The sequence below is a fragment of the Carassius gibelio genome, chromosome A23 (genome assembly GCF_023724105.1).
Source record: "Carassius gibelio isolate Cgi1373 ecotype wild population from Czech Republic chromosome A23, carGib1.2-hapl.c, whole genome shotgun sequence".
NCBI classification, from domain to species: Eukaryota; Metazoa; Chordata; class Actinopteri; order Cypriniformes; family Cyprinidae; genus Carassius; species Carassius gibelio.
In genome coordinates, this window is record NC_068393.1 from 20,262,759 (window position 1) to 20,334,847 (window position 72,089).

The window sequence follows — 72,089 nt, forward strand, 5'->3', positions numbered from 1 at the left end:
AATATTAAAATGTCTTTACTCTGGCCTTTGTATGTGGCAGAGAGACAGCCCTTGTAACTTACCGTCGGCGTCCTCAACATGCTCGCGCACACAAACCCAGGGGCGTGTCTAGAGCATTTTCTGTGGGGGGGGCATGCTGGGGCACTGCCTCCTAATGGGGTGGCCGCCAGTGCCCCCCCCCCTCCCCCCAAAAAGTGAAATTCTACAGTGTATTATGTATATCCTATTGATTTTATTATTATTTTTAATTTGAATAAGTTACTTGTAAACAAATGCAGTAATAAAGCACATTTTTGATTCATTTAGTTTTTGTCATCCCTGTATATATCCAGTTAAATTTGAGAATACATATATTTATTTATTTTTTTCATTGAAAGGAACTCCCTATATCTTTACTTCTTTTCATGGCTTGCCACTGCTCTCTTCCCTGCCTTCAAAAGAAACACTTATGTGTGTCTGTTTTTCTCAATCTCAAAAAAAAAAAAAAATCAAATTGTAAATGAAATGCACAGAATGCATCCACAACATTTCATGTGTAAATGGCTAAGTTTGGCCTGACTCTCTAACTGACTTACTGTACTCTCATGCATTAACAAGTAACGTGTCACCAGACAATTATTATTGTGGAACATTCTGTGCATATTGTCATTTGGTGCAATCTTGCTATATGTGGTCACTGTCAAAAAAAGAAATGATACAAAATATGATTTGATTGAAATCAACCACGACCAACGCAAGCAGAGCCTGACATTGATCTGAGAAAACCATACAAACATTTTAAACCATACAGAAAGGTTACCTACCAGCTCTTTGTTTGGTGTCTTGTGATGTGTCGTATGATGTTGTATGATTTATATCTTTTGAGTTCACCCTTCAGATTAGACTATAGAACTGTAGTGTTACTTGTTTAGGATTCAAAATGTTGTTTGCTTTTAATTTATGTCATTATATCCTTTTTGACATATATTATTAAAAATGGATTAAAAATTAAACTAGGCTATAAATACTTTATTCGATTGTTATATTATTATATAGCCTAGTGTTTATTTACTGATAGACAGTCAAAAAGACAAATTAATCAATATTGTATTTATAAAAAGGTTTTATTTATTTATAAAATAATAACACCACAGATCCTCAAGAAACAGTAACAAAAACACAGTGACATAAATGTCAGAAATAGCGCATGGGTCTGTCACGTGATTAAGGAATGATTTGAACCCGAAGACTTGTCAGACACGAGGTGAGTTAATCACAGACTGAAGACCCAGGTCAAGAATTAATTAATTAAGTCCAAGATCACGATGAGCGTTTCTCTGAAGACGCTGCACTTCTTTGAATTGCGAACTTCAGTAGAGTCTATAGACTGATTTGCCATAAAATGAACCAATCACAAGACATCTTATAGGGAAGGCACCTGGGGTGGCCAATCGAAGACCCAGGCGGCAAGGAACTCGACTGGAAGTTGAAGTCGGGTGGGGGCTGCCATCTTTTAGCAGAACTTCATTTGCGTTAGCATTCCCATTGACTCAGCTACAGCTACTAGAAGATTTACATCTGTCAGACAGGTTGCTGACGTCGTCAAGCTTCGTTTGAGTCTGCGCGTCAGAAACGGAAGAGCTAAAAAAACGCTAAAAATTGGCTTCACTTGTCTCAATTGAGTTCCAATGGGGTCGCTGTGTCCATTTCTTTTATTGTCTATGCGTAGACCCGCCCCTGCACAAACCACCCGCTCGCTGCTAGTGCAAGCACAAAAGTAAGTAGTGCAAGCCCGCACGTGTAGCTAGCCTGTCAAAAGCTCTTGCAGCAGCTCAACACTGGTTTTCTCTGAGGTGGTCGGAACACATCAGATTGTGGTTAATCTTGCAGATCATGACTTATATCTACTCTTCCTCTCCCTGCAGTTTGGTAATATATAGATTCCGCCTTTGAACTCCCACCTCTTATGTTTTATTGTTCTGGGTCTGAATCTGGGCTCTCAAAAAAGAAAAAAAATTCGATCTCCTAGGTGAACGAGTCTATATTTGCGATTCGCGAACCCGCTCCGAACTTCCGAACTGACTCAAATGATTCGCGATCCCCAAATTGACTCAAATGATTCGCGAACCCGCTCCGAACTCCAAAACTGACTCAAATGATTCGCGATCCCCAACCTGACTTAAATGATTCGCGAACCCGCTCCGAACTCCAAAACTGACTCAAATGATTCGCGAACCCGCTTCGAACTCCCGAACTGACTCAAATGATTCGCGATCCCCAAATTGACTCAAATGATTCGCGAACCCGCTCCGAACTCCCAAACTGACACAAATGATTCGCGAACCCTCTCTGAACTCCCAAACTGATTCAAATTAGTCATGCTCCAAGCTCCAAAATTGACTCAAATGATTCGCGAACCTGCTCTTGAATTTGCTTAAAATGTCCTCACCCTCAGGTGATTCGAGTTTTGTTGGGCTCTCATTCTGACGGCACCCATTCACTGCAGAGCATCCATTGCTGGGACACTGATGCAATGCTACATTTCTCCAAATCTTGATTTAATCAGGGAATGATTAACCCACCGATGCAATAATTGTCCTCATTATAACTGATCTGGAAGATTAATAAACCTTACAATGCTAAATTCTCTGTGCCGACCTAATAGATAATTTGTATTTTCCTTCAGTTTTTAATTTGCAGTTGAGGACTCTGGGAATCCCATGATGGTCCTGTGCTGTTTTAACCTCTACAGAACAGAATGAAGGAGTTTAATGTAGACGGATGGTAACCAGGAGGCTCTGATAAACCTATTTTAAACCAATATTAGCATATGAAAAGTTAAATATATAAATAAATAAAAATAAACTATTGCTAAAACAGATTTTTTTTGTGTCTGAACGTTACTCCTTAAGATGTTGTTTAAAGTGCGGTGGCGATCGTGCAGATATATATATTAATAAAAAAAGGACTTTGTGTGAAAAGTCCTACACCATAGTCACATCTATTTTATAAAAAAACAGAAACCCAATAAAATGCTATTTGTTTTATTTGTCATCATTTTGATGACATTTCTTCCCCACTATGTGTAATTGCAGTAAGGCATGAGAGAGCGCTCAAAACTCATCAGATGATTGCATAATTTAGTGAAACTTTATAGTAATATATTATCATCCTCTGTTAAGAAATATGGTGTGAACATTTGAGAATTGATCATTATCTTTCTAAATGTGCGCTCTTTGGGCTAAGGCTTAATGGAGCTGTTTAAAGTAGTCATGCATAAAATCCCCCCAAGATAACAAACCATTCGGGGCAGACGCGGTTCAATATGTGTGTCATTTTTCTATGTGAAATAATCATAAATACCAGTTTATGCTGTTTGATAGTGGCCTTGAAGGTCGTAGTTGTAAACTGCAGCCCCGGCTGGCTCGTTAGATCTTGCATGCACGGTGTAAATGCAGCTAATCATTTCTGAATTCTGACTGGCATATGACTAACAAACCAAACAAGCTAAACAGGAAAAGGCTGCAGCCCACTCAAGCCCAATGATAAGTCCAGCCAGGGTTACAACCAAATATGGAAACAATAGCAGAGAAAACATAATAGCCTAGCCATACATTATGCTGTAAATGACTCTGCAACTGAGGGACAGACATTGCGTGTCCCACAGAAAGATGAGAAGTCAGATAAAGGGTGGAGGTGCATGACTTCATATTTTTTTATTTTTTTCCTTCAGGTAAGCCGCATTTAAGGAAGTTACCTAGTAATAAATCTGCATGCCATACCGGCATACCTAGTTCTCTCAAATAAACACATCCCTTTTCAGGTGTCTGCAAACCTCAGTCTGAGTCCGTTTACTATTTGACAAAGCTTGATGGGTGATCTGACATATGTTTTGATCTTATGAAGTCCAATGAAGAAAGATGGATTACAGAAAGACAGTGCATGTTCCTCAGGTAAGGATTTTTATTTTCTTAACTTATTTAGTGAACTACAATTGTTGAAATAGAACAGATCATTCAATTGTTTATTCAAATAAAATGGGCATCGAACCTCAAAAACACATTTTAAGTGCTGTAAATGAATGTAATACTGTGAATTTACAAAATAATAATAATAATTAGTGTTCTCGCGTTCATGAACAAATTTGTGCATTTGATTTCCCGCAATGACACTGTAAAATGTCAAAATGTCTCTATAAAATGTCATAAAACAGTTCAAATTTACAAGAAGAGCAAACACGTGTCATGTAAACTGGTGTCCACAAATCTTTCTGAGATGAATAAGCATGAACAAAAAAAAATTAAATGAAAAATAACTTCCTCATTTCAACTGTTTGTTGAGAGTGAATTCATTGTTGCCAAATAGTGTTGCATGGAGACTGCATGTGCTTGTCTTACGAATAATCACAGTCACTGACTAAAACTCTCATTGTTTCTACAGCTTAGCAACGAAATGCAGCTGAATGTCATGAACTGGGTGAAATCAGGCCAAATGAGTATCGATGAAGCTCTGATGCGGGCTAACAATGACATGTTACACAAGCAGAGGAACTTTGAGCCGGAGGTGCAGTATGGGATATGTTTAAAACTCCTGACATTCATGTTAAATGAAGATTTAAAGATCTTATCAACATTTTACAAATGTTTTACCTTTGAGTTGTGTTTAATTAAATGGCTGTGCAAGTCATTCAGAGGACATATTTTTTCTTAAGAACTTTAAAGTGGCTAGTATGTTTTGACAGTTTTTTTTTTAAGGAAATGATTTGTTGCAGAACCAGTTTTCATAGGACAAGCCCTAATATATTATAATCGCCTCTGTATGGTGACTGTAATTAGTCCTACTTGAGTTTTGTAAAGTGACCTTTTGTAACGAGGAAGTATTATTAGTTATTTCTTGAATCCTTTGTTTAACATTATCATCGATATCTCTGTTGCAGGAAAAACAGTCACAGTACAACTTCAGTGTCCGCAAGTTCAACCGCTATATATGGCAGAAACGCGTGCTGCAGGTGTGTATCGACACTCTGAGCTGCTCGAATACATCTCTGTTTTCTAGAAACCACGTCTAACAAGTGCATACTTTTTTTTTGCTTCAGATTGATTTCAGCACAAGCTTTTTGTGCAGCATCGAGAAAGGCATTGTAAAACGGCAGCTCTGTTTTTCTGAGGTGAAAAACTGCCACGATGCACCAGGTACCAGGTTCTCCATTTCGTTTAGAGATCGGTCGGACTATGAGCTGGAAGCTGCGTCCTTAGAGGACAAGCAGCAGGTGAGAACATCACATGCTACGTGGATTGAATTTGAACTTTCTTTCAGATCATTAAAGGAATAGATCACCCAAAAATGCTAATTAACTTTAAACCCCCAGGCCAACCAAGGTGTAGATGCATTTGTTTATTCACTCTATTTGGAGAAATTCTTGCTCACCAATGGATGCTTTGCAGTGAATGGGTGCCGTCGGAATGAGAGTCTAAACAGCTGATAAAAGCATCACAATAATCCACAGCACTCCAGTCCATCAGTTAATGTCAAACTCTTGTTGAAACAAATCCTTTATTAAAACTGTTTTTCAACTTCAAACCATAGTTTCCAGCTAATATTATTGTCTCCAGTGAAAAATGTTATCTTGTCCGAATCAGGAGAGAAATATGCACAGATCATGCATGCACTGTTTACAAGTCAAAACGGATCTGAACAAAGATGTTAGTAGATCTTTGGGTTTTTCCACTGGAGAAAGGAATATAATTGATCATGAATTTATATTTTGGCCAAAATCAATGGTTTACATTTAAAACACCGTAATGATGGATGGACACAGTTTTTTTTTTTTGCTACAAATAATGTTATCTGATGGACTGGAGTGGTGTGGATTACCTGAGGATTATAGTTTTGTTTTCATCAGCTGTTTGGACTCTCATTCTGACGGCACCCATTCACTGAAGAGCATCCATTGATGAGTGATGGAATGCTAGATTCCTCCAAATCGATTCCCATGAAGAAACTCATCTACATCCTGGATGGCCTGAGGGTGAGAACATTTTAGCAGACATATTTATTTAAATACAAAGCAGATCTGCTGTGCTTTCTACTGTAAATCATTGTTATTATGAGTTTGCGTGCTCATTTGATGATTTAATCATAATTATTGATTTAATCAAACTGGGTTTCTGATGACTTCAGATCATGCAGCTGATAAATCAGATCATCTACAGTAATATATACAGCCCTCTTGTGAACGGGTCTGTGGAAACCCGTTCTTTACCTTTGCCTCCAACTCCAGACAACCTCAAAGAGGGTCAGATTTTACTGCAGAGAGGAGGACTGGCATCATTCAAATGGAAGAAGTATGAACATTTTGTAACTTTGTTTTCTCTCTGGTTCTTGTAAACAAGTGATTAGGAGTTGTTATACTAGTTAGACTGGAACATAAGTGACAAGCATCTTATTACTTCATCTTTAGGCCATGTTTGTTGTTATCATTGTAGTGTTGCTTACTCATTATTTTTATTATTATTTTTTTTTTACAAAACCCTAACAATGAGAACACTGACAAGCTACTACTAAATATACTGCAGAAACTTAATTTTTTCTGTAAAGCTTCTTTTTTGAACGATTCGTACATTGTATCATAAATAGGAACTAAGGGCCGGATTCACTAAAATCTTATTTTGAAAGAAGTTAACAAATTTATTATTACTTAAGATTAATTTGAAATTCATATGCATTTTCCTAAGTGCAATCCTTAAAAAACTTTAAAGAAGTTCTTAAATATGTGCTTCAGAACATTGTATTTTTTTCTTAAGAAGAGAATTACAGTTTTAATATTGCTTAAATACAATATATATATATACATATATATATATATATATATATATATATATATACATATATATATATATATATATATATATATATATATATATATATATATATATATATATATATATATATATATATATATATGTATATATATATATGTATATATATATATATGTATATGTACGTTGATTTCTATATAGATTATTATAAGAACAATCTTAAGTGAAAAGATAAGAACATTCTCAAGTATTTTAAGGAATACAACATTTATTTTCTAAAGAAAGTCAATAAAAAAGAAAATATCAGTTAAGAATAATTTTATAATTCATATTGTTTCCTGAATCCAGCCCCAAACAACCTTGCAACCACACCAAACACCCCTTAGAAATACTGTGTGTGTGTGTGTATATATATACTGTACTTTAGGGTCCATTGACTGTTCTTCACTCTTAGATACGAGGCTCATCTTCAGACTGGTCAGCTGACCTTGCTCCCCATCACTCAAGAGTCTGCCGGCTGTGATGCAGGCTCGTCCGTTTCCTCTGACGAGTTTGTCTGGAGTCTCTCGGACATTTACGCCAGTGTGGATGATGTCAGGTGTGCTGGGGGTGACGGGACAGCTCTTGTCATCCATCTTTCAGACGGTAATGTCAGGGTGGACGTCCCCTGCAACACCGACACCTTCACGCTCCGCAACGACAAGAATAACTTTGTGTGAGTCCAGTGTGCTTCCAGTGACTGATCTTGACCAGTCAGGAGGAGTAAATGATCGTGACACCAAAAGTTTCTCAACAACACTCTTTTGTTTCATGTCTTTGTTAGGTTCCGAATACCAAAAAGTGACCACATGACCCCAGAGGCCACAACAAATGAGCGAGATGCCTGGGTGAATGCGATCAAACAGCTGTGTGTGGACTGGAAACAAAAGTCAGAGCTTGAACACTTCTATGAAGCCCCTGAGAAACGTCTCACTGATGTTACAGAGACAGAGAGTAAGACAAAGAACAGCCACGTGGCGCTCGCACCTCCACCGGTGCCACGTTCAGTGAGACCACGCCTCCCCAGAACCTTCCCGAATGTTCCTGTAGCTTCTCCAGCAGCACCAGAGCCAGAAACTGCTTCCCTGGACGCATCAGAAGCAGAACCGAAGCCAACGCTTACAGCACAGAGCAGAGCTGTGCCCCAGCCTGACTGGACGCCCTCAGCAGTGGACATGTGCTTATCCCCGGCTCCGTTTGTTTCGCCCCCGTCGTTGCCTGTCCCATCAGCAGTGCCAGGTCCTGTCCCTCCTGCCCCCTTACCCCCTCCGCTGCCCACCAAATCCAAACAGCGATTGGATTCAGAGAGGACGAAAGCTTTTCACTGGGACCTGGTGGCTCAGGACAAGGTATCAGCTTCTGCCTTCTGTTTTAGATTTGGAAGGGCTCCAGACATGGCAGATTTTTGGTCAGACTAGTGTCATTTAGACACTATTGTAGATCTTATGGATATTTTTTATTACTTTTATATTTTCCATTTCATTTGAATTCTGAGTAGCCTTTTGGTATTTCTGTTTTTAAATATGTCTTTATATTTTTTATACATTTTTCTTTCAGTGTTATTTTAGTGTATTTGAAATACTACTATAGTTTTTATGAATAGTTTGAATGTATGGATATTTATATAAATATAATTTTAATTTCAAACAAGTGTTAGTGAGATCCTACTACAGTTTATATTAATATTTACATTTTTATTTTATTAAGTTTTAGTAGCAATTTTTTTTTTATAATATGCCTATATATATATAGCTTTTTAATATAGATTTTCATCCATTAAATTAAATAAAAATGAGAAATGTTGCTGAACTAGCTGAAGTAAAATATGTAGATTAAAATTATTATTTCATTCAACATATAATTTAATAATAATGGTGTTAGCTTTAGTTTTAGCTATAATAACCCTGGTCCAATCAAAATACCATTTCAGCCATTTTTGTATAAATGCATTTGTATCAAAATTGCTAAATTAATTTTTGGTTAATTATTTAAGATCATGAATTATGCGTATGTATTTGAAGAATTCACTTATGCCCAGCAAGGCTGCCTTTATCTGATCAAAAATACAGTCATATTGGGAAATATTATTACAATAGCTTAAAAAAAAAAACAAAAAAACAACAAAAAAAAAAAAAAAATATATATATATATATATATATATATATTATATATATATATATATATATATATATATATATATATATATATATATATATATATATATATATATATATATATATATATATATAATTTTTTTTTTTTTTTTTTTTTTTTTTTTTTTTATGGTTGTGATTTCAGTTTCAAGTTTTAGTTATAGTTAACTACAATAACCCTGTTTGACACTAAATTTGATTTAAAATGCAGAATGACCATTTGCATGTTTGGTGAAAGAAAGCCCCTGCATGGTGTGTGAAATGTGTGTGATGATGTTGTTCTCTTATGAATTCACTATACAGAGTAATTCAACATTGCACATTGCAGTTGCAGCTTGGCTTTGTCTTCAGTGAAATTGTTTGCGCTAAATCTGTTTTTGCTGAAGATCACTTGCATTCAAGGCAATGTCTTGATATGAAATAATATCATACAAAATAATGGAGGTATCGACTGTTCCCTGCCTTCACAGATTGAGAAGTCAATGTGGTCTCGCAGGAACCCCAGGAAGATTGAAATTGACACGACACGCTTGTTTGAGCTGTTTGGAGTGAGAGAGACAGGCTGCATCAGCACATCAGACTCCATCAGTACGATGGAAATCATGTTGAATTCAAAGATCGCTCACAACTTCAGTAAGTAGCTGCATGTTTTTGATGTTTTGACCTTTCAGACCATTAGCAAATCTTTAAATGAAAACTTACCCTTAACATTTAGAAAATCACAATTTTTTAAAAAGGCTTGAGGATGACTAAATGATGGCAGACTTGAATTTTTAAGTGAACTATTCCTAAAGAAAGAGGATCATGGCCTTCTGTTGTTGCTTGAGGAGAACTGTCAGGCCGTGGCTCGTTATAAATGCTGTATTTGTTGTAGAAGTTGTTGAATTAGTCATGGTGGATGAGTTATTGATTTCTGTGGAAGGATAAGAGCTGACCATTACAACCTCTCATGGATTGACATTGAGTAACAATAGATCTCTGACAAAACAATTTACGGATAGTTTAGTCCTCAAAACTCTGCTTTTTTTGTTTCTTATGCTTATGTGCTTATTAGAGGTGTTGGCTAATGCCAATCTCACTGTTAGTGTTGATTACACTTTTCACAGCCCACTTTGTGCTTCAGACATGAATAATAGCTTAAAGCATGTGACTTATTGAAGAGAGGTGTGCTGTTACCTTTCTAAGCAGTAAGGTTTTTACCTGGAAGATGATAAAACAGGCAGATGAGATAAATTCTAGATACATTTACAGATAAAGGTTTTTGTGTAATGTACAGTTCATTGATATATAAACATACACAGTGAGGCCAGAAGTCTGAGATCATGTTGAAAATCTGAATCAAAAGCTAATGTAAAGGGATAGATAGTGTAGTTCACCCCAAAATTTACTCACCTTCAGGTTACTTCTTTTATTTCATTAGTGTGCACTCCTTCGTACAGATCAGTGTTGTATTTGCTAAAACTAAAACTATTAAATTTTTTTATCAATTTTTTTAATAAAGCTGAAATCTGGGAGCCCATTTCTACCACTGAATAACAACAACAAAAAAGGCTAATAGCAATTTTTTCTTCTTCTCAATTGTGATTTTTTTTTCTTCAGATTTGTGAGATATAAACTCGCAATTGCCAAGGAAAAACAAAAATAGTTATAAAATAAAAAAGGTGCATTTAACTTTTTTGCTATTTTATTCAGCGACGGAAATGTGTTTCCGTACTGAAATTAATTAAAATATTTAAAAAAATAAAAATAAATAGAAATGTGCATTGGCAGCTAACTGAAATTAAAATAAGTTGAAGTACTACAGTTACAAAAAAAAAAAAAAAAAAAAAAAAATCTAATAATATCCATCCATCCATCCATCCATCATCTTCCGCTTATCCGGGGCCGGGTCGCGGGGGCAACAGTCTAAGCAGAGACGCCCAGACTTCCCTCTCCCTAGCCACTTCCTCCAGCTCTTCCGGGGGGACCCCGAGGCGTTCCCAGGCCAGCCGGGAGACATAGTCCCTCCAGCGTGTCCTAGGTCTTCCCCGGGGCCTCCTCCCGGTGAGACGTGCCTGGAACACCTCCCTGGGAAGGCGTCCAGGAGGCATCCGAAATAGATGCCCGAGCCACCTCAGCTGGCTCCTCTCGATGTGGAGGAGCAACGGCTCTACTCTGAGCTCCTCCCGAGTGACCGAGCTTCTCACCCTATCTCTAAGGGAGCGCCCAGCCACCCGACGGAGAAAGCTCATTTCGGCCGCCTGTATCCGGGATCTTGTCCTTTCGGTCATGACCCACAGCTCATGACCATAGGTGAGAGTAGGAACGTAGATTGACCGGTAAATCGAGAGCTTTGCCTTACAGCTCAGCTCCTTCTTCACCACGACAGACCGGTACAGCGACCGCATTACTGCAGAAGCTGCACCGATCCGTCTGTCAATCTCACGTTCCATCCTTCCCTCACTCGTGAACAAGACTCCAAGATACCTGAACTCCTCCACTTGAGGCAGGAACTCTCCACCAACCTGAAGTGGGCAATCCACCCTTTTCCGACTGAGAACCATGGCCTCGGACTTGGAGGTGCTGATTCTCATCCCAGCCGATTCACACTCGGCTGCAAACCGTCCCAATGCACACTGAAGGTCCTGGTCTGAGGATGCCAACACGACAACATCATCCGCAAAAAGCAGCGACGAAATCGTATGGTCCCCAAACCGGACACTCTCCGGCCCTTGGCTGCGCCTAGAAATTCTGTCCATAAAAATTATGAACAGAACCGGTGACAAAGGGCAGCCCTGCCGGAGTCCAACATGCACCGGGAACAGGTCTGACTTACTGCCGGCAATGCGAACCAAGCTCTTGCTCCGGTCGTACAGGGACCGAACAGCCCTAAGTAGGGAGCCGCCGACCCCATACTCCCGGAGCACCCTCCACAGGATGTCGCGAGGAACACGGTCGAATGCCTTCTCCAAGTCCACAAAACACATGTGGACTGGTTGGGCAAACTCCCATGAACCCTCCAGCACCCTGGAAAGGGTATAGAGCTGGTCCAGTGTTCCACGACCGGGACGAAAACCACACTGTTCCTCCTGGATCCGAGGTTCCACTATCGGCCGAATTCTCCTCTCCAGTACCCTGGCATAGACTTTTCCAGGGAGGCTGAGAATAATTAATCTAATAATAAATTAAAGCAATATATATATATACAAAAGCAAATAAATAGCTTCATAAAAATGACGAGCACAACAAAAATACTGAAACTTTAATGAAAGTCTAATGGCAAAACGGAATATATATATATATATATATATATATATATATATATATATATATATATATATATATATATATATATATATATATATATATATATATATATATAAAATCTAATTGTGAAAAATTATTTAATAGCAAATAATACTAAATTAACACTAGAACAGAGGATTGAAATTCTAATTTTCACTTAGAGTATTTTTAATGCTGATTTTTATTTTTAATAATTTTATAAAATTGGAAAAATGAAAAGTCGTGTGAGTTTTTGACTGTAGTTTATGAGGTGTTTAGTTTTCTTAAAAATAAACTTAAGCACTGACACAACAAATGCTCACATTGCTCAGGAACAGTTTACATATTGACAGAAAGATCTAAACCCGATGAATCTCCATCTAAACACAGAGAACACAACTCTGAAAGATACAACTAGGTGGCAGTGTTGCATTAAACTGGAAATTGCAACATAAAACAAGTTTACTACAATATTCCTCTGCCCTCCAAGTGATACTAAAGCATGCAATATGTTGATTCATCACACTGGGTTTCAATTGTTCTGTTGAAAATAACTCTTGGTGATGCTTGTTTCCCAGAGGCCAAGATTCAGTCGTGGATAAGAAGCACGTTGATGTTCTCTTAAGAGTATCAGAGGTTGCACAAAGCATCTGTGATTTTTGAGCACCTTGTTTATTTCTAAATGTTGTTTTGCTAGCTTTGAGATGCTTTCTTAATGGTATTCACTGATTAAAACAAAAATAGACAAAGATAAAACAGATTTGCAAATGGAAGTAGGTCCTTGTGATCTAGGGTGTAAAGTATACCTAGCAATGACATAAAACTTTTTGAGGACAAATTGAGAGTTGAAAATGATTACCTTTACCTTGCACATGCAAAGTCCTGCACCAAAACAAGGCGTTTCCACAACTTTTACATTCTGTTTTCACCTGAGCTATTCTCAGAGAGGTAAACCAGGACCTCCTCCGCTCGGGAAGAAAAGAGATTGGATTTCAAAAGCGACAAATCCCTGTAAATCTGAACGACGAGAGCAACACCGGCAGCAAGCAAACGGCTGTGAGTTTCTCACGCAAGTTCCTCAATTAGGGGAACGGTATGAAAAATGCATGCACCCTTACTAGCCTGTGTGTCAGCTATCTCTTCCCTTCTAAGTGTCCTCTTCCCCTGTCTCTGACAAGTTGCAGCGGTAGGCAATCAGGGCCCAGAGCAGCCCCCAGGCAATTTATCTCTCTGCCAGTCTAACACAGAGGGGCAAAGGGCTATGGAGCTCTGCAAAATGATAATGCCTCCTCAGATGAATATTGCATGTTGATCAGTAATAACTCAGCCAGAAAACTCCCCGACTGCATGGAAAAGGAAACAGACTCGTGGGGTGATTGAGCCTTGCATGAGATGTGAAGAATATCTGCATGATTTTCCAGTCAAATAGTTTCTTACCACATCAGTATTATGACATAGATTGTTTATGTATCTTTACGGGTTTTGCCAAAGCATAACACGACAAACCGGCGGTTAGAAATGCAATGCCTTAGCCGGATTCATTACCACGTAGTTTTATTCCAGAGACTGTAGCAGACATAACTTAAAGATGCTCTGCACACCACAGGATGCGGTGAAAATACAAATGGAGGAATTATGAGATGTGCATTTCACTCGTGTCCGGGTCTTATCATGAATCAGCTTTCCATCCATAAGTAACCGTTTCAGCTAAATTTGCCACCACCTCGTGTGAATAAATAAACAGAACGATTACAAATCATCACTCAGTGAGGTTTATTCGAATATAGAGTATGTGATATTATTATCTTTGCTCCAAAACATAATTTAATAAACATATATATATATATATATATATATATATATATATGTATATATATATATGAAATTAGTTACTTATGCTCACCAAGTCTGTATTTATTTGAGCAAAAATACAGTAAAAACAGTAATATTGTGAAATATTATTAGAATTTATAAGAACAGTTTTCTATTTGAATATAGTTTAAAACTTAATTTATTTCTGCGATGCAAAAATCTGTATTTTCAGCATTATTACTCCAGTCTTCGGAGACACACGATCCTTCAGAAATCATTATAATATGCTGATTTGATTTATTAGCATTATCAGTAGTGCTGTCAAATGATTAATCGTGATTAATCGCATCCAAAATAACAGTTTTTGTTTACATAATATATGCATGTGTGCTGTTTATATTTATTATGTATATATAAATACACACACATGCATGCATGCATATATTTAAGATTTTTTTAATGTTTTTATATTAAATGTAATATGTATAATATCAATTATATGAATATAAATATAGACATGTAAATACATGTAAATAGTTTCAAAATATATGCTGTATATGTGTTTATTTCTATATATACATTATAAATATACACAGTATACGCACATATATTGTGCAAACAAAAACTTTTATTTTGGATGCGATTAATCGCAAGTTTGACAGCACTAATTATCAGTGTTCAAAACAGTTGAGCTGTTTCATATTTTTGCGGGAATTGTGATACATTTTTATTTTCAGGATTCTTTGATGAATAGAAAGTTCAACAGAAATAGAAATGTTTTGTAACATTATAAAAGTCTTTCCTGTCACTCTTGATTAATTTAACCCATCCGTGAATAAAAGTATTAAAAGTGTAGGCAGTATGCAGTGTTAGGTAGCTGGCAGCTCACTAGGGTTTGGAACAGATCCATTATGTCCATTATGATTACTTATTATGATTCTTGATATACTTCAGAAAGTGTATGTCTTTATAATATGACAAACTCAAAGACTAATCTGCTGCCAGACACTTTGGAGGACTCTGTTGAGACTTTTAACACAATCTTGCAGCCATCATTAGAAGCAGGGCTTTTATCCGAAGAAAAGTTTTATTGTTGCTCTTCCATGTCTCTGTAGATTTAAGGTGAGATCTCTGACTTTTAATTGCAGAATTTGGTGTCTTTTAAAATCTCGGCACACATGTAAAATACTAGATTACTGATTCGACCTTTGCTCTTTAAAGCTGCAGTAGGTAACTTTTGTAAAAATATATTTTTTACATATTTGTTAAACCTGTCATTATGTCCTGACAGTAGAATATGAGACAGATAATCTGTGAATAAATCAAGCTCCTCTGGCTCCTCCCAGTGTCCTATTGCCATTTGCAGAAACTCCATCGCTCCCGGTAAAAAACAACCAATCAGAGCTGCGGTCTGTAACTTTGTTTGTGTTCAAAATGTAGAAAAATGTATAAGCGAGTACACCATGAATCCATTTTCCAAACCGTGTTTTTAGCTTGTCCTGAATCACTAGGGTGCACCTATAATAAGTGTTTATATTCGGACTATTTTAGATTGCTTCGGGGGTACCGCGGCGGAGTAACCCAGTACCTTTGTGATTCTTCATAGACATAAACAGAGAGAAGTAGTTCCGGCTACGATGTTCTTCCGCAAGATGCAAGCAGTTCTGTTTATTAACCGCTAGAGCGTCAAAAGTTACCTACTGCAGCTTTAAATTTTGTTTCTGCCACAGGTATGGGTTTGTATATACAAAAGTCTGAGACCACGTGGAAAACCTTCAGAAAATCATAAGAAAATATTCATTTTATGCCATAGATTTTCTTTACGTAAGATTTGCATGTGAACTTTGCCAAAGGGTCAGATTTCCATTGAAGCACAAGATGCTCTTTGAAACATCTCAAATGATCTCAGATGAAGATGCAGATATTAAATCATTCTGTAATTTATGTACATTTTTCATGCACTTTCATTGAGAATTTTCATTAATTATCGTTGACTTTAAAACCCACTATATGTGCGTTCATTTTTCATTCTTTCTTTTGTACAGAGAGCTGTAGCTAAAAGCTTTAAAGTGAACAGCACCCTTTGAGCCCAGTTCTTAAACAATGATGGCACCACAGTCTTCATTATTAAAGCAAAAAATTCTGCATATTTCTGAAATCAAGGGCTGATTCATAGCCCTCCATTTCAATGTATTTTTTTTCTTCTCTCCTGCTGCATATACCACCTGTAAAGAAAATAAATAGCTAATTTTAACCCTATGATTAGTGTCGCAATTACAGCTTGAAAACATTTGATATGGGTTGGGCTGGAATCAGGAGTCTGAAGTCCTTGTTAGCTCTGAGCAGTCTTTAGTGAAATCACACACTTAGGAAATAAGGAGAACAGCTTATAATTTTACAAAGGTGGCATATAAAAGCACGAGGACAAAATTATATGTTAGTGCTCTTGTATAGATTTTAAAGTTACTTGAAAAACCACTAAATAAAATTCCTTGGTTTTTCTTTTTTTTTTCATGATAGTTCCTTTAAAATGTTATTGTCACACATTTATTATCTTTGCAGTGTAGCATTTGTTTTGTTGTTGTTTTTTTATATACAATTAAATAATTGGGTTTGAAATTGTCGCTGTACTAAAAAAAAAAATGTTAGGTAGGACTTTTTTCAGGTTCACAATTTTAAGGTCCTATTCTCACTATTAACTAGCATGTATACTACTAGCGTATTTGCTGTTAATATATATGTAAATGCCTTATTCTGGAAGACTATATTTTAGATCCCTTAATCCTTCCCCATACCTAAACTTAACAGCTACTTTACTGACTATTAATAAACAGCAAATTAGGAGTTTATTATGCCAGATGTTGTAATTAATAGTTAGATATTAGTGAGAATTGGACCTTAAAATAAAGTATGACCAAATCTTATTTTTACTTTTTATTAAGAGGACAGCATTAATAATACTACGTTTTTGAAAGACGTTTCTTGTGTTCATGAAGGCTGCATTTGTTTGATAAAAAAAAAAAAAAATAGTAAAAACAATAATATTTTAAATATTGCTACAATTTAAAATAACTGTTTTCTATGTTAGTATGTCTTACAGTTGAATTTATTTTTGTGTTGCAAAGCTGAATTTTCAGCAGTCATTTCTCCAGTCCTCAAGGGACAGTTCACCCAAAAATGAAAATTCTGTCATCATTTACTCAAGTTGCTCCAAATCCGTAAGAATTTATTTCTTCTGCTGAAAACAAAAGAAAAGTTTCTGTGGAATGTTGGTAAACAAACAGCCACTGACTTCCACACTTCAACACACACAATGTATGTTTATACATATATATATATATATATATATATATATATATATATATATATGTGTGTGTGTGTGTGTGTGTGTATTTCCTTGCTTGGCTCATTGCTGAGATGAAATAATTTCAGCCATGAAAGAGCCTTCTTTAAAATATAAAATAGATTGAATACCATTTTGTTTAAAAAATGAAAAATAGGCTTAACATTGTAAATGTATCCTTGAACCTGGTGCCACTCTATGAAAATCTGTATGTCGCTGTAATAAGTGTTATCCCAACCGCCACAGCTCCTATTATTCACACTGTTCTTATGTTTGCAGCTTTAGCACAGTTAGGTTTATTAGGTGAAGTGAAATTCTCATCAGTTCAGGTTTTGTACAATGCAAATCAGCATGCATCTGGCCCTCGCTGGTTCGTGTAGAGAGAGGTAGTTAAGCACACAACCCTTTTGTCTTCAAATTGCGCTTGGAGTTTTGCATCGCAGGTGGGAAGAGCTGCTGTCAGGAGAGGTTGTTTTAAGGGTTGCTCAAGACTGAACGCCTACGTGTGTGTGTGTGTAACTTCATTTTGTGTCGTCCCCACAGATATTTTCCTCAAAAGTTTCCCCGTGCATCCAAAAGAGCTCAAGGACAAATTGTTGATAATAAATGAAGAGGAAGGGGGTCTCTCTGATGAGCATATTGCCTCTCTGAGGAGGTAAGAGTTACTGGCTGCCAAACTCCACAGCTGACACAATAGTTCATCTCTTCACAAGTGGTGGCGTATTCGTATTTTAAGCAGGGTTGTTGTTTGATAAATTGTTGCTTCATGAACACGTGCAGATGTCGTGTTTTGCTGCTTTTTTTCAGTATCTCTTGGCAAGACAGCTTATCAACTTAAGTCAAGTTTAAAAAATGTGTGCTGAATATGTATAAATTTCATGCTGATCCAAAGTAGTTTATGCTCATCTGGTGCTGTGCTGAAATTTAATTTAGTTTTTCTTGTCAAAGATAGCTTGCAAATCTCTCATATAGCAAATTATCACAGAATCCTGGATTAAATCATGTTGCCAACTTGTTTTCTTTTATAGCACAGATTTAGTATTTCTTTTCTGGAACTGGTTGGTAAAAAGATTGAATCCAATATAGCATAAAAAGAAATTGATAAGCAATTTTGTTGCAATCCAAAATGGAAACGCTACTAGTTTAACAAGGTGGAGAGAAAAAAAAGTTAAATAAGATAACATTAATTAGCATTTATGTTCACAAGATTTCATAGAACTTCTTCAGTATATCTGATAGAAAAATACGATTCATCACATTTATACTATATCTGTGAGAACAGTGCATGATATTATCTGCATTAGAATTGTTTTTTTAAAGATGTTTTTGTGCTTTAATAGTGTACAATCTCAGTTTATTGGCTTATTATCTGATTTTTTCTTCGCATGCTTTAGCAACTTTAGCAATGTAACACTTCAAAAATTTGAGGTCCATAATATTTTTTTTTTTATGTTTTGAAAGATTTTAAGCATTTATTTGATTAAAATACAGTATGTATGTAACCATCTCCCCTCTCTGTTAAAGAGATCTGCTACAAAATATTTTGAGGGAGGGGCACAGTCTTAACATATGTACCTTGAGATGTACCAATTAATATTGAATCAATACAGTATATATTTAGTTTAAAAAATTTAGAAATTCAAATAAACACACAGATGGGGTTTACAAGATTATTACTGAGAAGTAAAAATTGTCATGAACAAATAACTAAATATGTAAAAAAAAAAAAAAAAAAAAAAAAAAAAAAAAGCATTAGAAATCAGAAGACTCAGAAACTTGTATGAATGTAAGCATTTGGCATAAAAGCAAACATTTTTTTTTTTTAAGTCTATCATGATCTAATCATTTAAAAGCCAAAACTAAATAGTAATAAAAATACACATATCTATAACACATGCATGCACATTTTAACCTCAAATGTTGATACTTGAATAAAAGATGCATGTCCATCTTTTTTGTCAGTGACCCTTTTATGAAATATAAATGAAAATAGAGCGGTGGAGATCAGCAGACCACAGTTAAATGTGCCAGAACAGAGTGTGGCCTGTGATTTTTGTAAGATGCTCCAGTGGCAGATCTAATGAAGACCACGGAGACCACGAGAAGTCACCGGCAGTTCATGTCAAGGAGCACACCATAGCATTTCTTTAATGCTAATATAAAAGAGCATATGCCAGGCTCTCTTAACAGAACAGCCTGCTTATAAAACTTTTATCGGATGTATTTGAGTAAAAGGAAACTATTGAGTTGCCCTGAGGGAAGCTGGAGAAATGCTTTCTCCTCCGCATTTGTCTGCAAGAAGCATCCTGTGATGACTGCGGGAGTCTGACCTGCATGCTGGAGCCATAATCTAATGTATCTACTGAGAGATTTATATTTATTTAGCAAATGCAAAAAAAATTTTAGTGTGGCTTCTGAATGCAATCTTAACCAAGATGGTCCCAGCAGAAGTTGCAATATTAATGGTGGGTGGCTTTGGTTTCTCCATCCGAATATCCTTGGGCTCATGAAATAGTCAGTGTGGTATAGATTCAAAATGCACTAAAACGACCTGAACACAGGTCCATTTTTAAGGTGAGACGGGTTCAAACAGGATGCACGTCGGGAACAGCCAGAACATCAACTACCTGTGCACTTTATTCAAGCGGACTGCAACTTGGCTTTTAATCATCCCCTGTTCCAGAGGAAATCAGAATAGCATGCACCCTTTACAGAGGACTAGAAGGAGAGACGCAAAGAGAAAAAGAGGCAATCTCAGAGGAGATAATAGGCTTGCTAGGCAGTCAACCTGGAAAAAGGGAACAAGGGTTGTGTGACATCCTTTTAGAATTGTGCATGCTTTAGAAATGGGCATCTGTTAAGTATTAATGAAGCTGAGAGTTTGGCCCGATGTAGAACTAAATTAGGGCAGGCATTTCAGTGCTTTGCCCTGTTTACATTTGTTGTGCTCTTCATCAGATACGTGCCCACACCAGATGACATCGAGATGTATAAATCACATAAAGGAGAGCCGAGTGAACTGCATGTGGTGGACCAGTACATGATGGAGGTAAATCTGCCATCACACTTAATCAGTGAAATAACAGAGCTGATAACAAGCAGACGTGATAATCACACGATGTGCTGTTAATGATTTGAATTCAAGTTTTTTGATTGCATCTCTCCGCAGATACCTTTCAGAATTCATGCAACTTTGATTAGATTATGTATAATTTTTCTAAATGTATTTGATTGCAAAAAAGTGTTATAATGAAAAGCCTAAAGTTGTACAATAATATTTTGTTTTTGCATTATCGCATTATATCAAGGATTAAATCATTTCTATGTTCTGTTCGAATATATTTAATATTTTAATTATATATATTTAAGATTATATGATTTATGATATTCATCTGGACATTGTTGTCAACATTAAAAGAGCATTACTCTGCATTTTCTAAAAGCGTCCCATAATATTTTGTGATTTGGGAACCATAACCATCATATCATATAAATCTCTAATGTATGTTAGTTCACATTATATATAACCTATAGATTCTGTGCCATCTCGATGTGTGACAGCCATAGTTTCACACGTCTAAGTGCATCCAATTCTTCTGATCCTCATTATGTGCAAAATCCATGAGGGGATTTAATTTGGCAGCTGTTGCTTTGAATTCTTAACCTTCATATTCACAATGCAGACAAGCACACGACTTGATGATGGGATTTTTAATAAGAGAATTCAGCAGTTGCTGTCTTGTGTTTGAGAGGAATCTTTAATTTGAAAAAATCGTGGATATGGTGTTTGTGATTCATTAATCACAGCGCCATACAAGAGATCTTATTTTTTCAAACATTATTCCTGGATAATGAGCCTTGCATAATGATTTCTTACTGAGACACCTTCCAGCAGCGGTGGTCACTTAATATGTGAGATACCTAATGCATAAAACATGTGAAATATGAATGTCTTACCTTGAAATATATATATATATATGCTTGTATGTAACCTGAGGGCATACATCGTAATTGTGTTTCAGCCGATATCTGGGAAACTGTTGAATATGTGTATCACTGAATCTCACAAAACATGTCACGAGTCAGATTTTCACATGCACTTTTTTTTTTTTTTGCATTATTTTCATGAAAGTTTGAAAATCTAATATCTTAGTGAAAATGAGTGATTAATAAATGCTGTAAATAAATAAATAAATGTGTTTTGCTTTAGATTTTGGTGTGCAATATGACCTGCACATGTTCTGTTTTACATGCATATAATCTGAGCATGTGTATAGCTGCATATCTTGACATTGCCCATGCTGTTTTATGATATATCACCTCTTCCTCAGATGTGCAACATCCCGAACCTCAGCGCCCGTCTGGACCTGCTGCTCACGATGCGAGAGCTGCCCATCTGTATGGAGGACCTCACGCCGGTCAGACTCGCATTACAAACACCTCATCTGCACCTGTCAGTCATGTTTGTGTCAGCCTGCTTCTGTTTCTCTTGCTTTCCCCGTCTCTTTTCCACTGAACTCTGCTGAATCGCTTACTGATAGGGCACATTCAGAAAATGCATTTATTTCAGAAAGAGACGCTCTTTTGGATGCATTCATTATTACTTTTAAGTTACAATACGCAGTGTGCTTGTGAGTGTGTATTAATTTGCATGTTTGTCTGCGTGCCGGCATTTTATTTCACAGTAAGCACCGCACAGCTCTGATGATTATGATTGACAGAAGAAGCAAATGAAAGTTTGTTTGTGGGAAAACAATTTCATGTGAACTCAAGTCTCACAGTACGCCTAGAGTAAATCAGTAAGCTTCGCACAGGTGGCTCCCAAGGCACACAGCTGAAAAAACTAAGAGAAAGAATAAAAAGCTCATTTACTAATGCAAACGACAATCTTGGCAGACAGCAGGCGCTCAGGAAAAAAAAAAAAAATCAATGAAATGGACTTGAGGTGGAAAAAAAGAGTCATGCATTAATACACAGAGGTTCTGTTCGCAACGAATCAGCACTTCGAGTGAGTTTCTAATGGCAAATTTCCTTCAAGTCATTTATTAGTTAGAGAGAGTTAGTGGTGGGCAGGAGATGTAGCCCAAAGAGCACTCTGAAGGCTTTTTCTACCTGTGAGTAAAAAAAAAAAAAAGTTGAAATCCCTCTTGTACTTTCAGTGCATCAAAAGTTAGTCTCTCTATAGCCGTCTTGCTCTTCTGTTCTGCACCACTGAATACATTTCATTCTGATGTTGCATTCTCTCTGGGCTCTGAAATGGGATGCAAAGACGTGACATAGATCTTCACAAGCTTTTCTGTGTGAACAGATGATTATATACCGGCCGCAAGTTTAAGCCACTAAGTGTGGAGGTCAGAATCGACTTGACTCAGCATTCGGGTGTCAGTAAGGGCTCATGACTTCACCTCAGGGAATTGACAGCTATTTTAGCAGATTTTGCTGTTCTGTCCATCTTGCTGTGCTCGGCCGTGTCACTGACTGCCGTCAAAGATGCCAGAAGTGACTGCCATCTGAATCGCTCACACTTTTGTGTCAGTAGTGAGAATCAGGGTTTCAGCAGGTCTTAAACGGTCTAAATTCAGACTTCTACAAATCAATGCCTTTAACGGTCTTAAGTAGGAGCAGAAAATCGTACATTCTTAAACGTATGGCTTCCTTAGTATTCATATTCCTTAGTATTCATCTCTTGTTTTCCAGTTCAAATATGTAAACATCCTTAAATCAAGATGCATTTACTTGAGATGTAAAATTAATGAATTCTGGTTTTCTGTAAAATGACATTTTGAAGTTATTTTTTAAGAAACGAGTCTATGCTTAAAATAATAACAAATATATGTCAGTGGGGCATGAACATAGTTTTCTATTTGAATTAAATGTTTTTTTTTACCTTATGTATCATAATGCTTCTGTCATTTTGTTTCTCAGTTTATTTTGATTTAAGAATCCTTAGTCATTTGTGCTGGAAAATAAGACTAAAATACTGAACAGAAAGGTAGAGTAAAAGTAATTGATAACACGTTACAATAAGGTCCCATTAGTTAATACTAACATTAACGGATATGAATCATACATTTATTACAGTATTTGTTAATGTTAGTTAATGAAAATACAGTTGTTCATTGTTAGTTCATGTTAATTCACAGTGCATAAACTAATGTTAACAAGCACAATTTTTCATTTTATCAATGCATTAGTAAATGTTGAAATTAAAATTAACTAAGATTATTTAATGCTGTAGAAGTATTGTTCATGCTTAGTTCATCTTAACTAAAGTAGTTAACTAATGACTTTTATTGTAAAGTGTTACCAAGTTATTTCCATATTCTAATTAAGCATTTTTTTTATTAATTAAAAAATACAATTAAAAAGATATGTTGGAAGTTGTATTTTCTAACTTTGAATACTGCTAATGCAACTCCTTCGGCACTCCCAAACATGACGTTTTGTGTTCTCTTTTTCTTCTTTTTCTTTACTTAATCTTAAAGTGATCTTAATATAAAAAGTCTAAATGTAACCTTCATAAAACCTGCAGAAACCCTGAAAATGCACATGCATATAGGATTTGGTTTGACATCCTCAGCTACTTTTATTTATTTATGCTCCCATTTTCCATGCATATTAAATCTGTCTAAACAGAATGGGTTTTTGATGGCATCACCATGTCTGATCTCTTTATTAAAATATACATGAGCCCTTTGACTAAATGTTGAACTAAATATTCTGACGGGGCACATGTAATGCTGTTTAATGAGTTTGAAAGGCAGCATCAAACTTTTTTGTTTTACTTTCGTTATGTAACATTTTAATTTCTTAACCTAGCCAGCGCCTTAAATTTCATGAACTAACAATGAACAAACTTATTTTTAGAGCATTTATTAATTTAGATTAATTTGTAATAGGTTCATATACTGTATGTAATATTGTTAATTAATTCATGTTTATACCTTATACATTTCCTAACAAGTGTTAATTTATTTATCATTAGTATCATTATCAGTATATGTAAAAATTTACAAGATAATGTCATGGTAACACTTCCTTCTTTTACCAAATATTCCACTATTTGCTGTTTTTCTGGTAACCTTTATTTGATTAATGTTAACTGGAATTAAATTACTCCATTAGTGTTGGAAAGATTTTAGATAATTTACAACAGAAGTCTAAAATAATTACGTTTTAGATAAATAATGTCAAGTGATTTCCAAATAGGTATTTATTTATTTAATTAATTAATTAGAAAATAATGTCAATTATTTATGGTCTTTGTCAGCTCAAAAGCAAAGTCATTTCAAAGGTAGAGCAAGTTAGTGATTATTTGAATGATGAACGTGTTTGCAGCAAATAAATTGGGTCTATTTTGATTTCATGTTAACTTTAAAGGAACATAATGTTAAAGGAAAAGTATTTTTGTCAATACAATGGAAGTCAATGGGAACCAAAACTGTGTAGTAATTGTGAAGTAATTTGTGTTCAACAAAGGTTTTGAATGACATGAGGGTGGATAAATGAATAATTCACACAAGTTTGAACATTTTGCTGTTTCCATTGAATCCAATGAATTTTGCACAACTTATATGCACAAAATTTTGAATATTGCATAAAACACTTGCGGATAAAATGTTGTGAATTAACTTGGTAAACTGGTGCCAAAGATCCCTAAGTAGTACTTCGCTGCAGTAGGAGAAGCCTTTTGAGTCTTTCTTCAGTAAATAAAAAAATTCTTTGCACTCAAAGCATGCAGGCAAAATGCAATAAATGCGCTCATGTTATCATGCTTTCTGAGGTGGATGCCTGCTGTTTGAGAATGCAGTAGTGTAATTATACTGAACCACTTTGACATTTCAGAATGACCAAAACAACATTTCAGATGCTGTGCAATGAGTTCAGTCAGTTACGCTGTCCCGTTGCAACATTTTGATGCACATTGCAAAATATATTCAGTAAATGTGCTACCACCATAGTTTATGCACATGTTTTCTTATTGGATAAATAAGTGCACACAAAACTCAAATACATATGGAGTGAGACATTCTAGCAGACCAATCACAGTGCTTGTGGTCCGCATAGAAATGATGCCCTGTTAGATTTTTGGAGAGGTGCACTTCAGGGAGTACGTCTACACATATGGCTACAGCGTATGTCCAATGCAGAAGTATAAATCAGCCTTTAGGCACATCTACGCATTTATTTGTTTTGCAAAATCCCAAAAAGTGGAACAAGAACATGAAAATGAAATCTGAAATATGTCCAAACAATGAAAGTCAATGGATTTCAATTTTGTTGTTGTTTGCACCTAGCTTTGTGTTCCACAGAAGAATGAAATACAGGAATACAGGTCTAGAACGACTTGAGGATGAGTAATGATCGTTTCTGGCTGAACTAGGCCTTTAAGATCAATGCTTTTTCTGTCTGAAAATGTTATACAGTAACTCAGTTTGGACCCCGTAGAAAGATCCTCCGTTGACTTCCCAAACAACTGTTTCCACTGTCACCATTAAATCCATGGGATTGTCTGACATGGTTGACTTTTTATACCTGTTACATTAAGGCGGATTTACCCACCATCTGACAGGCTGGGTGCTAGGGTGGAAAATTGTTCTGGCTTAGAACGGGGAATAACGAAGAGCTCTTTAGGTGTGTTGTTGTTTTGTCTCAGAGCTTTCTGAGGAATGCTAACTCTTTGTGGCATTGTGAGCTTTTAGCAAACAGACAGCGTGCAATGCTCCAAGAGCTCACGTGAGGAGCGAAACGCAGGAGTTTGAGTAAAAATGCAAGAAGATCACTCATGTGGGGTGTTGGAAAGAAGCGTAGCTGAAGTTTCTGCCAATTGGGAATTGATTAGCATAGATAGCTTTGGTCAAATTAGTGGTTAAGGTTGTGAATCAGGTAGAAATCAAGCAGAGGGCTGAAAGGAAATGGATTGAGTCTGTGAGCAAATGGGAACGTTGCGATGGAAAAAGATGGGCATATGGTCTTATGGTTGGTTTCGTAGATGTAAAATCTAGCTTTTCCTTTGGTTGTTTTCTTCGCTGTTGCTCTTTACTCAGGGGCTCAGCTAAAGTGGTTGTTAAATAACTAATAACGCAAACATCTTAGGCAATTAATGCTAGCACCTTTCAGCCTTACCTGTTTATCTTGGCTAAATCACAAGGGCTTTTCCCCAAGAGTAGCATAAACGTGTTTCTTGAGGTATTAATATAGGAATGTTAATCAGACTGCCTGAATGAAAATGGTGTATTTAATTTGGTGAATTTAATTGGTAGTAATCCAGTGTGGTTCTGGGAATATTACACATTCAGTCGGCATCACTGTGAGTTTGTTGTTCACAAATGCAACTTATCAGACTAAATCTCTAACGCTTTACATCATAGACAAATGCCTTGGTGTAAATATTATGCATCTGGTATTAATGCAATTTCTTTTATCACCCATATATTGCATTCAAATGCTATTTTGATTGTACTTTTTAATAGGTAAATAATTTTTTAAAGCGTTTGTTTGTTTATTTATTTATCACATAGCATTTTCTATTTGAAATAATTTTAATGATTATTATTATTTCTATCACGCTAGCTTTTATTTTATTAACCAGCATTAATTTACTGCATTAGCTAGCTTTTAGAAAAGCAGCATTACTTACAACATAGCCTAAAACGATGCTGAAATAGAAATAAATAGCTTCAGAGGCTGAACAACCATTATATTTTGATAAACGATTAGAAAGGCAGCATGCACAAGAACACCAGGAATGTGCATTAAGGAAGTAAATAGGGTCAATTTTGATTTCACGTTGACTTGAAGTTGTGTCAAGTAATCATCCGCTGTAGTTCACTGGGGTTGTTTTCGGTTAACCTTAGTCATATACCATTCTGTTCCAGTGTTTTGATTTAGCATGGGTTCTTAAGAACTCTTGTAATAAGTGTCTTGTTGACGGATGGTAGTCGTTGATTGTTCCTGGTACTTGTTACTTCAGCAAGAACCCTTAACCTGATGGCTACCAATCATCAGGTTTAACTTTCTTTCCAGCTTCAAATAATAAATAAAAGCACTTCCTGTGTAGGCTCTGATATGTACTTGACAGGTATGGTCTGTGTCAACAGGAACTTAAATGCCGATGGCTGTTAAGTGAGAGGCAGGAAAAAGTTTGCTGTTCGATTAGTTGGAGATGACATGTTCTGGCCTCTGTGTTTGTCTTTCAGCTGATTATCCAGAAGATCCGCATGTGCCAGCAGCTGTGGGCTTGTGACTCATTTGTCAGCGTGCTGGAGTACCTTCTGGCCGTGGGCAATTACCTCAACCAGAACGCAGGCAAGGACAGGGCCAAGGGATTTCGCCTCTCATCCTTAACTAAGGTAAGACCCGCAACCGCCAGCAAATGACCTGTGAGGGATGTCAAGGAGAGCCAGGGATAATAAAACTTCTTATTGGCATACAGGACAAACATCTGCTGGGTTTATTTCTCTTTCTTCTTTCACCGGTTCTCATTTCTGAACCAGTTTTTTTTTTTTTTTTTTGGTCAGTCTTTGTATCAGCATTGAGGATTTATCTAACAATATAGGATGTGATTTTGCTAAATAATTCATGTTTAATGCAAGTAATGAATACTTTTGTTCAAAACAATTGTATTCATTAAACTGATCAAAAGTGACAGTGAAGAGATTTATAAATGTTGGTTACTTAATTTATTAAATTTTATATTCTGATTCTGAAGCACTCAATTTTTTTTTTCTTTTCTCATAATATTACATTGATTAATTAGATCTTTTTATTAATATTTTTTTAAGAGATAGTATTTCCTAAGGACAAAATACAATATATTGTAAATTTATTCAAAAATATTCTCATATAAATAAGAGTTTGTAGTGACACTGACTCAATTGCATTATTATTCACAATAGGATTGGGTGGTTGCTGCTCTTTTTTTTTTTTTGGTTGTGTTTCCAGAAATTGAAAGAAGCATATATCATTGCTTAACAACTGCAACTGCAAAATGTTTTGTTAGAAATCAGTTTTTACTTCCAGAACCCCGTTGTTGCACTCTATTTTGATGCATGGCATGGCAACTTGTGGCATGTCATAATGTAATGTATGCCATATAGTTTTTCATGTTTGTAAAACTGCATCCACTACACAAATCAGATGTGCCACACAGCGAATTTCTCTTTGTTGTTCGACTCTACAAACTCTTGCTGCAGTGACCCAATTGCTTAGTCACTAGTGACATGCTGGTAATTTGTATTGATTTTTGTGGCCTGGATGCTTGAAACCCAGTTCCTCAGTGACTACATTTAAGGGCACTTGCACCATAAACTGAATGACTTCCTCCTTTGCTAATGAGGATCTGAGTGCACCACCCCTGCACTTCCTCCATGGAAATATGGGTAGCACTTTATTTTACAGTCCTGTTCCTCATGTACATACTATGTACTTATTATAGTAATTACAATAACTATGTAATAACTAGGTACTAACCCTGAACCTACCCCTAAACCTAACCCTACCCCCATGTAGTTACCTTGTATTACCAGAACTTTCTTAGATAAATACACTGTAAGTACACTATAAGTACATGTTAGTACACGTACTGTAAAATAAAGTGCAACCGAAATATGACATAGAACATAATGGCATGCTTATTTTAGAGAGATGAATTTAAACTTTTACGATTAATGAAACACCCTGCCCTCGCATATTCACCATGACACTTAAAAAAAAAAAAAAGCCATTTTAAAATTTAATCTATCATATTTTGTTACCGCATTATGAAATTTTAAGACTTTTGCACATTTAGTCTTAATTATATGTTAACATTTGAACTTATGTCAATGTTTAAAAGCAAACTTGAGACAACATTCTAGATTAATTGATTCTGAATGGTGAATTGTAGCATTTTATGGTCAAATATGTTTGTATGATCACTGCAAAACTATATAAATAATGTCTTGGTTACATATGTAACCCTTGTTCTCTGAAGGAGAGAATGGAGACAATACTTTGTGAGACCATTCTACTTTGTGTATACTAAAACAAGCCAATGTACATTGTCATGCAATGATTGCATCCAGCTGCCGCTGATCAAAGCATGAGCATAAAAATTAGCAGGTGCAACTCATACCAGGTTTTTGCGGAGGAGCCGAGCCAGTAATGCAGCCTGATGTGTGCAACCCACTCGACAGAGGAAATCACCACCGTTGAAGCGCCATACCATCGTCATGAAGAGCTCTCGTTCAGTTTTCTTTCAGTAGAGTAGGCAAGAACAATAAAATGTGTTCCCTCGGCTCAGAAGAGCAAACCTGGTATGAGTTGCACCTGCTGCCTTTTTATGCTTACACTGTGATCAGCGGCAGCTGGATTCAATCATCGCATGCCAGTGTCCCTTGGCTTTTTAGGTTAATCTTGAAATATATTGGTCTCTCGAAGCAAGATCCCAATTCTCGTAGTGACCGACTGAAAGAGAACTTTTGTTTTATGTTCCTTATATATCCCAGTGCTCTTTTTATCATCACATGAATAAATAAATACAATAAAATACATTTTTCATGCACTACCATTCAAAAGTTTGGAGTCGGTAAGACTTTTAAATGTTTTTGAACCAAGTCTTTTCTGCTCACTAAGGTTGAATTTAATTTATCCAAAAATGCAGTAAAAACATTATTACAATTTCAAATAACAGTTTTCTATTGGAATATTTTTTTTTTATGTAATTTATTTCTGTGATCAAAGTTGAAAGTCTTCAGTGTCACATGATGCTGCATCATTCTGTTATGTTGATTTGCTGCTCAAGAAACATTTTTTGATTATTATCAATGTTGAAAACAGTTACTTAATGTTTTGGTGGAAATCATGATGCAGTTTATATTCCAGGTTTATTCGATTAATAAAAATGTTTACACATTTTGAAATTACAGTACAAATACAATATTTTGTTGCAATAGTAGCAATGTAAAAATATGCACTGTCACTTTTTAAATCCGTTTAATGTGTCCTTGCTGAATAAAAGTAATAAAAAAAAATCTTACAGACCCCAATCTTTGGGAACAGGTGTATGGATTTATTTATTTATTTATGTATTTATTTATTGCGTAGTCATGTAAGAGGAGCCACCAAATATACAATGTAGAAAAAATAGACATTATAAAACACATTCATACATTTTTTTTAAAGGGCAAATTTACGTTTAATACCACAAATTCTGTCTGAACTTAGCCTATGCTTTGAACAATCAGTTTATTTGATTCCTTCTGGTCATCTTTTAGTTTTGTAGAATGGGTTCAGGTTTAAAATCGTAAACAACACAACCTAAAAACAGAGCCCCCTCTGAGTTTTAAATTAGCAGCTGCTGAAATTGTTGCAGTGGCCTCATGTCTACATGCATTACCATAAAGAATAGGTCTAGAGTGCCTGACAGATCTCCGCTCTTGTTCTCTGTGGACCTCTTTACATGGAGAGCAGTTGAAACAGTCGCTCTTAAACATGCATGCTAGTTTCTGTGGCATGAGTACTTGCTTTACATTTTCTCGCTTTAAAAAGATGCAGTTTTAGATAGGAGCAATTGTGTTTTGCACGTATCACTTAATTAATTTTAAGTGCTTGGGCTGTTCATGTTATTGCTGGATAAGTGTGAAACCTTTTTTGAATTAGCAACTATATTTATTCTGCATGATCAAGACATGCATTTATCACTTATCATTATCACTCTATAGCCTACTGTACAAATTCTCAATCTTCAGTAAAAAGCAATCACCTGATGCTGCGGCGCTCAACAATATTTACATTGTGGTTAATCAGAGAGCAGAACCGGAGAAGTCAAGGCTTGTTTAAGTCAGATGTTAACCGGTTTTCCATGTGTGGACAACAGAGGTGGGCTTGGGTACAAGGACGTTATCTTCTTCCAATTTTAGCTGATGGTAATAAACATGTGGGTGTTAAATTGTCAAACCTCGCTCTTTCTCTGGCCTTGGGCAAGGTATTGGTATTCAAAGATACGTGCATGAGCATGCATAAACTCTCACAAACACACACCCAACATAAATATCTGTTTACCTCCGGTCAGATGGGATATTTCAGAGGGGATAAAAGAGCAGTGGTTCCCGGACCTCATCCTAATTGTTCCCAACTGCATGCCTACATAGACAGCTGCCTTCTAAGGAAGCATCTGAACTGTTATTGAACCAAAAAGTTTAACTTAATCCTTGTGCGTGTGTGTGTGTGTGTGTGTGTGTGTGTGTGTGTGTTTGTTATTTTTAGTTTGTCTATATATTTTTTATATAGTTTTATTTCAGTTTTAGTTTTTATAATTGTTAAACTAAATAACAAATTGGAAATGTTGCCTTGTCAACTAGCTGAAATAAAAAAAAAATTTGTATATCTATCTGTCTGTCGGTCTATCTATTTCTTTTAGCAGTTATTTTATAATTGTTTGCATCTATGTTTGTTTGTACAGTAAGTGTGTATTAAATTTATTTAGTAAATAAAATATTTTTTTTATGAACCAGTTACGTATTATCATATAATTTCATACGTGTTTGTTTAACTATTTAATTTTTATTTAAATTATTTTGGTATTGAATGAAATATTGCATGGTATTTATTTGTAGTAATGTCTGTCACCTCATCTGCCATCTTAAATTTATTTTTTTCATCAAGGTTGTCACAATGCAATTGTGGGATTGAACTCACTGCATTTTGGCTAAATCAAAATAAGTGTCTACAGTGCCTTAAAATGCTATCTGGAAAGGTTTTTGAACAGAGTACATCTATCATCTTATCTCAAGAGCAGGTGCATGAAAAAAACATTCATTCACAAACACATTCATTATTTTTCCCTCCTTTTCCCAGCTTTCTCAGCTGCGCGGGAACAGTCAGAATTTCACCTTGCTGCATGCCCTTGTGGAGCAGATCATGTTGCGAGAACCACGTTTGGCCACCTTTTTCCTGGAGCTTGCAGAATTTGAGACTGTTCCTGGAGGTACTCTAATCAAAACTGCAAGGGAAGATGTGCTAGATGTTTTTTGGGCTCATTTGATTGAATGCCTTCTGATTGTGTGTTTCTGTGGTTTTCCTGCAGCTTCGGTTAAAGGTCTGACAGCAGAGGTGGACGGTACGTGGACGCGGATGTATTTTGTGATGCAAAATAAACTTGCACCAAACTTGTTTGTAGATGTCAGTGTTGCAGAAAGGGATGCTTGACTGAGCACATCTGATTACAGAATATCACAATTTCACTGCTTTATTCGAGCAATTCTTACAGTTTATAACTTTTTAATCAGCTGAGCATTACATTCAAACCTGTTGCTGCTTGGCTTTGTGTGTGCATTAATGCATTAAGAGTGCAGAGGGTCCATAAATGTGATTAATCACATATTTTTTTCCCCTTTGTCGTTATTTAGTAGTGAAGAATGAATTTCAGAAGATCATCCAGTACAAGAAAACATACAGTAAAAGAAAAAACGAAGTCAATCAGCACCCCAAATTCTTCAAAGACTTAAAGGTAATTAACAAATATAACCAATTATCTCTGCTGTATTACATCAAATAATCAATTTACTTGAATTCATTATGAATTTGAAAGAAAACATTGGTATTAATGGCACATTAACGAGATTTAATCTGTTTTATTAATAGTCAACAACAATGAAATGGAACTGAAGCTTTTTTCCTTTTCAAAAGCACCACAAAAGTATCATTAAAACAACTAGAAATGTATTGTGTGATATTTTCAACATCTTTGCAAGTTAGGTCATTAGTCGTTGATTTTCTCATTTTCAAGCGAGCTGTTAAAGGGTTAGTTCACCCAAAAAGGAAAATTATGTCATTAATAACTCACACTCATGTTGTTCCAAACCCGTAAGACCTCCGTTTATCTTCGGAACACAGTTTAAGATATTTTACATTAATGACATAATTTTCATCTTTTGGTGAACTAAACCTGTGACCATTTCATTGATTCAATGAGCTGAACTCAAGAATCAATCAGATTCACTGTGTGAACTGGATTAAAAGATTCAAAGGAATGGCTCAACTTGGACACAGCTAATTCCCTAATAATGATCCAAATGTCAATCTTTTTGAAAGAAAACATGGATAATAGTGCCATGTCTTTTGATTATTGTGATTGGAGTAGTTTCTTTCATGAAACATTTTAATTATATATATGTCAAAAACAATAAATGGGGACTGAAGTTTTTTTAATTTTTATTTTGTTTTCAAAAACAATGCAAAAGCACCATAAAAGTATCACGAAAAAAAAATATATTGCGTGATATACTCTAAGTCATTGCAATTTTAATTTTAGTCTTCTCTTCAAGCAAGCTGTAAATAAACTGTGACCAGTTCAGTGATTCTGTGATTCATTGAAGAATCAGACTGCAAAGCTACTCCTCTGAGTGAATAATATTGGTCTTTTCCTCACACAAAGCTATCATATGACTTCAGAAGAATAGCAAGTCACATGATGTCCCATTATGATGCTTTTATGCTGCTTTTTACTCAGTTTGGAGCTCGACAGCCTCTGTCCTTACTCATTTTCATTATTCTGACCGGCCAGGCTGTTCTCTAAAAGAATCTCTGCACTGCATTATTCTTGAACGACTCCACAGAGAAAGGAAGTTAATCTAGCTCTTGTAAAGCACAGGTCCTTGAAAGCTGCTTTTGTGATACACGTTTTCACTGTATTAAACCTTGTGTGATGCAGTCTGGATGGAGAGAAATAGGGATAAATCAAAAGCCTCAGAGGCTGATAGCGCTAAGAATTCCAGTGCTACTTCTCCAAAAATGGGAAAAGAAGGAGAAAGCGCAGCCGTAACACCTCTTCCTTTTTCTCCGGCTCTAGACGACCATTGAGAAGCATGAGGCTGATTTCACTGAGCTGATGAAGAGGTGTGAGGAGATGAGGAAGCTCTACACTGACATATTGGTAATCTTTGAGTTATCATTTCAATATCTTCTGTTGTGTTGCTTTGGGAGATGGATGGGCCGGGATCTCGACTATCTGGAGACTGGCCTTTCTCTGCTTATCTGTGCCAGGTGGACTGAGGTGGAAGAGGGGGATATATTTCTGCCCACCCATTCATCAAGGTGTTTTTTTTTCCCGTCTGAGGGACAGGATGCTGCTTTGAGATTGATTTATGATCGGTGTTGGGCAGTAATGCGTTATTAGCGAATTCATAATCTGCGCGCACACTTTCGCAATCCGTTCCCATGGATTTGTAAACTGTAGCCTACTCACGGATTCATGCAGCAAGCTCCTACGTGTTAACATACAGTTTTAATGAATATTATTATGAGGAATGGGTCTACAGCAAAGTGTCTTAAGTGATTCTCTGTATGATTTTCTCATACAGGTGAAACATTGTTGAAAACATGCAGCCTGTCTCTACGGTGGAGTCGCCGGCTTTCAGTCAGCTCCTTAGCATGATTACATAGATTTCATTTTTAAACAGAATTTATATATGTATATATATATATATATATATATATAGGGGTGTAACGGTACGCAAAAATCACGGTTCGGTACGTACCTCAGTTTTAAAGTCACGGTTCGGCTCATTTTTGGTACAGTAAGGGAAATAAATGCAAACATTAAACTGCAGGTTGTTTATTACTATAAACTTTTTTTTAACAATTTGTATAAAATGCTTTTTAATAAAATATATATAAAATATAAAAAGAATAAGAAATAAAATACTGCTGCAAAGTTCTCCACTAAATAAAATACTCGCAGTCTCAAATATCATATAATAAAATATAATGAAAATATAAATAAATAACTATGATTACAGTGCAGCATTACCATTCCCAGCTTCTAGGCCTGCTCATATTTAAAAATATATATATATAAATTTTCCAAAGTGTAAAGTGCAGCATCAACAGTTTCAGTTTTAAGGTCTGCTGAAATGGCTGAGATGCGGAGCGTGAATCATTTTAATCATTTCGGGAGCTCGGAGCGGGATCGCGAATCATTTGAGTCAGTTTGGGGATCGCGAATCATTTGAGTCAGTTTGGGAGTTCGGAGAGGGTTCGCGAATCATTTGAGTCAGTTTGGGGATCGCGAATCATTTGAATCAGTTCGGGAGTTCGTAGCGGGTTCGCGAATCAATTGAGTCAGTTCAGGAGTTCGTAGCTGGATCGCGAATCATTTGAGTCAGTTTGGGGATCGCGAATCATTTGAATCAGTTCGGGAGTTCGTAGCGGGTTCGCGAATCAATTGAGTCAGTTCAGGAGTTCGTAGCTGGATCGCGAATCATTTGAGTCAGTTCGGGAGTTCGGAGCGTGATCGCGAATCATTTGGATCAGTTCGGGAGTTCGTAGCGGGTTCGCGAATCAATTGAGTCAGTTTTGGAGTTCAAGGCTGGTTCTCTATCTATCTATCTATCTATCTATCTATCTATCTATCTATATATATATATATATATATATATATATATATATATATATATATATGTATATGTATATGTATGTATGTATTTTTCTTCGAAATTGATTCTTAATAATTGGACTTTGTGTTGTATAGACCATAATGCATAAAAGCGCATTAATGGGAAGAAAGTTCTTTAAAAAAGTTACTAAAAAGTTACTTTTAACAGTAATGCATTACCTTTTGGTGTAAGTAATCAACAAAGTAATTGAAACACTGCTAATGATAACAGCTCTTTAAGATGTCCATGGTTTGTTTATGACAATAAATATGTTATGAGCACAGAAGATAGCAAAGCAACAAGAAACGAAACATGAAATAATAATAATAATAAGGTTTTGTTGTTGAATATTTGTTTTCTTTCGTTTATTTTTATTTTTTTAACAATATTTGTTATTTGTTTTGGCTACTGAAAACCAGAGTTAGTAGACATCAAATTATTATTATTATTATTATTATTATTATTATTATTATTATTATTATTATTATTATTATTATTAGAAATTATTATTAAAGAAAGAAAATATTTTTTTTACTATAAAATATTTATAATTTTCAATGTATTAAATATTTACATTTAGAGATTTTTATAAAACTAATATACATTTAATTTACATTTAGAGATTTTTATAAAACTAATATATAGTTGTAATAATTAATATATAGTTGTAACTAATAATTGTTGATTACTAATAATAAAACAAAAATAATAATACACAACATACAGAAACAATGTATAGAAACATTCCTTCCAGCTCTATGAAGAAAAATAAACGGTTTGCTAATTTTGTCATCTTATGGCCTTCTGGGTAAATGTAAGTTAATCCTGAAATTCTGTATATTTGACGCCTCAGGCTAGAATTTCTAATAATTGTGATATACACTAACTTTTAAAAGTTTAGGGTCAGTTGCTTTTGAAAGAAATTCATATTTCCTTATTTAGCAAGAATGCATTAATTTATCAAAAGTGATTTCGTTTCTATTTCAAATAAATTATGTTCTTTTGGACTCTCTTTTCATCAAAGACAAAATGTAATAAATAATAAGATCTATCACGGTTTCCACACAAATATTATGCAGCACAACTGCTTTCGACTTTGATAATGATAAGAAAAGTAAAATCAGCAGATCAGCATATCAGAATGATTTCTCAAGATCACGGGACACTGAAGACTGGACAAATTATGATGAAAATTCTGGTGTGCAACAGAGGACAAAAATAAATAAATTTTGAAATATATTTAACTTTTTTTTTATTGTAAAACATATTTCAAAATATTTTTTATAAATACTGTATTATATATATATATATATATATATATATATATATATATATATATATATATATATATATATATAAACATTTTTCTACTTATTTCTGAGAGAGAGCTTTTTGTGATAAAAGTCCAGCTGAACTGAATAAGTGGCCAAAAAATACAAAGCTTTCCTAATAATGAAAAACTAATTCTTTAGAAGAGTCATTTTCCTCTGTTTGTAATGTGTAATGTATTTCCCAACTGTCCCAATTTTCTTCTTCAAGACCATCCATAAAGACTGCGAGTAGTTCATTGTGAACGTTCGGCCTATTGTGAGCTTGACAGGAAGAGAATCACTTCAGTTTCACAATTACAGCCCAAACTTTCAGCCTTGGGCAAAAATACAGCAATCAGCAACTTGGGGCTGTTGAGCCAGAAATAATGGGGAGAACAGAGCTCAGATAAAGAAAAAAACTGAGAGTGATTGGAAATAAAACAGTTTTTATTTATTTTTTTGGTCATTATAGTCTATTTCTTTTAACTTCAACATTATGGTTTATAAATCTGCCATTTCTGGTGTCTACAGGTATGAAGGTCATTGGACGGTGGATCACTGCATTAGTTGGTCAAAAAAACTCACATTTTCAACCAATATTTGCAAAGTAACTAAAAATGCAGTCGGAAGTTCGGAGCGTGAATCATTTGAGTCAGTTCGGGAGTTCGGAGCAGGTTCGCGAATCATTTGAGTCAGTTTGGGGATCGCGAATCATTTGAGTCAATTTGGGAGTTCGGAGCGGATTCGCGAATCATTTGAGTCAGTTCGGGAGTTCAAAGCGGGTTAGCGAATCATTTGAGTCAGTTTGGGAGTTCGGAGCATGAATAATTTGAGTCAGTTCGGGAGTTCGCAGCGCGAATCATTTGAGTCATTTCGGGAGTTCGTAGCGGGTTCGCGAATCATTTGAGTCAGTTTGGGGATCGCGAATCATTTGAGTCATTTCGGGAGTTCGGGGGGTGAATCATTTGAATCAGTTCGGGAGTTCGGAGCGGGTACGCGAATCATTTGAATCAGTTCGGGAGTTCGGAGCGGGTTGGCAAATCATTTGAGTCAGTTTGGGAGTTCAAAGTTGGTTCGCGAACCCAATGGTTTTACATAGAACCCCAAATGAACCCTTTTTTCTAAGGGTGTTGTCCAGTGTTGGGCAGTAACGCGTTACTGTAACGCAGTTACTTTTGACAGTAAGTAATACTGTAACACTGTTTTATTTGTAAAATTTGTTTTGTTTTTGAACAGTTGCTTTTTTTTCCTCCTTTTTTTCAACTACTGTGTATGTGTTACTTTTTTGGCCACTACTGTTTGTAGACAGCAAATAAATGATATATATATATATATATATATATATATATATATATATATATATATATATATATATATATATATATATATATATATATAATGTATTTAATTTTTATGTTAAAGCTAAATGCTACACTTTATTATTTAGGAATTTAGGAACAAATGTGACAATATCAGTGTTCACACTAGAAATGTAACAAATATTTTCCAAGCAAAGAAGCTATTTTTTATTTTATAAAGCGATATATGAATAAACAGTGCCACTTTTCTTCCACAGATAAAATTCGGAGAGCCTTTGGATCAAGACTCCCAAGAACTTTTCAGATGGGTTTTCCAGTTTGTGAATGACTTCAAGAAAGTGTACTCTGAATACACTCAATGAAGCCAAATTTCCATTCACATTTAATACAGTAGGTGTTCGTATGTCTGAATTTGCACCTACTTTCATGTCATAAAAGTGAATTGGGAAGGCATTTGGACCGTCTGTAGAAACTCTTATCTCCAGACTGCGACTGATGTTTTCTGGATCTTCTCCAATGCTTGTGTTTGGTTAAAAGTCTTGGTGAGCTGGATCGTGCGATTCTTTGACCTGGTGCTACAACGAACAGCTCTTTTTATCTGTAGAGGCATATCATTTTAATGCTTGTCAGTGATGAAGTCAGAGATGGCTGTTGTGTAAGAGGCATTCTGGTTCCACGTGCGACTGCTGAATCGCCGACTCTCTCTGTGTCCTTGAGCACATGTGTGTTTTCTGGATGATACAGAGTCGAGTCCTCAGCGGAGGTTCAGCAGAGGACATCTGCATTTCACACATTTCAAAACAGACTCCTCTTGGTTATTCTTTTGAGGATTTCATTCACTAAATGAAGAGGACATATAAAAGAAGAAGAAACAAATCTCTTTGTAAGTCTGATTTGAATAACTCTGGGATTTACAAGCGTGTGACTTGTAATCTCTTTGTAATGAACATGCATTGCAGTTTGTCCACCGTTGCAGGGATGGTTCACCCAAAAATGAAAAGTCTGTCATCATTCACCTTTGTGTCATGGTTTTCTTTCTTCTGTGGTACACAAAAAGGGATGTTAAGCAGTATATTTAGTATGTTTACAGTATATTTAGTATGTACTTTTTTATTATTATTATTATTTCATATCCATCTGTCCATTCTGAAAACTGCTTATCCTCTAAAGGGTTACAGTAGACAGATTATTCTATTCTATTCTATTCTATTCTATTCTATTCTATTCTATTCTATTCTCCAAGCCAGTTATCCAGAACACACCGTCAACATTTATTTTATTTTATTTTATAAATTTTTTTCATCTATCCATTCTTCAAACCACTTATTCAGGGGTCATTGTGGATAGATGGTTCATTTTATTTTTTATTTTATTCTATTCTCTTACCCACTTATCCAGGGTCGGCAGATTATTATATATATATATATTTTTTTTTAATTTATATTAAAAAAAAAAAAATTTTATTTAACTTTTTTTTTTTTTTTTTTTTATATTTTATATTATTTTATTTTATTTTGGACTGATGTCAGTAACCTGTTCCTATAAATCTTATAAACCAGCACAGTAGCAACATAGCTGTATAAATATGACCTTGTGACCTATTTGTTGTGGCCTCCTGAAATACAGATTCATTATACAGTAAAAGAAGACAATAAAGTGAGTTTTGCACCCTGCAGTAGGGCACATAAAGTATTCTGTGTGCCATTTCGTGACCTGCAGGAGTTTGTCAGCTCAAATTCCCTGCTTCGTCAAACATAAAATGCTTTCCTTCTGCATTGTGGCAAAAAATGAGATTTCTTTTCTTTCTTTTTTTCTTTTTTTTGTTGCAAAAATGGAGCACGATGTGCCCTTGACTGCACTGGCAATGATTATTTTATTCATTAAAAGATGTATTCATGTTAGAACACTGAAAGTTTTTAATCAAGCAAGCTTAATTTATCTTCTGAAGCAGTGATTTGCATTAATGGTTGTTTTAATTTGTACTTTTATAAAAATAAATAAAAAACAAGTCTTCTGGCATCTCTAAAAGCATGTTGTGCTGTCACTACCTGAATTGCTTTAGTGTCTTTTTTTAACATTTTGTAAAAGCCTGTGAACATGTTTGGTTTATATTAGAATAAGCGAGGGGATTACGTCTCTTGCCTGAAATGATCTGGCCTGCAGCACACAGGACTTTTACAGTGACATCATTTGAAATCTTACCTCTGTTCATCTTCTTAGGTACTTATATATTTTTTGGTTTATGAAAGAGTGCGACGTTTTTCCTGTGCGTGTTTTGCCGTCAGCTGGTGTCGAGATGAATGCTTTCATCTGTACAGCTGGTGTGAGTAAACGTCTGCTGGAGCGGTCTGTGAAGTCAAGGTCTGCTGGTCATTATTTACAGACGATTCAGGCACGAGTCTGTTAAAGTGGCATCTCTGCTGTAATGCTGGAGGTGTTGAATAACTCTTTCAGATAATAAGACCATGTTTTTATGAGTTGATGTTGTAGGTCTGCACCTACTTTCATGTCATAAAAATGAATTGGGAAGGCGTTTGGACCGTCTGTAGAAACTCTTATCTGCAGACTGCGACTAATGTTTTCTGGATCTTCTCCAATGCTGATGTGATTTATTATTATTATTATTATTATTATTTTATATATATATATATATATATATATATATATATATATGCAGAAGAGATGAAAACCTCTGAACAATATGTTATTTTTAAATAAAAGCTCATGCTACCTGCATTAAATGAAGCACTTGCATGTGAATATTTGCATTTTATTGTTTTATTTTTATACATATAATTCCCCCTTCATTAAAATAACTTCTCAATTTGAAAAAAAAAAAACCTTCCCAGTTTGTTTTGCTCTGAGTTTCTGGTTTCTTGTCATCAATGCACAAAACATAAAACCATAAATGCAGCAGTGCATGCGCTGCCCTCTTGACCGGCGCTGCACAGAAGCGTTTAGACCGTTGAAGAAAAATCACTCCAGCCAAAGTGCTCGTCCCATGACCCCGTCGTATAGACATCAGATTAAACAATTTCTCTTGGACTGTTTTGTGGAGCGCCTGCCAGGGGTCAATCTCTTGTCAGCCAGCACAGACAGGCAAGATTGGGACCAAAGAGTAGATTTTCTCCTCAGATTTATTTGGGTCACCTCATCGGAGGTGTGTTAACAGGTGGCTTCAGCTCACACAACACAGCTGTGTGTGGGGTACAGTGTGATCGTAATGATTATTAATAGCTGTCAAAGCGGTCACAGAGCTGCTGCTACCTCAGATCTATATACTTCCTCCTTACGCTGCATAATTACTCAGAAAACCACCTTTTGTGTCCCACAAACTGTTTAGAACAACATGAAAGTGACTAAATTCTGACCATCTCAAATGTTTATTTTTATTTATGGAACTATTTTATTGGAACACTCGTGGTTGTACCTTCGCTATATGCTTGAGTACATAGTGTATAAGTGTATAGTGTGTCATTTGGGACACAAGTTTGGTCATTCTTTCTCCTTTTGTGTCTAACAGGAAACCCTTCAACATGAAGGTGAGTAAATAATGACAAAATAACAAATTATTGGTGATCGGTTCCTTTAAAAGATATATTATAGAATAAAGCATTAAGCCCAAGAATCATGAATCAGAACTATCTGTTTTATTATGGATAGTTTAAAATAAATAACATTTTCTGAACAGATTTAAATTAAGGTAGTTTAGATTCAGAATAATATATAGAATATGGACTTTTTATGTAATTTTAATGTATGTACGGATGGATAAATGCCTGTTTAACTCCATTCTGGGGAATGAGGGAAAATGATTTTGTTTTATTCATTCGAATTCTGAGCATTTTTTTACTTTTTCTCTCGACTGGCAACCCGGTTAGTTTGGTCACCACCAGAGAAAGCTGTTTGTTTGAACTTCAGGAAAAGAGCAGGGCTTTGTTTGATGGATTTTAGTGTCATTTGTGTTCTAAGTCAATGTCAGCTTTGGGGAGCTGTTCACCCGAAGGCCTTCCCACCCAAACGCTGCGGGCCCAGCGTTACTTTGAGCTTTGTGCAAGGACACACAGAGTTCCACCCACACATAAACACAGACAACTTCACAGCACTCCACAGTCCTCTGCTGATCGCTTCACAACCCACTGAATCATAACTGTACTCTGAATCGGCCCAGTGAGGCGCTCGATCACCCTCTCTCCACAAACAGTGTCCATGGTGTCGGGAGAACCAGCCTTTCCTTCACGCCTGCGGCCGTGCTTACCTTCCCTGGCTGAGAAGACAGGTAGAGTGTAGGTCACAGAGGGTCGATGCATTTGCAGCCCTTCAAGTGCAGCTCATTTATCTTACTCTCATCCAGGAATAGATTCACTGCGCTCTCTCTCTCTCTCTATCTTTCTATCTCTCCCTCTCCCTCTCTCTCTCTCTCTCTCTCTCTCTCCCTCTGCCTATCTCTCTCTCCCTCTCCCTCTCCCTCTCTCTCTTTCTCTCCCCCTCTGCCTCTCTCTCTCTCCCTCTCTCTCTTTCTCTCCCCCTCTGCCTCTCTCTCTCTCTCTCTCTCTCTCTCTCTCTCTCTCTCTCTCCCCAGCTGCTGGCCAGCAAAAATCCAATACTCTTAATCAAATATTAACTCCTTATGTCATCATTTGTGTTAGAGTCTTAAAGGATGGTACAAAAGTAATGCATTCTGGAAACTTTAAAAGTTTAAAAAAGTGAGTGAATGTCTGTCTGCTATTTAAAACACACACACACACACACACACACACACACACACACACACAAATATATATATATATATATATATATATATATATATATATATATATATATATATATATATATATATAAACTGAATATATGTTTTATATTATGTATATTATATAAGGTAAAAGGAGATTTTCTTTCTCATTTTGCATGAGTCTCATTAATTTTAATTACTGTGATGGTCATTTTTACTGTTTTATAAAACATTACAAATAGTACAATAAATGCTGCATGTGATGCATAATGTATTAATAATTTATGAATATTGAATTAAGATAAAACAAACAATTATATAAATTAAAAAGTAATACATTTTGAAAACTTGTGATTGAATATATGAATAAGAAAATATTAAACAAATATAAAAATAATACTACTACTAAGGAAATTGAGGCTATTTTATGGAAAATACATTGCCATTTTTCTCAGTGATGATTCAGCTTTTCGTTACCTCAACAGTTATTTTTACTACATTACAAAACATTGCAAATAATACAATATGTCTTCATGATGTATAAATAATTTGGTAATACTTTAGTATAGGGTCCAATTCACACTTATAAGTAGTTGCTTATTAGCATGTCTATTAATAACACATTGATTGTTTATTAATGCTTATAAAGTACATATAATGCATGACATCCATAATCCTATCCAATACCCTAAACTTAACAACTACCTTATAAACTATTAATAAGCAGCAAATAAGGAGTTAAGTGAGGCAAAAGTCATAGTTAATGGTTAGTTAATAGTGAGAATTGGACCCTAATATAAAGTGTGACCAATAATTTTTGTAAATAATTTGAGTTATAAATGAGTTATTTCTTTTCTTTAAATTATTTTAAAAACCTTTTTTAATTACATGATACAAATGTATTGTTTTACAGTGATAAGATATGAGGGTGGGGTGTTGTGTGTTGGAATAGTGTCACAATTTGAATGGTTCTTTATCAGAATATTGGGGTGTTCTTGAATACTGATAATAACTCTAATAAAAATATGTATTAATATGTTAAAGCAACAGAGAACTTAATGTTACTGCAACCCAGTCAGATAACATTCCCATCACTAATAAAATTATCAGCAAGATGTGAGAAACAATCTCATTACAATTTTACCCGTGTGTGTATTTTGTGAATGACTTTGACCCAGAACTATGAGGTCTAAACGTGAAACATTTATGATTTTTGAAATATGCATGGCCACATCAGAAGCTGTGTTGAAACTCCATCCACATTTTAGCACAGTAAAATACTAAATGTGTTTCACTGTCATGCTGTCCTGTTGTTAGTTCACCTAGGAATTATAATGTGCTGAAAATTTACTCACTTTCAGGCCATCCAAGATGAGAATGTGTTTTTCAGATTTTGGAGAAATGTTGCATTGCATCACTTGCTCACTAATGGATGCTCTGCGGTGAATGGGTGCCGTCAGAATGTGTTAAGTGAAGTTAAAAACAACCTAATGGTGGATTGGTTTCTTAACTGATGGACTGGAGTGGTGTGGATTATTGTGATGTTTTCATCAGATTTTTGGACTCTCATTCTGACGGCACCCATTCACTGCAGAGCATCCATTGCTGAGCAAGTGATGCAATGCTACATTACTCCAAATCTGTTCCCATGGAGAAACTATTTAAATTTTTGGATGAACTATTCCTTTCACACAATACAATCGTGAGTTTACAGTCAATATTCCCTTCTCTTTTAGAAGGCTACATTGGGAATATGACGGTGGTGAGAGGAAAATGAAGAACATTATGAAGGTAAACAGCCATAACAGCTCACATTTATTTATTAATTTCCAGAGCAACTCAATAGGTTCCCAGGTGAGTTAACTGTTAATTTGTTCTTGCAAGTCTTCCATCCTTAATTTGTTTCATAAATGAAAAGCATTGCATTGCTTAAGTTCACCTTAGAGAGCTTAAAATCAACGAACTGAGGTGAGTACAAAGTGTATCACACATTTTACATTGACGTCTGAACTTCTGAATCTGAACTTCATTCCTGGATCTTGATTGCATGATCCTGCATTTATCGATTGAGTCCTGATGAGAGCAATTCATTTATAAACTCATATAATCACAATGTCCAGTCAAAAAACAAAAACAAAAAAAAACAACAACACATTGACAGAATTGCATTGCTTAATAGTCCAGCATTAGAGCAAATAACATTCATGACTCCAACTTAAGATGCATAAAGCAGAGCCAAACACATAAAGCCAAATACTGAAACATTTCAAGGCTCCATTATATTGCACATAAATTGCTTGTCCCTCTTATAAGTTCACTCAGTTTTATATTTTTTCATTTTTTTATTTTACATATATTTATGCATATTTTGGTTTGGTCCAATATTCCGATATTAATATATAAATGATATTATTTATATATGTATACAATTTGGCAATGTATTCATACATATATTATTTATAATTGTTACTAATATTTTCATTAATAATAATTGTGTGATTAATATATATATATATATATATATATATATATATATATATATATATATATATATATATATATATGTGTGTGTGTGTGTGTGTATGTGTGTGTGTGTGTGTGTGTCTCTGTGTGTGTGTGTTAATAAAGTGTTAATTGTTTTTTATTTATTCATTTATAATATTATTTATATATTTATATAAATCATAAAATTCATATTATTTATTCTTAATATCTGTAATTAATATATTAATAACAATTATTAGCATATATGCATATTATTAATGACACAGGGCTCAAAAGCAGCGGAGCTTTTATTATGCCTCAGTCGATCGCTTCTGCTCCTTCTGGTCTTGTGTATAGCTATGTTTTAGAAAGTTTGGTTATAATACTACTCTGTGCGGTCATAACCCTTCTATTAAAACGCACAACATATTAAAGCGTCTTTGGTGTTTCCATGTTTTTTACAAAACAAAACCGGAAATCGAATGGGGGTATGAAGTCATAGTGGTCCATGCCACTAGTTAAAATCGCTTATCTCTCTGTATTTAAACTTTCTTCGAAACATTTGCGATAATGTAATTACACAAGTCAGCAAAATATATAACACTGTTGTTGAGGTTTTTGGATATATTATTTTTAGTTGTGCCTTTAAGGGTGTGCGCGCGCTCGTGAAAGTGTCTTTTGGTCGAGAGAGAGACCGAGAGGAACCTTCACAGACGTGCGAAGAGGGTCATTATAGTTTCGCTTTAGTTTACGTGCTTAGTTTTATGGCGTAAAACTACTATGGACAAAATCTGTCTGTTGCGCAGGCATTGTGGGTAATTATCCAAGTGCGCACTGAGCGGATTTTACGCGGAGTCGCCAGGAACCTACGGTGAACCCGCAACTCTCCAAACCTCGCACGACCGATCCTCCGGAGTTGAAAACTATCAAAATCTTAAGGAAATAAGTCAAACAATTAAAAAAAAATGAATATAGACATAAAGTTGGTGCTTCCACCTACGCGAATTTGGTGATTTGTAAATGAGCAGCTGGTGTCCGGACCGATGTTTGGCGTAAACGAGCACAAACACGGAGCAGAAGCAAAGTGAAGAGACCCGTTTGGATTTTGGCTGCGCTGGAGATCGTTCATCATGGTGTCTGTGAAGCGCTTTAATAATGCGCGTGTCGACTGCGTGGCTCTGTTGTTCTGCCTGGCCGTCATGTGGGAGCTCGTTTTGGCTCAGAATGACACGGAACCCATCGTCTTGGAGGGCAAATGTCTGGTGGTTTGTGACTCGAACCCCGCCGACTGGAAGAGCTCGTCCTCGCCGCTCGGCATCTCCGTGCGCGCCGCCAACTCCAAAGTGGCTTTCTCCGCGGTGAGGAGCAACAACCACGAGCCCTCGGAGATGAGCAATAAAACGAGAATCATATATTTTGACCAGGTACGGCTGATTTGTATGGTTTTATGAATATTATATTGAAATAAATAATATTTTGAATAGATTTTGACTTCGGAGACCGTCTAACTTGGGATAAGCTCGTGGTTTAGACAAATAGTTTCGGGTTACACGTAATACATTTTTATCAGGCATTTTAAAAGTCAATTTATGTATGCTTGCACACATTACAGTTTTAACTACAAACCATTTTTTTTTTTAAATAAAAAAAAGACCTTTTGACAATACAGTATGTTGTCACACTATATGGGGTAAGTTGTCACAATGTCATTAAACAACCTATTATAGGCTCATCAGCAAAGTAAAAGACACTTGTGAATAAATAAATAAAAGCAAAACTATATAAAAAAGTACCAAATAGATCATTAATTTGACCAACAAATATTGTAAGTAAAAATCAGCACTGACCCAGTATTTAAAGCTCATTTTTTGCCTTCACATAACAGTAATTTATCATTTTTAAGTGAAACGTATTAGATAAATCAGTTAATTTTTCATCATTGTGGCAGGTCATAATGAATTGGCATTAGTTAATAAGGGTCTAAATTAGATTACTGTGATAACTGCATTAGGTCAATTATTATTTTGACTTTAATATGGACATTAACCTGAGTTTACAGAATAATGTGAAAGAACAAATCAGCTGGGATGAATTTAAAATAAATAATTTGCACAAGAGTTCAGTTGTATAAATTCAGGATGGATTTTATGAACATATTTGTGCATGGAAATACACAGGCATGAAACACCAGTGTTATAGGTCATTAATGATGAGCCAAAATGTCAGGACTGAAAAGGGCAGGGATTTGTTCTTATTGAATTGCTTATTTTTAGCCGTTGTGGAGAAAGTGTTGGTACTACACTCATGCATTCACATGTTATGCTTAACTTCAGCCTTTAGCTTTATGACTGAAAAAATTTGATTTAAAACATTCATACATTTGCTGAATTCATGGCATACTGTATTTCAAAAGAACTTTAATATGCTTAGAAAAGCATACAAAAAAAAGTGTGAATTTTTCTATTCCCTGCATGTTTTGATGCATCCGATTTCATTCAGTTAGCTTTCTAGGTCAAAGACGTGCTAGAGTTAATAAAGGAACGCCATTATGCAGGGTCAGATCCAACACAGAGACTGCATGATGTGCATCCCTGAAGAAAACTAAACTCTTTTATGACCAATATCCTTGAAATTAATTAAAATTTATGCTGGAGATGAAGCCAACGTGTTTTTGTGTTTCATGATTTAATTATTTCCTAAAAGGAAAAGGTGGGATTTTTGGAAACAACTTTTTCTCATCGTTTGCGCACACTCCTGTTGTTTCAAACCTGTCTGACACAGAGGAAAATATTTAGACTGTGCAATTAAAATGAAAGGGAACTGGAGATATAAAGTACATCCTACTAAAGGATATAGCACCACAAAAGTGATCTAACATAATTTGCACATTTTTTTTTGCAAGGTTTCTTTTTGTGTGGAGCAGATTGAAATGTACTTCGGTATTCACTGACTGAAAGTGTGAAAAGTTAATTATTCACGCGGTCCATCTGTGAACAATTCATTCTTCTGAATCATATCTTTTTATCCGGGGAACCAATTAAATGTCATGGATCAGGCTGATTGATCTGACTGATGCGATTCTCATATTCAACTCACAGACTCAGTATATTATCAGACATAAAGTTTGATGTGTTCCTCACACAAAGGTATTGTATGCCTTCAAAATATTCACAGTATAGTGTAGTGCATGACTACATTTATTATACTTTCATAGTGCTTTTGCATCCTTTTTGATGATTGAAAACTCCCCATTTATTAATTTATTTTTGAAGTTATATTATTGGAGTACTTTATGCAAGAAAATACTATTTCAGTACAAAATTTGATGTTTCATTCAATGTTTCAATGCACAATTTGTTTTTGTTTTTTTGTCGATTGTCAGATTATGTGATTTTGACTCAAAATCTTGAACAAGAAACAGGTCAGACTACCCGAACATTCATCTCTTGCGGTCTTTAACGATGTGCATACTGTCATTGAGAATGTGCCATCAGGGTAATCAAACAATGGCTAGCAAACAGTGTGTTGTCGTCAGAAAAGACCCAAAAAGAGAGAAAACCTGACCGTGGACACAAATCTGGATTACATCAAGAGGCCAGTAAGAGAACTGAGGTCAAGTAGTTTTCATTTGACATTTTTTCACTCTGGAAGTCCCTTGAAGGAGTTTTATTGCCATAGCTCCACAAACATTTCCTCCACTGTAAGAGTCCATCTAGCAGGACCGATACCATTGTCTCTCTTTGGTTTTGGCTTGTTTTAAAGCTTGTAGGAAGGCTCTTCTGTACTCCTATTGGCCAGTGTCACAGATGTGACAGAACCCTAAAAATGAGACATTCTAGTCTTTCTGTAGTGACGTTGTGAAAGGTCGCGGATCGCTGTCGTCCTCTGTGACACACTACGTGAGATGAAACGATTGAATATTTCATTTATGAATCCCAATGAAACCCTACATCAAGCAGATCGTGCCAAAATGGGGCTGAAATCAAGTAGTCTGAACAGAGCTTTACTTGTCATTACTTTGTCAAGTCACCTTTATTTCTATCGCACTTTATACGATACTGATTATGTCAAAGCAGCTTTACAGTGTCAAACAGGAAAATAGTTTGTCAGTGATGCAAGGGGACAATAACGGAGTCATTGATGATTCTGTGATGTCATCTTCCAGTTCTGCTCTCTTCCAATAATGTCTGTGCACTCAGTCAAGTGTCCCCAACTAAACAAAACTCCATCGGTGACAGAAATGGAGAAAAAACTTTGGGATGAAACCAGGATTAGCCAGGGGACCGGTCAAGGTGTTGAGGTTTTCGCAGGGGCGCATCTTTGTAATTGGATTTTAAATTTACTAGCAATATCTCAAATTCAACTCCCCAACTCAGTGATTCATTCACATTGGTCACTTGAAATACTGTCAGATGAATGATACATCAGTTATGTTTTTTCCAAAAAGCCATCATATTCCTTGAAAAGATTGGAAATATAGCGCACAACTAAATTTATGATACTCTTATGGTGCTTTTGCATCATTTTTAATGCTTAAAAGCTCAGTCTCCATTTATTGTAATGGAAAAAGAAACCAAATACACTATAAAAAGAATGAAGATTATCGGAGTATGTTTCAGAAAAAAAAAAATACTATTTCAGTTTTTCTACTTCAAAATTTCATGTTTAATTCAATGTGCTCCTTGCTCTTTATTGTCAAATTGACAATTATTGAATTATTGTAATGGTAAACCAAACCAACTACACTGTAAAAAAATCAAATAAATAAAAAAACACACCTGTAAATGCGATTATTTTTATTAAAATAGAATTTTCTTCAGTGTACATAATTCTAAATTTTTCTTTTCTTTTCCACAGAAGAAGGAAAGTCACATGGGTTTGGAACAAATGAATTAGCATTTTAAGATGATCTATTTCTTTCATTCCCAGAGATTTGGACAGATGGGTTGGGATTGAATTGTTTCTTTTTGCTGAGATACACAGGAAGCTGTGCCCTTGAGGAGCCATTATTCTCCTCTCATTGCTTTGCCTGCAGGATAATGAAAAATACAAAGTAAAAGAAAAGAAAAGGGGACAGGCATGGACTGGCATGTCTCTTGCTCACGGGACGCCGCTGGGAAAGGCTGCTTGGAGCTCACAGACTGAGAGAAAGAGAAAGAGAGAGAGATCTGCCCTTGTGAATGTGCCAAGAGCTTTGTGAACCAACAAAAAAGCTCAGTGTTTGGGATGCTGAGTAATCCTAGTGCAAGATCACAGCTAGTTTATGTGCAAAGCCTTTGTTACCTTCACATAGCGAGTCCTGCGTCACTGCAGCGCTGCTCTATAAATATTCATGCATTATATCCAACAAGGTCCCAAAAACTGAGAGTAAAAGCATGTCTTATATTTAGTTTAATACCTGAAACATCACATGAAAATTATACTATTAGCATAACAGTTGAAGTGTGAAGCTGAATTTAATGGAATTAACTAGTGTCTTAGAATTAGCTTTACCTGACATTAAATTGTTTTCCAGCATTATTTGAGATCTTATTCTTCAGTACACTGGTTTTTACACTGCAAAAAATTATTCTTTCGCAGTATTTTTGTCTTGTTTTCCAATAAAAAAACACAATAAAAAAACCTTCTTAAATCAAGATAAGATTCACTTGAGAAGCAAAATGACTTAAAATTATTTAAAATTGCTCAAAATTAAATTTTAGCCTTAAAAGGTCTGCAGATGCAGGGTTGTAAAACAAACTTGTTTTTTCTTTTAAATTATGTTTAATTTTCTGACCCCAAAAGATATGTATTTTTTTTTCTTGTTTTAGGCTTAACCATAAAAAACAAAAAACAAAAAAAAAAAAAACAAAAAAAACAAACAAACAAGACTTAATATCTTTAACTTTGCTTCAAGTAAATATTGATTTAATCCTATGATGCTGTTTGTGTGGCAGTCAGAAATTACAGAATTAAAACAACCATACAAAGATTGGTTTTGTGGTCCAGGGTCACAAAATGAATCATTTTACATCAGAACTTTATTTGATTGAAAACTTTCTTTTCAGGTTTAAAAAAAAAAAAAAACTAAAAAAAAAAAAAAAAAAAAAGATTTTCAAAGTGCTCTCAGATTTTTAGTGAGTATATCTGTGATCGTTCACAAAAAGCTGAACTATGAATTCTCCCTTTTGTTTGAGTTCTTCTTAAGGTTTAATAAAGCAAAGATCAAAAGAGAAAGTGCAATGTACAAATGTACCTTTGTGCATTCAGAGGGTCCATGTACGAACTCTGTCGACTCTGTGTCTACAAGGTGAAAACAATAAATACTTCCTTTTTTATGTCTACTTCAATCGCTTTTATAACATAACATAACCTAAAATTTCATCATTTTTGAGAACTGCGTTTTAAACCTGTCGTGGGACGTTTGGCTCTAATAACATATGATTTGAGTTTAGTTGTCCTACATTTCTGCCAGAGTAGTAATTTTTCTGGGGCTAAATCTAGGAAGATGACATAGGTGGAGTTTAAGGTGTTATTATAATATTATAAAATGACCATGCAAAATGTGGCCCTGGAGCATAAAACCAGTCTTATGTCACTGGGCTATATTTTTAGCAATAGCCAAAATTTTTGATTTTTCTTTTATGCCAAAAATCATAAGGGAATTAAGTTAAGATAATGTTCCATGAAGATATTTTGTACATTTTCCTACTGTAAATATATCAAAACTTAATTTATGGTTAGTAATATGCATTGCTAAAACCTTCATTTGGACAACTTTAAAGATGATTTTCTCAATATTTAGATTTTCGAATCGTTGTATCTCGGCCAAATATTGTCCTATCCTAACAAACCAAACATCAATGGAAAGTTGTTTTATGCTTTCAGATATAAATCTCCCAGGGTCACAAATAATATAAGAAAATGCATTGTTTTTATTATAATTTTATAGGTGGCATGATGCTGCTATTTAAATCATTCCCAAACCCTGGAATTAAAATTAGGCCACGACTGCCCCACATTTGTTATAGTTCATGTTGCCATCAAAAGATTAAAGTTGAATCCTGAGTGTTGTTGCACTGCTGCAGAGAATTAATATTTAAAAGTCCACTTGTAAGCATGAGTGCATTCTTTTGTAATCGCACACTAATGTTTTTTAAAGATTTTTGAATCATAAGCAGACATTTCACAGAAAAAAAAAAAAAAGATAGGATGTTTCATTTTAATTTTGTGTTACACTTTTTGCAGGTTCTTGTCAACATAGGAAACTATTTCACACTGGAATCCGTCTTTCTTTGTCCTCGGAAAGGAATCTACAGCTTTAACTTCCACGTTATTAAAGTGTACCAGAGCCAGACTATACAAGTAAGCACTGAATATATCTCTCACACCAAGAAAATATTTAATCAAATTCATTCAATTTCCTATTTGAGTTACATAATGAACAGAGTTAGAGAAATAGGAGACTGGGTAATATTTGAAGCCTGTATAAATATTGCATTTTAAATGTGTTCTCAGTTCATTACAATACACTGTATAGTCTGTATATTCTCATGAATTATTGCAATATATTATATTATAATAATCAAATTTGTTATTTATCACGCAGGAACTTGTAATCAGTTTTCACTGCTTTGTCATACAAGGAAACTCATACTTTAGTTGCTAAAAACAGTTTCACATTTTTTACATTAACATACACACTTTTTTTTTCTTGATTAATAAGTTAGAATTAAAAAATCCATATTTTTGAAAGTTTGTTTTTTTAATTAAAAAACAACAATTTCCTCAATTTATGAACTTGTACTTTTTAAACTGTCATTTAGAATTTTGCAATAAATGATTTGATGTTCTCTGTTTTCCAGGTGAATTTAATGCTGAATGGAAAGCCAGTGATCTCTGCCTTTGCCGGTGACAAAGATGTGACGCGGGAGGCCGCCACCAACGGAGTCCTGCTGCACCTCAACAAAGAAGACAAGGTTTACCTGAAACTGGAGAAGGGCAATCTGGTAGGCGGATGGCAGTACTCCACCTTTTCTGGCTTTCTTGTTTTCCCTCTGTAAAGCAAACAGAAAGACCTCCATCTTTGCTGTCCAATTGTCATTGTGTAACCGGTCTTTCAGCATTTATTGGAGGATCTCAAATGGAATCATAATTCCAGACATTCATTCAGCTGTTGTCAGTACAGACTACTGGAAAAAAGCAACAGTGACGGTGAATCTGGAGAGAGGACATCTTCTTCAGTGCAATATCGCTTTCTCCTGCAAGTCGTTCTTCGTGTCTCCAGGAGGTTCAGCACATCTTTTCAGACTCTTTGTTTGTTTCGTTGTAGATGTTTGTGTTGCTTTTCTTTAGCGTGTGGTTTTTAATGAAATGAGGAATCCTGATCATAATCTCTTAATATGGACATTTCCTCGCAGAAAGGAAATGCATGAAACATTGTGGCCAATTGAGGGTTCAATATTAAAAAAAAAAAAAAGGTTATATGTTATAGTAATTAATAATTAATCAATTCTATTATCGCAGATGCAATTTAGCTTTCAGCCCTATAGAAGATGTAGATGAGTTTGTTTGTTTGTTTATCAGAGCAGATTTGTAGAAATCTAGCATCACATCACTTGCTCAGCAATGGATGTTCTTCAGTGAATGGGTGCCGTCAGAATGAGAGTCCAAGCAATAATACACAAGTAATCCACACCACTCCAGTCCATCAGTTAATGTTGTTTTGTGAAGTGAAAAGCTGCATGTTTTTAATATACAAATTCATCACTTAAGCGTTTTTAACATCAAACCATTGCTTCCGGTTCATATACAAGTCCATAATCCATAACACTTTTTCCGGTGAATAAGTGTCTCGTCCGAATGATCAAAACACTGTACTAACACCATTTACAAACAAAAATAGTTTTAAACATGTGTCAGTGGATTTTGATGTGAGAAAAAAAAATGGACAAGGAACTTTCCACTGAAGGAAGAATGGTTGATGAGCTCACATTTTGGTCAAAATCTACCGTTTAGGGTTAAAATGCCTGAAAGGGTTAGTTCACCCAAAATGAAAATTCTGTTATTAATTATTCAGCCTCATGTCGTTCCACACCCGTAAGACCTTTGTCTATCTTTGGAATACAAATAAATATATTTTTGATGACCCAAATGTTGTCAGATTTCATTCCATTCACTGCCTTTGAAACTTCACCTTTGATGCTTCAAAAACTTCATAAAGAGATCAGAAAACTAATCCATATGAATCAAGCAGTTTAGTTCAAATGTTCTGTAAATAATTAATAGTTTTTTTTTTATGATGAACAGATTTAATATAGACTTTTACTCGAATGTAAACATTGTTCTGTATATGTACATAAGCAGCAGCTCATCTGAACCTGAATAACACACAAGAACTAACCTTGCAGAAGCTCAAACGTTCAGCGTGACACACATGAAGAGGAGTAATTAATGACAGGATTTTCATTTTGGGGTGAACTAACCCTTTAATGATAAATGTGTTTCTTACAAACATTCAGGTTTTCACTTCACAAGATGTTCATTGATGGACTGGAGTGGTCTGGATTATTGTGATGTTATGATCAGCTGTTTGGACTCTCATTCTGACGGCACCCATTCACTGCAGAGCATCCGTTGCTGAGCAAGTGATGCAATGCTACACTTTTCCAAATCTGTTCCCATGAAGAAACAAATTCATTTACATCTAGGATGGCCCGAGGGTGAGCAAATTTTCATTTCATTTTTGGGTGAACTATTCCTTTAACTGTTAAATGGCGAACCTATTAGCCTGACACAATGTTTTAATTTAAAGGTGTTTCCATTTGTTTCCATCCATCATGGTGGCAGTAATACATCAAATGAAACAAAAGAACATTATAATGGCCAGGTTTCTCAATGTGCTCCATACTTTCTACATTTCAAAAACATTGTAAGTATTGTCTTCTCCAACCTCCAAGATTGCAAGATGGAGATTTGCGCTGTGAAAATCACACCAGACAGCTTGTTTTTCCGGTTGCATTTGTGACATTACTTGATTTTGCATAGTTCCTTTGGTCAGTCGGGTGCTAAAACAACACAGCGTGTAAATAAACGTGGGTGCAATTCTTTCTTAACTTGCCTTGTAAAGAAAAGGGAGGTTATGTTTTTGTTTTCTTGTTAAAAATGCCAGGATCGTCTCAACAGGAAAATATGAAACGTAATTATTGATTTCCATCCTGCAATAATAAAAAGCTCATTTTCACTGTTAAGAGGTGTTAAAGGGAATATTTGTGTGATCCATTCAGTGATTTCACGTCGAGTGTTACAGCACAGTTTGATTCAACAGAGTCTTTGACAGCATATGACAAAGCATCATGGGGAGGTAGAAAGGTGTCAATTAGCTCAGACAAGCTGCTGTAATACCCTTCAGTTAACTCTATTAGAAAGTGAACAGTGCATCACCGCACCATTCATATGCTTTTAGAATTACTGGCTGTCAATCTTGAGTCTTTTATACTGTGTGGAAGAAGTTACAGCAGAACTGTAGTACACTAGACGCCGGTTAGTTCAGAAATAATGATTTTTTATTTATTTTATATATATGTGTGTGTGTGTGTGTGTGTGTGTGTGTGTGTGTGTGTGTGTGTGAGTGAGAAAGAGATAGACACACACACACATACATATAAATACAGGTGTTGGTCATATAATTAGAATATCATCAAAAATTTGATTTATTCCACACTAATTCCATTCAAAAACTGAAACTTGCATATTATATTCATTATACACAGACTGATATATTTCAAATGTATATTTATTTTAATGTTGATGATTATAACTGACAACTAAGGAAAATCCCAAATTCAGCATCTCAGAAAATTAGAATATAACTTAAGACCAATTCAAAGAAAGGATTTTTAGAAATCTTGGCCAACTGAAAAGTATGAGCATGTACAGCACTCAATACTTTTACCTCAATACCTTTTGACTGAATGACTGCAGCAATGCGGCGTGGCATGGAGTGGATCAGTCTGTGGCACTGCTCAGGTGTTATGAGAGACCAGGTTACTCTGATAGTGGCCTTCAGCTCTTCTGCATTCTTGGGCCTGGCATATCACATCTTCCTCTTCACAATACCCCATAGATTTTCTTAAAAAAGGGGTTAAGGTCAGGCGAGTTTGCTGGCCAATTAAGAACAGGGATACCATGGTCCTTAAACCAGGTACTGGTAGCTTTGGCACTGTGTGCAGGTGCCAAGTCCTGTTGGAAAATGAAATCTGCATCTCCATAAAGTTGGTCAGCAGCAGAAAGCATGAAGTGCTCTAAAACTTTCTGGTATACGGCTGTGTTGACCTTGGACCACAAAAAACAAAGTGGACCAACACCAGCAGATGACATGGCACTGCAAACCATCACTGACTGTGGAAACTTTACACTGGACCTCAAGCAATGTGGATTGTGTGCCTCTCCTCTCTTCCTCCAGACTCTGGGACCCTGATTTCCAAAGAAAATGCCAAATTTACTTTCATCAGAGAACATAACCGTGGACCACTCCGCAGCAGTCCAGTCCTTTTTGTAGTGAGACGCTTCTGGTTCTGTCTGTTGTTCAAGAGTGGCTTGACACAAGGAATGCGAAGCTGAAACCCATGTCTTGCATACATCTGTGTGTAGTGGTTCTTGAAGCACTGACTCCAGCTGCAGTCCACTCTTTGTGAATCTCCCCCACGTTTTTGAATGGGTTTTGTTTCACAATCCTCTCCAGGGTGCAGTTATCTCGATTTCTTGTACACTTTTTTTTTTTCTACCTCATCTTTTCCTTCCCATCGCCTCTCTATTAATCTGCTTGGACACAGAGCTTTGTGAACAGCCAGCCTCTTTTGCAATGACCTTTTGTGTCTTGCCCTCCTTGTGCAAGGTGTCAATGGTCATCTTTTGGACAACTGTCAAGACAGCTGTCTTCCCCATCATCGTGTAGCCTACAGAACTAGACTGAGACCATTTAAAGCCCTTTCCAGGTGTTTTGATTTAATTATCTGATTAGAGTGTGGCCCCAGGTGTTTTCAATATTGAAGGAGACAAAAGAGGAGTGACGACAGTGAAGGACGAGAGAGGTTTGTGTTTATTTTATTATTAAAGCTTTATTTTGATTGGCCAAAAATAAATAAATAAAATGAATAAATAAATAAAACCCAGGCCTGGTCCTCTCTCGTCCTTCCTCTTTTGTTTCCTTCGTGGGACTCGAGACCAGTGAGTGTAGCATGTGTCACTCATTTCCAATCACTCCACCGGTCTCGGCCCCGCCCCACTCGTCACATTGAGCCTTTTCACAATATTCTAATTTTCTGAGATACTAAGACCAACACCTGTACATACACACACACACATATATATATATATATATATATATATATATATACAAAAAAAGAGCATTCGGGTTTGGATTGACATAAGGGTGAGTAAATTAGTGGGTGAACAATTCTTTGAAGTTTTGGTTTAGATCTGGGTTTTAATATTATAATTGGCTCAACCACAAGTTGGCACCTAATATATAATAATTCAGAGGATTAGTGAGAACTCCATACAAGCTGTTAATGCATAAAGTGGCTCATGGTTTCAAAAGGTGCAATAAAACAAAAAAACATTTAAACATGCAATAAAAATTTTCTATATTTCAGTTTATTAAGAATGATGTTTTAAGGGGGGGGGGGGGGGTGAAATGCTATTTCATGCATACTGAGTTTTTTACACTGTTAAAGAGTTGGATTCCCATGCTAAACATGGACAAAATTTTAAAAATTAAGTTGTACGTTTGAAGGAGTATTTCTGTTCCAAAAATACCTCTTCCGGTTTGTCACAAGTTTCGGAAAGTTTTTTCGAGTATGGCTCTGTGTGACGTTAGATGGAGCGGAATTTCCTTATATGGGTCCTAAGGCACTTCTGCCGGAAGAGCGCGCGCTCCCGTATAGCAGAGCACTGGGAGCACAACAGACTTCACTGATCAGAGCGAGAGCGTCACGAAATGTCACAGAAGAAGTGTGTTTTTGGTTGCCAGGGCAAGACAACCCTGCACAGATTACCAAAAAAAAAAAAAAAACAGCATTAAGTGACCAGTGGATGGAGTTTATTTTTACAGAGCATCAACCGAGTTGTGCAAGTGTTTTTGTCAGGCGGTGAGTAAAACTGCTTCAAATATCTCTGTGTTGTTAACTTAGCTATCGGCGCGTAAGCACATCAAGTAAACAACATGCGATGTTGGCATCAAACTGCACTTTCCACATGTACAGCTTAAAAAAAAAAAAAAAAAAAAAAAAGAAGTTGCTATATGTCAAATAATTTTTCTTTTTTTTTAGCAGTTTTCACAAGTCAGTTGAAATGAGTAGAACAGACAGGTGTTCGTACATAACTTTCGATATGTATTGCACGTCAACAGACAGCAAGAGTTTTATCCTGCCCTTAAAGTATTATCTTTGTAAGAAAAGTGTTTTGGGCCACTAGCTTTGTAGATTAGTGTCACACATTACATGCACGTTCTTGCCTTTGACCACAATGAATTTGAAGTAGTGCTTATATCTCCACCTTGAAAATGCCAACTTTTCATCGGATTGCTCTTGACTTGCCATTTCTGCAGCAGCTGCTGCTGCGTGTGTGTGTTTGGTGCCGCTGGCACTGGCGCATGCCGGCATGTGTGTAAAAACACTGGCTCTGATTGGCTACCATGAAACATATGACTCCTGCCTTAGCTAATCATAATCGCTTATCTCGTCATTAACCCACCTCCCCACACTCGCTGCGTGAGCCAGGGGTGCGTTCGGATTGCATAGTTTATTAAATCAATGCATAGTTACGCACCGCATTTAACTTTCAGTAATGGTAACGGCGTTGTAACGACGGGAAAAGTAATTAGTTAGATTACCCCGTTACTGAAAAAATAATGTCGTTACCTAACGCCGTTCTTTTAAATGCCGTCATTCCAAACACTGGTAATGTCACAGCTTCCAAACGCTCTCAACCCCCCCTTTAATGAGAGATTAACTTGACATTGAGTACATTTTCTTCAATGCACACACTTCAAACCTTCAGCGGTGTTCATTAGGTGAGCTTTATCGGTTTCCCTGGAAAGCCTTTCATATTGTCTGCCACTTAACAGATTCTTGCTTATTAATATATTTTTATTGACCAAACTCAATATTTGATAGATTAAAAAAAGTCAGAAAAGTAAATGTTCAATCAACCATGTGGCTATAAAAACTATAAAAACGCTGTGGTGGTTTGAGTCTTCAATTAACTTTAAGATTCAACACAATCTTTATGACTCGCACGGCAAATTGAATACCATGAGCCACATGTAAAAAAAATAAAAATAATATATATATATTGTTCCTCTCGCTTTTCACCCTGTATGCCAAATGTTGTATCCATCTTTGTAAATATTTTAATTCTCACTCTGTCACTATTTTTACACTATTTGTTGATACGAAGAGTCATATTTCATGAAGGACAGATTGGCCTGATTTTATCAATGATTTGAACCTGATATGTCACATGACTGATCTGTTGCTCAAACTGTCTGCCGTACATGTTTTATGCTCCAGTGAGCCATTAAATAGAAATCCATGGGAAAATCATACTGAACTTTTTGAACCCACATGGCAAGGACCTGAGAAGCTTGTGACACAGTCTAGTTTTAATTTAATGTAAAAGACCTATTTTTATATTATTTATGATTTTATATCTGTGAATGGTCTTATGGTTATGTGCATCATGGACATGTTTACATCAAAGTTTCTTTGGTTGAAAACAATGGATTTCATACGTTTGCATTAATGGATTTGGTGTGACGAGAGAAAGACTTGCGAATAGGTTTTGCATCAATACTGAAACATTTCTTTCCCACATTCCTGAATGTCCAAACCGAACAAGAGACATTCAAGACTGAAACGGTTAAAAGCCTAAACAACAGAAGATATCATGTTCGATGACATGGGGGACTTGGATAATGAAAACAAGAGCAACATCCGGTCTGTGTCATTGATTACTAATCACTGAAATGTGTGATTTTAACAAAAAGCCTTTAAACCATCATGTGTTTCTGTACAATTAAAATGAAGCATCTGTAATGAATATTTGTCTTTGTTCATTTTCACGGCTGATTTTCTGTGCATGTGAACACAGAGATTTGATTTGAAATGAGAGTATCTTGCACACAGCATTATGTTTCTGTAACCTCAGATTCAAAGATGCAAGATTAAGTACACTCTCAATCCACAAACGAATTGCTGTTTGACTTGTCATTTAGGTCTTTCCTGGAAAATCTACAACAAAACTGAGAAACAAGCATGCCATTTAATATAAAACATAAAACTAACCCGGTGAATTAAGAACAGCTGGCAGCCAGTGTGTGCTTACAAGCTTAATTCTGCACATATAATGTTCAACCAAAAAAACTGAAATTTACTAACATTTACTCACTCTCAGACTATTCAATCTGTAGAGGAGTTCAGATTTGGAGAAATGTAGCATTGCAACACTTGCCACCAATGGATGCTCTGCAGTGAATGGGTGCCATTAGAATGGAAGTCCAAACAGTTAATAAAAACATCACAATAATCCACAAACAATCCACTTCAGTCTGTCAATTAATGTCTTGAGAAACGGAAATCTGTGTGTTTGTAGGAAACAAATCCATCATCAAGGCATTTTAAATTCATACTATTGCTTCTGGCTAAAATATGAGTCTATTTACCTAGTGATAAAAGTCATCTTGTATGAACCAGGAGAGAAATATGCACAAAACAAGCACCATTTAGAAGTCAAAAGAGCCCAAAATGGTTTTAAACACATATATTGATGGATTTTGATGCAGACTTTTTCATTTAAGAAAAGCAATATTATGGGTTGAGGAATCTTATGGATTATGAAATGGAGTTGGAGATGGATGGATCATGGATTTGTTTCTTAGAAACATGTTGCTTTTCACTTCAAGCCGTTAACTGCTGGACTAGAGTGGTGTGGATTATTGTAATGTTTTTATCAGCTGTTTGGCCTCTCATTCTGACGGCACCCATTCACTGCAGAGCATCCATTGGTGAGCAAGTGATGGAATGCTACATTTCTCCAAATCTGTTCCCATAGCAAACATTTACATCTTGGGTGGTCTGAGGCTGAGAATTTTTTTTTTTTTACTATTAATTTAAGATGCCATTAAATTTACAAATTGGCATGTGCAGATTCAGACATTTGAATAGAAAAGACTTGTGAAATTGCTACATACTCTAGAGTCTAGACCCATGGTTTGTAAGGGATTTTTGAATGAGTTGTGCTTCATAGCGTACAACCCTATTACCAATGGAAAATGTATATTTTTCTCCATGAAATATTGCGTTCATGGAGCAATTTATTTCTTTAAAGAAAATATTAACCCTAAACCCCAAGCCATAGCAACTGCATAGCAACACCCTGTCAACCATTCACAAAATCCTCGCATCCTACATTGAACGTTTGATTGTATAAACACCAGAAATGTATTTAGAAAATCACAAATGTGGATTTAAAGCTTTCACACCAGTGTGTGACTTTAAAACCATTCTAGTCACTGTTTTAGCACATTATTTGTTAGCAAACACTTTTTGTTGCCAAAGGATATTGACTTGAAGAAAATGACTGAAGAATTCTTGCCGGGAGGCCTGTGGTTATTGGCTAGGATATAACAATAATTAAAAATAGTGACCTAAAAAGACTGCTCTCCATACATAGTCAACAGCATTTTGTGAGTTATCCAGTTCACCACCTCAGATATATACGACAGACCACGGCATGTAGGTGGATCCTTTATAATCTGAGTGCTTTTAAAAGTTTCCCACTTAGCAGCTGAACCTCGCCGGGGTGAACAGCACCAGTCCAGTTACTCTACGTATTAATTAACCCTTGAGCAACAAAAGCACACCGGCTAAACAGAGGCCTCTGTCCTGCAACAGCCAATTCTGCAGATTTCACTAACTGACATTATGCAGAATCTGCACTTCCATCTCTGAATAATTGGTCAATTTGGCCATTTTCCCCTCACGGTTCAAGAATGATAAATATGTTGCTGTGGAGGATGAACACAATGGCCTGCCAAGAACCCAGCAGAAACACAAGCAGGTAGGATGGATTTTACTGTGGGATGCTTGCAAAGTCCCTGTTTACTGGCCTCTCCTCATTTAATATTAAACACAAGAGTTATTAAAGCAACCATCAGAGAGAGCTACTAAAAAAACGACAGGGATGGACTGAAAAAAGAGAAAGAGACAGGCAGAAGAGAAAAAATAACCCAGGAAATGAGCAGAAGCTGCATAATGTTGTGGATTTGGGTGAATTTTAAAACTCACAGTATTGATTTGTCGGTCCATCTGGCGGTCCATGCATCACTTTTTTGATCCATAAATACATTTGTATGTTCTTTTTGAGCTGCTTATAAGCACAATTGACAGAATATATACAACTGAGTGTCAAAGGCACCATGACAAAGTGCCATCCAAATACAAACAGAGGCCTCGCTAAAGAGTTTTGGGCTCCAGTTCTGCTCAGTGCGTCTGCCGAAATGAGAGGGTCCTTGGTAATTATTGTCATGGATGAAATTATACACAGCTGGTGCAATTAGTCAGGAATGATCAAGATTCATTATTCATGCTGTGAGTCTTGCATTGTGCAAACAGCCAATTACATGACAGCGTGTCCAGATTGCACAAAGATTCATATAGGTGTGTGTTTGGAGACAGGTGTACAAATGTAATGTAATATTACTATACATAATAATTAGATTAATTCGAATTTGCTGTGTGTGCCCAATTTAATTAATATTATAATAATTATTATTATTATTTTTTAGTCTGTTTATCATTTGGTTTGAAAAGACTTGGATAAGAATGAGTCTTGCTTTTATTAAATTTTAAAAGCTGTCCTCATTCACTTTTATTTTTTTAGAAAGGAGTTATTAGGCTGTTCTGCTTCACATTTATGTGCTTTATGGAAGAAAGCATTACAGACACATCTAGTGCAGTCAAAATATGTTTGATTTGACCTCACGATTTGATTATATACAGATGCATCTCAATAAATTAGAATGTCAAGGAAAAGTTCATTTATTTCAGTAATTCAAATCGTGAAACTCATGTATTAAATAAATTCAATGCACACAGACAGAAGTAGAACAAGTCTTTGATTCTTTTCATTTTGATGATTTTGGCTTACATTGAACAAAAACCCACCAATTCACTATCTCAACAAATTAGAATACTTCATATGACCAAAAAAAAAAAAAAAGAATAATTTTTTTTTTTAGTGAATTGTTGGCCTTCTGGAAAATATGGTTATTTACTGTACATGAACTCAATACTTGGTAGAGGCTCCTTTTGCTTTAATTACTGCCTCAATTCTGCGTGGCATGGAGGTGATCAGTTTGTGGCACTGCTGAGGTGGTATAGAAGCCCAGGTTTCTTTGACAGTGGCCTTCAGCTTATCTGCATTGTTTGGTCTCTTCTCTCTGGGGTTCAGATCTGGTGAGTTGTCTGGCCAGTCAAGCACACCAACACCATGGTCATTTAACCATCTTTTGGTTCTTTTGGCAGTGTGGGCAGGTGCCAAATCCTGCTGGAAAATGAAATCAGCATCTTCAAAGAGCTGGTCAGCAGATGGAAGCATGAATTGCTCCAAAATTTCTTGGTAAACGGGTACAGTGAGTTTGGTTTTCAAAAAACGCAATGGACCAACACCAGCAGATGACATTGCACCCCAAATCATCACAGACTGTGGAAACATATGGACTTCAAGTAACTTGGGCTGTGAGATTATCCACCCTTCCTCCAGACTCTAGGACCTTGGTTTCCAAATGAAATACAAAACTTGCTCTCATCTGAAAAAAGGACTTTGGACCACTGGGCAATAGTCTAGTTCTTCTTCTCCTTAGCCCAAGTAAGAAGCTTCTGACGTTGTCTGTGGTTCAGCAAATTCCTTAACACATCGGTGTGTGGTGTCTCTTGATAATTAGACCCCAGCCTCAATCCATTCCTTGTGCGATTTTGCTTGACAATCCTCATAAGTTTGCGGTTCTCTCAGTTGGTTGTGCATCATTTTCTTCCGCACTTTTTCATTCCTCTCAACTCTCTGTTAACATGCTTGATACAGCACTCTGTGAACTGCCAGCTTGTGAAAGGTGTCAATGATTGTCTTCTGGACAACTGTCAGATCAGCAGTCATCCCCATGATTGTTTAGCCTAATGAACCTAGGCTGCTAACCCTATAACCTAACTGAAAGACCATTTTGATGGCTCAGGAAACTTTTGCAGCTGTTTTGAGTTGATTAGTTGATTTGGCATGTCACCATATTCTAATTTGTTGAGAGCGAATTGATGGATTTGTGAGCCAACATCATCACAATTAAAAGAACCAAAGACTTAAACTACTTCAATCTGTGTTTACTGAATTTATTTAATACACAAGTTTCACAATTTGAGTTGAATTACTAAAATAAATGAACTTTTTGATGACATTCTAATTTATTGAGATGCACCAGTATATATACATTTGGGTGCTAGCTGCCCAAGAGTAAACACAACAAATTAGACATGTCTTACAGTTTCTAACTACCAACAGCACCTTCAGATAGAAATTCTGATAATTTGGCTGATACAGCACAATAATTCCTCAATCCAATAAAATACAAGCAAATCTAAGCACTTTGAGAAAAGAAACTTGGCTCAGGGCTCCAGACTTGAATGAATGTGAAAATGTATTATTAATTTGTGGAATTAAATATCACTGTTTTGTAAAATATGTCTGTCTGTTTTGTTTACCTTACATTTTAGTGAACATGTGGTGATAAAAACATCCAGGCAATAAGCACACTAATGTCTCAGGAACCCAAAGTATTACAATTAACTTCTCCATTTCAAATGAAATATTTCAAAGAAATGGCATTTCAGCGAGTCAGTTGTGAATCAGACTTAGTGAATGAGTGTGATTGTTTCATGAATCTATTTGTAACTGAAAGTGAATCAGTTCATAGAAATCATTTGTAAGAGAATCGGACATAACTGGTCGCACATATATGGACACGTATGGATGCTAGGCTACAGATTCAAGACTTCTGTAAATTCGATTTGAAATTATTACCATTTTTACTTTAGTCGTAGTCTGAAGCCACATCTGACACACATTGCCAGTACAAAATTTACCTTTTTAAACATATCAAATTAGATAACTGTAATCACCCTGATAGCACACATACGTCACAGAGATGTCTATTTGACGTCAGCATTTACATCTGCGAGAATGGCAGTCTGACCGCAAAATATTACACATTCCGCTTAACAAAGGTGAGCTGTCATGAACATGACTCCAGAGTTTTCCATAATGGCATTGGCACAGATCTGTGTTTTTTATCATAATGGGCTTGTAGCTTCACTTGAGTTTAAGCACACAGAGGTGAGAGATGATATTCAGAATGATCGTAACAGAACAGACATGGCTTATAAGCTGCTTTCAGGTGCTGAATGAAAGACATAATGATTCTGGACAGAAATGCTTCTTATTTATTCAGACTACAGTCAGTCACTCTGACAAAGCAGCCGTGAGTCCTGTATTAAATTATTAAGAGATGCATGATGTAACACAAAGGACATTCTGTATTTATCAAAAGATTAACAAAGAAATAACTGTTTAACCTTGACGTAGAGCACTGGAAAAATGCTATCATTATTTAAAAGTTACAAGTGTATAAGTAAGTTGATTTATATGTTTTTACACTAGAACAAAAACTAAATAGGCTAAATAAAAACTACTTTAGTTTTTGTATTTCCAATCAATTCTGGATGATCAGATTTAATTTATCTACTAAACCTACATTGTTTTGTACTTTGTACATTGTTTTGCAGCCAAGAAAAGGTGGCAAATGTGGGCATGTCATATAATAAGTCACATGATCACTCTAATGCCAATTGTTTGCTCTAGTCTCCACCAATTTGCTCTACACCAATGAAACTGCAAGAGTTCTTATTACTGGCAGCTGCCTGCACTGGGGTCGGGAATGATTATTTATCGTAGAATTAGATTCTCTTGATTATTTTGGTCTAAACCAAAAATAAAACGATAGGACTACATTTAGTCCTGGTTCACCTGTTATTTTTTTACAAGTTTATAAAACAGACAAATGAAGATCTGCTGCAAGGAAATGGTGGTTCAACAACTATACTGAAATGTATTGGGCAACATACCTTCTATAACAGGAAGAACCAGGTATGCTTCTCCTAATTTTGGTTTGTTTAGATGTCTTTTATGTGTTTTGCATATTTTAGTAACTGCACCAGAGTTCATTTGGAAGATGAAAAGTTATCAGTCTGCTTGTTTGGTGCACACAAAGGTTCAGATGGCAGCATTCATACGTATTCAAATGAACAACACTAACATAGCAATCCTGTCAAAATTCATTTTTGTTTTTAGGCTAATCCAGCATGGCTTGCCAAAGACAGCCAGGCCACTGTAGCAGCTAGTTGTAACTTCCATCTTCCTCTTTCAGAAAAAAATGAACTGTTTTAGTTTGAGGCTCCTCTGGGCTCGCTACTAGGTGTCTAAATGTTTCAACACCTTAAAGACATTTAGAGGCTCTTGTCTTTTTCTTTATTTCTTTTTTTAGGGAGTTTTGTACAAGTTTTAGAGGGCGATAATAAAGTGGAAAAAATATTTGCATATCTTCTCTGGGTATTTTATCACTGTAAGTGATCCGGCAACATTTCATTGTATTTTTGTTTCAACAAAGGTTTTTCAGACTTGCATTTCAAAAGAAGCAAAAGCTTGTCTGATAATACAATGATACAACACAGTTTTTACAAAAGTTACACTGTCTCTGTGAAACGTTGCAAAGCAAATGAAAACTCAAAGTCTCCTTTAGTTGATCTAAATGATGACAAACATAACTCCTATGATTGACTCCGTGCAAAATGTTAAATTTAACAGAGATTATTTCAATACATTTGTTTCTCTTGGAATTGCTTCCATAATCGTAACCCACTTGGTCAAGTTCAAAGGTTAAAGGTTCTTATTTAGACCGTTAAAGGATTTACCCTTGTCTAATATATTCTGGTAACACATCATCAAAGTCATCTAGAACATCAAGACCGTGGGAGTCGTCGGGGGATGTACTTGTTTGGCATTTAATTATCTTCCTCTGATTTTCAAATTAGTTTTCTTTTTCACAGCAAAAAAACTAATAGACAGTGCTGGATGATGAAAGATTAAAATTGCTTGTCTGGAGACAACCAAGAGACAGTTCTATATTCAAATCATATGAGATTCCCACCCACTGCTTTTAAAAAATGCTGAAACAAACAAAACAATTGTATGGCAATTAAAGAGAGAATATGTGCTCAGGTTTGCAGGCAATGACTTTCCATGGCTGGGTTCTTCAATATAAATATTGTTTTGATTCTGATTCTTATTCAGAATGAAAATTTTAATGTTTTAATATCAGCCAAAAGCCCTTTGCAAATGAAATGTTTTAATGCATTATGGGGCGGTTCAGTTCTTCTTAGTTTGTAATTTATATTTTTGATAGGATCAAAACCTTGCATCAAAATTGTCCGAAAACCAAAACAATACCCGTCCTTGTCTTAGGACAACTTTAACTTTTTTTAAAGTATACATTTGAATGATAACCCTGATCCATTCATTTATTGATTAATTGAAAATTAATGTCCGTGCACAATTATAATGTTAGCATATAATCATAAAAAATCTCATGGTAAAATCTGTGATGACAGTCAGACAGTATATCTCTGATCATGCATTGCTGAGACTTACGTAAGATTTTTGCAAAGAGCTTAACCTTTGTAGATACAGAAATTTTTATTGCTGCAAAAAGTTATGTGCTCCAATTATTGGCTAATACTTCCCTCTAGTAAATTTATAAGTATTTTATTCAGCTGTGATTAGTAAATCCGAACATTTTCTTGAAGATTTCTCCTCTTTCCAGGGAAACCTTTTAGAAAGCAAGCTGGTCAATCCTTTGAGATATAAGGACAGCGGATCGACTTGTTTGGTTCATAGAAAACTTGGCGACCAATCAGTTGCCCCTGAGGTTTCCCTCCATGAGCAAACATGCTTTCTCTGCTCCTTTTATGATAAATGACTCCTATGTCTCATCCAATAAGCAAATGGTAGACCATAAGCTGGCCTTGGAATAGCCTGAGGACAGAGGGATAATATGTAACACTGTGACAGAGGACAGATTCAATTGTTTGCTGTTTATTGATACCACAGGCATCTAGATCTAATTTATACAACAGTCAGGCCAGGTAACAGCAACGCTCCCTGTGAATACAAACCTTAAAAACTTAACTGAAGGGGAATAACATCTTGATAGAGGTTTACAAATGATACTAGCTGAGGTGGCTTGTATAGTTTATGTATACAATTATATCCCATATTTCTTATAATTAGAGTGGCTTGCTTATGTAAGCATCACTATTGTTATACCTCATATACTGTACTGTTAGTCTTCTTCCTCTAAGAAAACGTTGTGCTACAGACAGAAGTGAAGCTTCAAAGTAATTGCATTTATGATTTTTGTGGCAATGCAATGGACCATAAATTAACACAGAACTGAATTCCGTCATTTCATTTTCTTGTAATAAACTCTAAAACTCTTTACCTCCTTATTTTCTATTACTGCACAGTTTTATGCTGTTTTCTGCCTGCTGTTTCACTGGCTTCTTGACTTAACAAAAGCTGCTGAGAACAAAGAATTGTGGTCTGTGTGGATGAAGCCCCATCCATCATATAACCTCCTCCGAGACACGCAAACTACCGCGAGGAGAAGCGCAAAAGTGCTGCTGGGCTGAATTCTCATCTTTGTCTGCCATAATCTTTGCATTTGGGAGAGACCCATCAGTAAGTGAGATCTAGAAGCGAGAGACTCATGTTTCTGTCTGTCCATCATCACTTCCAAATCTCCACTGGAACAGCGGTGTGAATCGTCTGAATCGTTGTTTCACTGCATGATCTGTCAGATCAGGGGTTTCTCAATTAACTAATTGATGCAGATGAGCAAAAGGCAATAGTCGAGGGAGATGTTGATGTAGAGTGGTTTATTAGTAGTAGAACAAAGCAGATGGCATCTTTTACACATCTTCTTAAAAAGCTCATACCAGGAAACAATTTTTTTTCTTGACGTTTTGAAAATAAAGAGGTCAAAAAGTCATTTAGAGGTCAAAACTCCCCTATCAGTTTTATATATATATATATATATATATATATATATATATATATATATATATATATATATATATATTGCCAAACACTTAAATCGTCATTACATCGTTGTGCAAATAGGTTGCGACAAATGACCGTCTTTATCAGTGGATCATTCATTCAACCAGTTCAATCGAAATAGGCTACTGATTCACTCTGAGCTCCTGACTCGATTAACTGATTTGTTTAAAATGATTCGTTCAGGAACACACCAGTATTGTGCTGCTTGGAGAGGCTTCAAGAGTTTCAGCTGTAAATCTCGCAGTGGCAAAGTACTTGAAAGAGCAAAAGGCTACAATACACAATCTGATTTTTGTACTCTACACATTCTTAGTTTCTATTTCAAAGATTGTTGTGTGAACCTGTTCAAATGTAATTCTGGCTCTGAAAATCGTCTGTTAGCATTGTGAAGATAAGATCTGTTTTTGAAAACGGCAAACACGCCTCCTGTACTGCATTTCATATGTGAAGACAATGTTTGCATATGTCTTAAAGGCATAGCAGCATCTAAACAACACACACACACACACACACACACACACATATATATACATCAGGATCATAGAGAGTTGAAAATAAAACTTAACTTTTCTTTCTTTTTTTCTAGTTCATTCCCCATTTATTTTATTCATATCAGTGGAACTTTGTTAAAATATTGAATGGTATATACAGTTATTGATTTATATGAATAAATAAATGCATAACCTGACGGGACATCCCACTATGAAGTGCTCCACCAAATGCATCCACGGATGAATATGACTTCTGAATGATGAAAATAATCAGTGAGTCATCTGTGATAAAATAAATATAATTTGTAAAATGTAGTAGTAATAATGATGATAATATTTTTATAGGAAAAAAAGTGTTTAACATCCTTATAGTTCTGGAGCATTGACATCAAATAAAAAATTACATGAAACGAATGAATGATATTAGATTATATATAATTTAAGGTCTAAATAATATGGTAAAGAATGATAAAGAATGATTTTTAAATCCAATTCATATTGTAAATAACTTCTGAAAAACCCAACAACAAACCCCTAAAATAATTAAAAGAATCTGATCTATAGAAATGTTCTTCCATGACCAAAAAGGATGTGTGAGTTTCAACTGAACAAAATGTGAATAAAGATTCTACCGCTCTACTTTTTGGGAATCCTTTTCCTGAAAATGTCAAAAAAAGCCAACCCAATCTCACGGCAATTCGTACATTTTTCACAAGGTGGCTTATTCGTACGAATTCGTATGACCACACTCGTACAAATTCATACGATTGTTGCCAAATCGTATGTATTTTACGATTTGCACAATTCGTATGAATTTGTACGAATGACCTAGACCTAACCCCGCCCCTAAACCCAACCGGGTTAGCCACTGGGGTCGTATAAAATCGTATGAGTGAGGTCGTACAAATTCGTACGAATAAGCCACCTCGTAAAATAAGTACGAATTGGTCGTGAGATAGCATTGCAAAAGCAGACTCCAGAGAGGGAATTTGTTTGAGGAGAATAAAATTTATATTATTTTATTTTTTATTCTTTTGGGATGTTTTGAGAGAAAGGGGGAGAATGTAAATGATCTAACTCAAGTTTGCAGGAACAGAAGTCGAGTTAACGGATGGTAGGTGCTTGTGTAAACTCTGACCTTTAGAGTCTTACATGGAAATGAAACCCACAAAGATGCATTCAATTGATCAAGGGTGACAGTAAAGGATTTACAATGTATGTTTTTCAAATAAATTCTGTTTTTGAACTTTTTATTCATGAAATAATCCATAAAATGTATCACGGTTTTCACAAAAAATATGAAACATCATATTTTCAACATTGATAATAATCAAAAATGTTTTTATTTAAGCAGCAAATCAGCATATTAGAATGATTTCTGATGGATCATGCAACACTAAACAAAGGAGTAATGATGCTGAAAATACAGCTTTGATCACAGAAATAAATGACATTTTAAAATATATTTAAATTCAAAAGTTATTTTTAATTGTAATAATATTTCACAATATTACTTTTTTATCAAAAAATATGCAGCTTTGGAGAGCACGGGAAACTCCTTAAAAAGAAAAACATTTAAATTGTAGTGTACTTCTCAAGTTGAGCTGTAAACTGAACAACAAACTTGTTCTGTTGCCCCTGAAAACTCTGCTGTGTTATCAGTTTGAT

At 35.6% G+C, this 72,089-nt stretch overlaps 2 protein-coding genes across 2 annotated transcripts; both read left to right on the plus strand.

The window, feature by feature from the left end:
- The first annotated feature begins 3,899 nt into the window (after positions 1-3,899).
- On the plus strand, positions 3,900-34,250 carry LOC127944343 (protein diaphanous homolog 3). Its single transcript, XM_052540221.1, has 15 exons — positions 3,900-3,932; positions 4,420-4,542; positions 4,916-4,987; positions 5,075-5,248; positions 6,160-6,323; positions 7,252-7,512; positions 7,621-8,185; positions 9,460-9,622; positions 17,952-18,063; positions 20,367-20,457; positions 21,740-21,826; positions 27,608-27,760; positions 32,247-32,376; positions 32,476-32,508; positions 34,102-34,250. Exons 1-15 carry the CDS (start codon positions 3,900-3,902, stop codon positions 34,248-34,250), a joined length of 2,310 nt encoding a protein of 769 aa, XP_052396181.1.
- A 12,132-nt stretch (positions 34,251-46,382) lies between these two features.
- On the plus strand, positions 46,383-55,218 carry LOC127944929 (cerebellin-4-like). The gene is made up of 3 exons (XM_052541354.1): positions 46,383-47,093; positions 52,897-53,013; positions 53,514-55,218. Exons 1-3 carry the CDS (start codon positions 46,800-46,802, stop codon positions 53,709-53,711), a joined length of 609 nt encoding a protein of 202 aa, XP_052397314.1. The 5' UTR covers positions 46,383-46,799; the 3' UTR covers positions 53,712-55,218.
- The last annotated feature ends 16,871 nt before the right edge of the window (positions 55,219-72,089 follow it).

Excerpts from the sequence above, each read along its gene's own strand:
- LOC127944343 (XM_052540221.1), top strand. The coding sequence starts at position 3,900 with ATGGATTACAGAAAGACAGTGCATGTTCCTCAG. Across the intron at positions 3,933-4,419 it reads AGACAGTGCATGTTCCTCAG|CTTAGCAACGAAATGCAGCT; the intron begins GTAAGGATTTTT and ends TTGTTTCTACAG. Across the intron at positions 4,543-4,915 it reads AGAGGAACTTTGAGCCGGAG|GAAAAACAGTCACAGTACAA; the intron begins GTGCAGTATGGG and ends TCTCTGTTGCAG.
- LOC127944929 (XM_052541354.1), top strand. The coding sequence starts at position 46,800 with ATGGTGTCTGTGAAGCGCTTTAATAATGCGCGTGTCGACTGCGTGGCT. Across the intron at positions 47,094-52,896 it reads GAATCATATATTTTGACCAG|GTTCTTGTCAACATAGGAAA; the intron begins GTACGGCTGATT and ends CACTTTTTGCAG. Across the intron at positions 53,014-53,513 it reads ACCAGAGCCAGACTATACAA|GTGAATTTAATGCTGAATGG; the intron begins GTAAGCACTGAA and ends TCTGTTTTCCAG.